Source organism: Gossypium hirsutum, chromosome A05, assembly GCF_007990345.1.
Source record: "Gossypium hirsutum isolate 1008001.06 chromosome A05, Gossypium_hirsutum_v2.1, whole genome shotgun sequence".
NCBI classification, from domain to species: domain Eukaryota; kingdom Viridiplantae; phylum Streptophyta; class Magnoliopsida; order Malvales; family Malvaceae; genus Gossypium; species Gossypium hirsutum.
In genome coordinates this window covers 7,585,209-7,657,297 of record NC_053428.1, presented here as the reverse complement: position 1 = coordinate 7,657,297, position 72,089 = coordinate 7,585,209, and the positions used below count along the sequence as shown (strand labels likewise).

Genomic DNA, 72,089 nt, shown 5'->3' with positions numbered 1-72,089 from the left:
ATAATGTTAGTTTGTATGTATTTGTATGTAATTATATTTGTTTTAGTAGGAGCTACTATTTTCTTAAAATAAAAGCTATTTATGATGAAGGTGCGGATGAGGGTGAAAATGTACATGCCCCTTCGATCGATAACTCAAGTCGTGGCATTGTCATACGCAATGACCTTGGGACCCATATATTGAGTGTAGATCTCGATGCGGCGCATCCGTCCAAGTTCCTTGAGTACCAGATATAATACCTTCTCTGTAACACCCCTAACCCGTATCCGCTGCCAGAACAGGGTTTCAGAGCATTACTACCATTTACAGATCATTAAAAAAATTTAAATACTTACCGATTCAATGCATCATATAAATAAATATATTACCATTCAATCAACAGTTTTGACACTTGTATAAGCATCAAACAGCAGCATTGTTAGTATACTTGCACATATCTGATATAAATTCAACATTGATATATCTATTTTCTCGACATATCGCACTTGAGTTTAATAATAGTATCAACTTACATAATTTCCTTGTATCAACATATCAAAGATAATCATATATGTACATGTCATGAAACATATCATGCTCTTACCGTTTCTTCATAAGCATATATCATTCATTTCATTATATCAATATTTCATGCTCTATCATTTCCATATATTTTATGTATATTTATTCCGGTAATAGTTTATTTCAAACTTAACATAAATTATATTCCATGTACTTATACTTATTTCGTTTATCTATCTTTATAATTATTTCATATAACCATTCGTCATCTGATACATATTACCTGAATATCAATTGTTCAACAGATGTCATAGCGTCTCCCATCCACGGTCTTATTTATCTTTGACATGATGCCATAGTGTCTTTCAACTATGGTCTTACTCATTTTTTTGTCATGTTGCCATGGTATCTTTCAACCATGGTCTTATTCATTTCATGTCACGCTGCCATGGTATCTTTCAACCATGGTCTTATTTATTTCCCGTCATGTTGCCATGGTATCTTTCAACCATGGTCTTACACATTTCATATCAGGCTGCCATGGTATCTTTCAACCATGGTCTTACACGTTTCATATCAGGCTGCCATGGTATCTTTCAACCATGGTCTTACACATTTCATATCAGGTTGCCATGGTATCTTTCAACCATGGTCTTACACATTTCATATCAGAGAGCACACTCCCGCGAACTTCATCCTTACAGTGGGATTACCAGTCCAGGCTAAATCCCCTGTAATATAAACTCATAGAGTATTGTCGGGATTACCAGTCCAGGCTAAATCCCCTGCAACGACAATTACTCTAATGAGCTTGGATCTGAATTACCAGTCCAGGCTAAATTCAGACCCTAATTCGGATTACCCGTCCGGGCTAAATCCATTTTACACATATTCTTCGGGAGGGCTATATCAGAATAGGATCACCCGTCCGGGCTAGATCCTTTTTACCGTCAATTCCTTTTCAGAGATCCATCGAATTTTTCTTTCATTCAAACGAGATTTCTTCCCATTTTATCAAATATATCAATGTTTCATAAATTTTCATAAAATGAACATTCAAATCATATTCATATCAAAAACATGCATTTCAAGCATTTAAGAATATAATTCAAGTTACATGAACTTACCTCATTGCTTGTTTGTGTTTATAATTTCAGTAATCCGATATCTTTTCTTTTCCACGATCAAGTCTCATATTTGAGTCGTCCGGATCTTTATAAATAAATTTGATCATCATTTTCATTCATTTCATATTCTAATGCATTTAATTAATGCTCTAGGTAAAATTATCATTTTGCGCTTAACTTTTTAATTAATGACGATTTCGCCCTTAGGGTCAGGAAAATAAAATTCTTGCAATTTAATCCTTATTTCCAGCTATTATTCTCATATATATATATTGATAACAGCCCATGAATTCTATAAAATATCATAATTTTCCATAATTTCAACACTTTTCAATTTAATCCCTAAAACATGTTTTCCCCCGATCTTGAACTAAATTAATAATTTCATTCAATTTTGTAATTTAAATAATAAAATAATCCATTTCATGCAATTTGGTCATTTCTGATATTTTTACAAAATTGCCCATAAAGTTTTATTTTTATTCAATTTAGTCCCTGAGCCTAAAATATGCAAATTAGCCATGCTAGATGAATATTCATACATATTTTTCCTCCTCCTCCTCTCCATTCCACATCCTTAATGTAGATAACACACTTCTAAGTAACATTATCCATAATTTTTATTATTTACTTTTATGAATATTCAGGCTGTCCATCTATGTTATAGTCACTAAATTATTTATATCTGGAGCTCTAGAACTCTAAATTAAGATCCGATAATTTTACCTAAAACTAGACTCATATATCTTCTTACCATAAAATTTTCAGAATTTTTGGTTCATTCAATAAGTACAGTTTATTCTTTAAAGTTACCCCTATTCTACTGTCTGACAATTGTGACCCTTCTTCACTAAAAATAAATTATCTCTTTATAAAAAATTCAAATGATGTTCTTGTTTGTTTATATTAAAAATAGACTCATTCCTAATTCTATACATATAAATTTAAGTCCCTAATTATTTTTATTCAATTTTTTATAATTTTTCAAAGTCAGAACAGGGGAGCCCAAATTCATTCTGACCTTATTTCACAAAATTCATTATATCTCAAAATTTAAAAATCTATTGCTTACAAAATTTCTTCTATGAGAAACTACACTCAATTATCTTTAATCTAATATTTTTTTCATCTTCTAATTTGATTTATACAATTTATGGTGATTTTTCAAAGTTAGTCTACTGCTGCTGTCCAATACTGTTTTAGTACAAGATATTAATTACCATGTTATAACATCCTTATTTTCTTTTTCTACACCATTTCTCATCACTTTCTCTTATTTTCTCTTCACTAACATATCAAGAACATAAGACCTTATGTAAGAAAACTCTACTATAACATCATTTCCATGTTTTATCAATAATAACAAACTTAAAAACATATTGAAATCTTGATATACTTACCTTGTTCTATTGATACTAATCTTTAACTTGATTTTCTCTCTCCTCCAGCTTCTATTTCTTGAATCCAATTTGATATTCTAACTCCCCATGGCCTCCTTAACATTTCTCTCTCTTAGTAGCAATGAAAATTCTTTTGATTTCTAGGTGGAAATGGTGAATTTTTGGTGGAAGGACCAAATTTTAAAGAAAAGAAAATTTATTTCTTTTCCTTCTCTTCTAACGTTGGCTGCATGCATGGAAAGATGATGAAAATTCTTCATCTTTCCTTCCTTTTATACTAAATAATTAATAATAAAATAATAATAAAATATCTCATTAAAATAATATATATCTAATTAAATAATCATAAAATATCATCAACATCATCATTACTTTCTAGATTTCTCTCTCTTCCAATTGACCATTTTGCCCTTTATTATCTTTTAAAATTCCATCCTTGAGTCATCATTTAACTTTGGTAAAATTGCAATTTAGTCCTCATAGTTCTTCACCTATTCAATTTGGTCCTAATTCATCCATTTTCCTTAGTTTCTAGATCATTCCACTCTTAAAATATTTACACTATTGGTCCTTTAACTTTTTCATATTTACACTTTAACCCCTTAAATTTTGAGTATTTACTCTTGTGTAACAAAACTTTTCTCACTTTTACAATTTAGTCCTTTCTTGAATTAATATATCATAATATACTTCTTAATATTGACATAACTCAAAATTTCCCTTTATGTCACTTTATTTCCTTATTTTACTATATCAAGGATAATATCTTACTGTAAAAATTTTCAGGGTATTACATTTCTCTCCCCCTTAAAATAAATTTCGTCCTCGAAATTTCCTTGTTTTCTTTTGATCATGAATTTCATTATTTCTATAGTTCTATAGTTTCTTTCTGTATATATTTTCCCAGTTTATCATTTATATCCATTCTCTATCCTTTCATTTCACAATTTATTTTCAATACAATATTTCACATTTGCCTTTCAGAGCTTCTACCAACAGAAATAGAAAATAATATCATATGAATCTTAGTATCAAGGGTTCTATCACATATATTGGCTTGGAAAACCAAAGAAAGATAGAGTAGTACCACTTGTGAATCAATTAGACTTGCGATAATTTCTGTCTATTAGCATATTTATCCAACCTTTTAATATATTGATTATAGCATCCAAACATGAACAGTTCCATATGTCTCTGAAAATATTAGTATATATAAGATACCCATATTTAAATAAATCAATTTTCCCATAAATAACTTCTTTCTTTAACAGTGACACTGTATATCTTAACTAGTTTAAGAAAAATCTGATATCTTTATTCATAACCCATCTTTACTTATTAACTCATTCTCAGTTCCGACTACATTATCAATTGTTCAACCATTGAGCTTTTCACTTTCCGCTTCTGAACTTAATCAATATAAATATTATGCATTTCATTGCATATAACTGTATTAGTAAAGGAGTATAGATCGTAAAGCCTCATAATTTAATTTCCATGTATTTACTCATATAACATTTATCATTCTCAAGTACTATAAAATATTTATCCGTACTTTTACGAGTTCTGCTTCATCATAACTAACATTTTTACTCAGAGATAATCATTTTCCGCATAACGAAAATTGTTTACTTTTTACTTAGCAGAGGCCCAGTAGACTAGATAGAATACTTCAGATATACGAGACTTATATAGAGGTGCATTATTATGCACTATTAAACAGATAACACTGAAGTGCTATACAGAGAGTACGAATGTGTTGAATGTGCTAATAATCAGAGAGCACTAACGTGCTAGAAAATCAAAGAACATGCTGAGGTCCCTTAATATCTTGGTAGTTCTAATCTTGTCTATTTGGGCAAATTATTTCATGCACGCATATCACTTTTACACCTTTCGCATAATACTATTACGTGCTTTATAATTTAATCATTGTACCAATAATCTGTTTATTTATGTCTTCTCTACCTTTAATACATGTAATATTTTTTTTGAAATTCTCTTATTCATCCATAATTTACTAATAATCCTTATCATGTACTTCATATACGACTTTTATATATTTTGTAATTTAGTCATCAGCACAATATTTCGTGTAGCAATATAATTTACTTTTAATAATACACATAACATTCATCATCAACATGTATTTATTCATACCTTTATGAATTCCAATTCATTCTAATCAACTTTTTACTCATATACCTGAGTATCGTTTTTAGCATTATCAGAATTATCTTGGGTTAGAAAGCATATCATTTTATAAGTAAAACAAATCTCATCAGAGTCGGGAGATATCATACTATCACATTTATAATGACATGTGTTTTTAGACTTCACATATACTACGTTTGGTCCGAGAACCGACTAAACCGTCGCTCTGATACCACTAAATGTAACACCCCTAACCCGTATCCGCTGCCAGAACAGGGTTTCAGAGCATTACTACCATTTACAGATCATTAAAAAAAATTTAAATACTTACCGATTCAATACATCATATAAATAAATATATTACCATTCAATCAACAGTTTTGACACTTGTATAAGCATCAAACAGCAGCATTGTTAGATACTTGCACATATCTGATATAAATTCAACATTGATATATCTATTTTCTCGACATATCGCACTTGAGTTTAATAATAGTCTCAACTTACATAATTTCCTTGTATCAACATATCAAAGATAATCATATATGTACATGTCATGAAACATATCATGCTCTTACCGTTTCTTCATAAGCATATATCATTCATTTCATTATATCAATATTTCATGCTCTATCATTTCCATATATTTTATGTATATTTATTCCGGTAATAGTTTATTTCAAACTTAACATAAATTATATTCCATGTACTTATACTTATTTCGTTTATCTATCTTTATAATTATTTCATATAACCATTCGTCATCTGATACATATTACCTGAATATCAATTGTTCAACAGATGTCATAGCGTCTCCCATCCACGGTCTTATTTATCTTTGACATGATGCCATAGTGTCTTTCAACTATGGTCTTACTCATTTTTTTGTCATGTTGCCATGGTATCTTTCAACCATGGTCTTATTCATTTCATGTCACGCTGCCATGGTATCTTTCAACCATGGTCTTATTTATTTCCCGTCATGTTGCCATGGTATCTTTCAACCATGGTCTTACACATTTCATATCAGGCTGCCATGGTATCTTTCAACCATGGTCTTACACGTTTCATATCAGGCTACCATGGTATCTTTCAACCATGGTCTTACACATTTCATATCAGGTTGCCATGGTATCTTTCAACCATGGTCTTACACATTTCATATCAGAGAGCACACTCCCGCGAACTTCATCCTTACAGTGGGATTACCAATCCAAGCTAAATCCCCTGTAATATAAACTCATAGAGTATTGTCGGGATTACCAGTCCAGGCTAAATCCACTGCAACGACAATTACTCTAATGAGCTTGGATCTGAATTACCAGTCCAGGCTAAATTCAGACCCTAATTCGGATTACCCGTCCGGGCTAAATCCATTTTACACATATTCTTCGGGAGGGCTATATCAGGATAGGATCACCCGTCCGGGCTAGATCCTTTTTACCGTCAATTCCTTTTCAGAGATCCATCGAATTTTCCTTTCATTCAAACGGGATTTCTTCCCATTTTATCAAATATATCAATGTTTCATAAATTTTCATACAATGAACATTCAAATCATATTCATATCAAAAACATGCATTTCAAGCATTTAAGAATATAATTCAAGTTACATAAACTTACCTCATTGCTTGTTTGTGTTTATAATTTCAGTAATCCGATATCTTTTCTTTTCCACGATCAAGTCTCATATTTGAGTCGTCCGGATCTTTATAAATAAATTTGATCATCATTTTCATTCATTTCATATTCTAATGCATTTAATTAATGCTCTAGGTAAAATTATCATTTTGCCATCAACTTTTAATTAATGACGATTTCGCCCTTAGGGTCAGGAAAATAAAATTCTTGCAATTTAATCCTTATTTCCAGCTATTATTCTCATATAAATATTGATAACAGTCCATGGATTCTATAAAATATCAGAATTTTCCATAATTTCAACACTTTTCAATTTAATCCCTAAAACATGTTTTCCCCCGATCTTGAACTAAATTAATAATTTCATTCAATTTTGTAATTTAAATAATAAAATAATCCATTTCATGCAATTTGGTCATTTCTGATATTTTTACAAAATTGCCCATAAAGTTTTATTTTATTCAATTTAGTCCCTGAGCCTAAAATATGCAAATTAGCCATGCTAGATGAATATTCATACATATTTTTCCTCCTCTTCCTCTCCATTCCACATCCTTAATGTAGATAACACACTTGTAAGTAACATTATCCATAATTTTTATTATTTACTTTTATGAATATTCAAGCTGTCCATCTATGTCATAGTCACTAAATTATTTATATCTTGAGCTCTAGAACTCTAAATTAAGATCCGATAATTTTCCCTAAAACTAGACTCATATATATTCTTACCATAAAATTTTCAGAATTTTTGGTTCATTCAATAAGAACAGTTTATTCTTTAAAGTTACCCCTATTCTGCTATCTGACAGTTGTGACCCTTCTTCACTAAAAATAAATTATCTCTTTATACAGAATTCAAATGATGTTCTTGTTTGTTTATATTAAAAATAGACTCATTCTGAATTCTAGACATATAAATTTAAGTCCCTAATTATTTTTATTAAATTTTTTATAATTTTTCAAAGTCAGAACAGGGGAACCTTAATTTATTCTGACCTTGTCTCACAAAATTCATTATATCTCAAAATTTACAAATCTATTGCTTACACCGTTTCTTATATGAGAAACTGACTCAATTATATTTAATTTAATATTTTTTTCATCTTCTAATTCGATTTATACAATTTATGGTGATTTTTCAAAGTTAGTCTACTGCTGCTGTCCAATACTGTTTTAGTACAAGATATTAATTACCATGTTATAACATCCTTATTTTCTTTTTCTACACCATTTCTCATCACTTTCTCTTATTTTCTCTTCACTAACATATCAAGAACATAAGACCTTATGTAAGAAATCTCTACTATAACATCATTTCCATGTTTTATCAATAATAACAAACTTAAAAACATATTGAAATCTTGATATACTTACCTTGTTCTATTGATACTAATCTTTAACTTGATTTTCTCTCTCCTCCAGCTTCTATTTCTTGAATCCAACTTGATATTCTAACTCCCCATGGCTTCCTTAACATTTCTCTCTCTTAGTAGCAATGGAAATTCTTTTGATTTCTAGGTGGAAATGGTGAATTTTTGGTGGAAGGACCAAATTGTAAAGAAAAGAAATTTTATTTCTTTTCCTTCTCTTCTAACGTTGGCTGCATGCATGGAAAGATGATGAAAATTCTTCATCTTTCCTTCCTTTTATACTAAATAATTAATAATAAAATAATAATAAAATATCTTATTAAAATAATATATATCTAATTAAATAATCATAAAATATCATCAACATCATCATTACTTTCTAGATTTCTCTCTCTTCCAATTGACCATTTTGCCCTTTATTATCTTTTAAAATTCCATCCTTGAGTCATCATTTAACTTTGGTAAAATTGCAATTTAGTCCCTCATAGTTCTTCACCTATTCAATTTGGTCCTAATTCATCCATTTTCCTTAGTTTCTAGATCATTCCACTCATAAAATATTTACACTATTGGTCCTTTAACTTTTTCATATTTACACTTTAACCCTTTAAATTTTGAGTATTTACTCTTGTGCAACAAAACTTTTCTCACTTTTACAATTTAGTCCTTTCTTGAATTAATATATCATAATATACTTCTTAATATTGACATAACTCAAAATTTCCCTTTATGTCACTTTATTTCCTTATTTTACTATATCAAGGATAATATCTTACTGTAAAAATTTTCAGGGTATTACATTCTCATTGGTTGGTTATAGATTCTGAATTGGAAGAGTTGTATGTAAGCCAACAAATTGTGAAGGAGGAGAATTGTGTAGTTTCCATCAAGCGATATAGCATAAAGGTGTCGGTGGATTAAAAAGTTATTAAATCTACATAGACATTATATGTTGGGGAATGTTGAAGGTTTGCAGAAGAGTGCAATTAGTGGGTACGAGCTGCATTTATTGAAAGGTCACAATTGTCGAAAATTCGAAGATTTGAAGGGTCTCATACCTTCACTACTGCACATATGATGCAAGACTATAACAAACTTGATGTGAAAACAATTTGTAACTGCATCATGCCGCTGGTAAAAGATATGACAACCATTCCTATATTGGTCCTCATTGTCGACATGCAAGGTTGGTTTCAGTATAGAGTGTCTTACAAAAAAGCATGATGGGCTAAACCGATTACCAATGAGCAGTTGTACAGAGATTGTGGTGTGTAATACAATAAATTTGAAGGGTGGTTAGCCACGATGTAGGAGTACGTGCCAGGTGTAACACCCTGAAAATTTCTAGAGTAAGATATTATCCTTAATACAATAAAATAAGGAAATAGAGTGACAAGAAGAGGATAATTGAGTTATGTCACTGGGAAGTATATTATGACATATTGATTCAAGAAAGGACTAAATTGTAAAAGTGAGAAAAGTTTTGTGGCCCAATAGTAAATACTCAAAATTTGAGAGATTAAAGTGTAAATATGAAAAGTTGAAGGATTAATATTGCAAATATTTTAAGGGTGGAATGATCTAGAAACCAAGGAAAATTGATAAATAAGGACCAAATTAAATAGGTGAAGAATTATGAGGGACTAGATTGCAATTTTACCAAATTAAGTGATGACACAAGAATAGAGTTTTAAAAAATCAAAAAGGGCAAAATGGTCAATTGGAAGAGAGAGAAATCTAGAAAGTAATGATGATGTTGGTGATATTTTATAGTTATTTAATTAGATAATTATTATTTATTTAATATTTTAATAAGATATTTTTTTATTTTATTTAGTCTATATATATGTGTGTGTGTGTGTGGGAAAAAAATAACAACAACACACACACCATCCATTATCTTTCCCATGCAAACTAACGTGAGAAGAAGAGAAAAAGAAAGAATGTTTTACTTTCTTTACAATTTGGTCCTTTAACCGAAAATCTACCATTTTTACCTAGAAATCAAAAGAATTTCCATAGACATCAAGAGAGGAAGATCACAATGAGGCTATGGGGAGCTAGAATATTAAGTTAGATTCAAGAAATAGAAGCTGGAGGAGAGAGAAAATCAAGTTTAAGATTGAAATCAATGGAACAAGGTAAGAACACCAAGATTTCGATACATTTTTAAGATTAATATTATTGAAAAAGCATGAAATTGATGTTAATGTAGAGTTTTCTTATATATGGTCATATGTTCTTGATATGTTAGTGAAGAGAAAATAAGAGAAAGTAATGAGAAATAGTGTAGAGAAAGAAAATAAGGGTGTTATAAACATGGTAAATAAACATCTTACACTAAAACAGTTTTGGACAACAATAGTAGGTTAATTTGAAAAATCACCATAAATTGTGAAATCTAATTAGAGGATGAACAAAATATAGAATTAAATCTTATTGAGTCTAGTCTCTTATAGAAGAAACGATGTAAGCAATGGAATCATGAATTGTGAGATATAATAAATTTAGTGAGACAAGGTCAGAATGATTTCAAGTTCCCCTATTCTGACTTTGGAAAATCATAAAAAATTGGATAAAAATAATTAGATTCTTAAAGTTATATTTTTAAAATCTTGAATGAGTCTATTTTCAATAGAAACAAACGAGAACATCATTTGAATCCTGTACAATGAGATAATTAATTTTTAGTAAAGAAGGGTCGGAACTGTCAGACAGCAGAACAATGGTGAATTTAAAGAATAAAATGTACTTATTGGCTAAACCAAAACTCCTGAAAATTTTATGGTAAGAAGATACGTAAGTCTAGTGTCATAAAAAATTATCGGATCTTAATTTTGAGTTCTACAGCTCAAGATATAAATAATTTAATGACTATGACGCAAATGGACAATTTTGAATATACATATAAGTAAATAGTGAAATTATTAATAATGTTACTTATAGCATGTTATATAAATAAAGGATGTGGAATGGAGGGGAGGAGGAGGAAAATATGTATGAATATTCAGCTAGTATGGTTAATTTGCATGTTTTAGGCTCAGGGACTAAATTGAATAAAATTAAAATTTTATGGGTAATTTTGTAGAAATGTTAAAAATGACCAATTTGCATGAAATGGATTATTTTATTATTTGAAACTACAAAATTGAATGAAATTATTAGTTTAGTTCGAGATCGGGGAAAAATATGTTTTAAGGATTAAATTGAAAAGTGTTGAAATTATGGAAAATTCTGATATTTTATAGAATTCATGGGTTGTTATTAATTTGTATGAGAATAATGGCTGGAAATAAGGATTAAATTGCAAGAATTTTATTTTTGAGCTTAAGGATGAAATCGTCATTAATTAAAAGTTTAGGGGTAAAATGGTAATTTTGTTTAGAGGATTCATTGAATGTATTAGAACATGAAATAAATGAAAACGACGATCAAATTTATTTATAAAGATCCGGATGACTCGAATACGAGAATTGAACGTGGAAAAGAAAAGATATCGAATTAATGAAATTATAAACATGAACAAACAACGAGGTAAGTTAGTGTAACTTGAATTGTATTTTTAAATGCATGAAATATCGATATAATGAATTACCTGATTTATGTTTATGAAGAAATGACAAGAGAATGATATTTATCATGACATGTAAATATGTGATTATCTTTGATACGTTAATACAAGGAAATTAAGTATATTGAGACGAGTAATAAATTCAAGTAAAACATGTCGAGAAAAAAAAACAAGTACGTTTAAGGGACAATATGTTTGATTTTAATTGGTTCCAAATATGAACGTTAAATGAAATAAAATATCTGATAAATAAATCGGTAACTCCGGTAATGCTCCTTAACTCTATTCCGGTGACGGATGCGGGTTAGGGGCGTTACACTAGGTACTGTGGTTAACTTGCAAACGTTGCCTTCTTCCAGTCTAGACGACAAACTATAACCCAAGAGAAGAATTTTCCATCGCTTGTTGATGTTCCAATGCCTAATGGGTGCTATTAGGCGACACTGGACTGACACCCTATTGCCGATGTGACCGAACGATCACGAACTCCCTCCACCCTTTACTTTTTTCTTTCAATTTTTTTCAGTTCCTTTTTTTTAGTTTTCTTTTTTTTTTCCACTCTCAGCGTTTTTCTTAAACTGATTTTTTCCCATTGTAAATACCCGTTAAAATATTTTTCACCTATTAATACAATTTTAACTTGATATTAGTAACAATGAAAAAAGTTTTTAACTTGATAGTGTTATTTTACTGGACAATCAGGACTGTTATTCCATATATTTTGATACGAAAATAAATTTTTGTGCATAACAATGATCATTCTTTTTTTGAATGATTCGAAAAGTTTTTTTTTTATAATTATCGTAATTCTAATTACATAAATAATGAATCAAAATATGATGATCCCTATTATCATTTTAACTTGTATGATAGTGATACTAAGTACAGTTGAAATAATTACATAACAAAGTGGCGGCCACGGGCTCCCCATATTTTCCTCTTTTTTTTAGTTTTTTTTCAATTATTTTTTTTCTCACTCTATCCTTCCTTTCATGCACCACTATAATAATTACAACTGTTGCAGCCTCAAGTCGCATTTCAGCTTGTTTCTATCGTCACTGTCATTTCCTTCACCGTTGATCTTTTTGCCCCCACCTCCACATAAGTCTTGGACAATAAGATTAAAAATACTAGAAAAAAACTTAATTAAACTCATGTTTTCCATATGATTATACTCTCAAACTTATATGGGGTTTATAAAGCATCATCTTCTGGTGATATTAAACTTGATCACATAACTATTGTCAATTGATGAGGCTTTCCTTGTGCAAGTTTGAACACGTCACTGCATAACAAAATTTGAACACATGACAGCATAACCACGATCAATTGGGAGTCTGAGTTGCAATGTGACATCTTCTAAGGTGATGATACACTTTCCACATGACAAATGAAATGTGTGGGTCTTTAAGCACCATTGCATTACCGTGAACTCAAACATATATTAAAACTATCACAATTTCTCCCTAAAACACCAACATAAATAAATCTTTCTCCCTCAATTTGAAACACTGAACACCAAAAAGAATCAATTTTTTTTTCTGTTTTCCCCACTTCAATTGAATACTAAATTTTTTTCCAATTTTATCCCCTACTACTAGCCACAAATCTTTCTTCCTTTTTTCTCCTCTTCAACAAACAATAAAAAAACTAAACACTTCAACATATACAAATTTTGCATCGGAGATGGGGTATATATAGTGGGTGGTGCCGCTCGACAGCATGGCAATACAAAAAAAAATTATTTTTTTCATTGACAGAAATTTATTTAGAAAAAAAAAACTTGACTGATGCCGCCTGACAGGCCGACAACACCATTAAAAAATATTTTTTTCGTTTTTTTCTCCACCATGAATATCTATATTTTTCACAGGTATTTCGAAATATACATACAGGTGTTGCCTGACACAGTGTCAACACCAAAATTTTTTTTAAAAAAAATAATGATTGAGTAATGATTAAAGGAAAAAAGGGGATGGGGCCGCTGGTTGGTTAGACAGTACTGACTGTCATTATAACAAACGAGTTATTTTCATATATTATTTTTCTTCCAAGTCATTTTCGTAATTAAATAAAAATTTAAAGTTATTAATATAAAAAGAGCCTCATTTTCCATGTGTACATAATTTTTTTAAAAAAAAATTGAAATGTTGGGAAAAATTATTGAAATTTTATTTAAGAATGGAGTGCTTCAACTCTTTATTGCATTTTTGAATAAATACTTGTCCATTTTGGGGGTATTGGGGCACACTGTATTGCATTTTTGTTTTACTAAAAGAAACAAAGCATAAACTTTTATGTTTTATATATTTAGGCAAAAATTGACTCCTTTTTTCTTCAAAAACCTTTCGTTTTTTTGGGTTTTTGTTTTGTTTCTAAAAGCAAACAAAAACCGAAAGGGGACTTAACGTTCAATAATTGCTGCTGCACTCCAATTTTGCAAATCATAATAATATATTAATAACAGTCACTTGTACCATAATCTGTTTCGAAATTTACAAGAGTCGTTGTCAATTTTTTTTTAAATTTTCGTCACTTTTAATTTTTAATCATCAAATATTAGTTAAATTAATTTTTTACGAGAAATTGTTAAAAATTTTAAGGAAATTAGTAATTTGTGCTAAAACTTTAAAAATTCAATCAATTTTTTCATAAAAAAATAATTGAATAAAATTTGAAGGTTTAAGTTCAAATTGATAAAAAAAAAAGGAAGAGATAAAGTTGTGATTGTACCTTTATACTATTTTTAGGATTGATAGGATTTGTGGTTGTATATAACAAAATATAAGTAATATTAACATATTATTAAAACTAGGTCAGATAAAAGAGAAAAAGGATAGGATTCCAAACCTATAAAATGTCAAATTTAAGAATGATTCGATTAAGCAAATAAAGTGAAGTTAGCTTAAACTATAAGCGGTTGAGGTGGAAGGAAACGTTAGCCATTGTATCTGTTGTTTGGTCTCCAGCTTCCCTAATTATTTATGGTTTCTAGCTCATCACTTTCATATATAACGGGAAAAGAAGTAGAGGATGAATTAGATTTTACTTCCTTATGATAATTGTTTTTTGGAACATAAGAGGATTAAAAACATGTTAATAGGATTAATAAATGGCATGTTGAAGTTCTTTATTTGCTTGAAACAAGGGTTAAGGAGACTAATGCATTGGCTATCTTGGGGAAACATTTCAGTGGCTGGAATTATTTGGATTATTTCAAAGAATCATATTGTTTCGGATGTATTTGTGACTACTAGTCAAAGTATTTTTTTTGTAGATTGGAGTTTCAGAATTCTGACTTCTTTCTTACCGCTAGTAATGATAGTGTGGAAAGGAGGGTTTACTGCTGTGAATGCTCTTGTTTGGCTGATTAAGCCTTTCAAATTTTTGGGTTAAGCATAGTGATTTTATGAGTATTGTTGCTGAGTCTTGGCATGATGAGGTTGATGGTCATCCTATGATGAAATTATTTCTTAAGTTGAAGAGGTTAAAAAGGAGTTTAAAGGCTTTGAATTCTGAGGCTTTTGGAGATATTTCTGATCGGGTGCGAAAAAAGAGGGCTGAGCTTGAAGAGTTACAGATTGCTAGCTTAAGGTGTGATTATAACCTCGACTGTGAGAGGCAAATTGAAAGAGTGCAAGCTGAGGTGAAAGGGTTGCAGGATGCTAAAGAGAGATTTCATCGGCAAAAGGCAAGAGTCCAGTGGCTGCAGGAAGGGGACCACAGCACTAAGTTCTTCCATAATGCTGTTGCTGTTACAAAGAATAAGCATACTATTCGTGCTATGGTTGATGATAAGGGTGCCAAGTTGGACACGCCGGAACAAATTGAGGTTGAGATTATTCAGTTTTATCAAAATCTGCTTGGTTGTGATGATGCTAAGGTTTTGGGTTGTACCGATCTGCTTCTTAGTGATTTGTTCATAGGAAGCACAAAATGATATGGTTCGGCCTGTTACGAGGGATGAAATTAAACAAGCTATCTTTGATCAAGGTAATGACGGGACCTGATGGTTACACAGCTTTTTTCTTCAAGGCAGCTTGGAATATCGTGGCAGATGATTTTGTTGATGCTGTGAAGTTTTTCTTTATTTCTTCAAAGCTGTTGGGAGCTTTTAATGCAACTACTGCTACCCTTATTACTAACTGTGCTAATCCTAGCCATACCAAGGAATATAGGCCTATCTCCTATTGTTCTGTTGTTTAAAAATGCATCTCTAAGATTTTGGTTCGGAGGATCACTCCATATATCTCTGCTATTATTTCTAGTAGTCAGTGCATTTGTTAAAGGTAGGAGGCATATTTCTCCTAGGTGCGCCATCAAAGTGGACTTGCAAAAAGCTTTTGATTTAGTGAGTTGGTCTTTTCTTCTTGCTATTTTAAGGAACATGGGTTTTCCCGGTCAATTTGTTCAGTGGATTTCAGCTTGCAGTATTAGTCCCAGGTTTTCTATTTCCGTAAATGGAGGCATTGTTGGGTTTTTTAGAGGTGCTAGGGAATAAAACAGGTAGATCCTCTTTCTCCCTACCTTTTTGTTATCGTTATATGTATTCTTTCAAAACTGTTGAATAGGGCAGCGATGCAAGGAGTTTTCAGGTTCCATCTTACTCATCTTTAATTTGCTGATGATCTTATTATTCTTGCAAAGGGCACAGTTGATTCAGTTATTGGTATTTGGTGCATCCTTCAAGAGTTCTACTATTTTTCTAGTTTGCAACTTAATGTTTCTAAGACTGAGATCTTTGTTGCCGTTATATATGGCTAAGGATGATCTGGTAACCGTGCAAAGGGTCACTGGTTTTAAGTTGGGAAGGCTGCTTATAAGGTAGTTGGGTGTGCCCCTGGTTTCTAGGAAGTTGTCTATTAATGATTGTGGTTCTCTTTTGGAGGAAATCCAGGCAAGAGTCAAGGGTTGGGCTACTCTACATCTTAGCTATGTCCGTCGGTAGCAGCTTATCTAATGGTCTTTGTAAATATATAATCTTACTTATCATTTTCTACTAATTCATCTTTTCAAGTAAGTTTTACTTTTTTATATATACAAGAGAATGTAAGGGGTAAGAAACTTAAATGGAAAATGAGAAAAATCCAACTATTTCCTGATTAAAGATTTCAACAGTCATCATGAAAGGAAATTATGATCCATTGAACAAAAGAATCATTTAATAATTATACTAAACAAAGTTTAACTTGTAGAATATTTTATACCCTGCAGCGAAGGCACATTTGTTATGATTTGATGGAGATACTACCATTATGGTAAAAAAGAATAAAATTATTAAATCAAGGGTGATCATATTAGTCGAGAGTATATAGGAATATGTAAAACAAGATGTGATCAAGTGGATGGTTAAATTTCTAATTAGGCCTTTTTAAGTGCTGGTTATGTCAAAATGGTCATAATTGCCAACCCAAAACTGACAGATCCTGCAATTGCGCCGTTGCATTTGCTACAATGAAGGAGTGGGATGATAAGTTAAATCCAAAAAATTATGTTGAAATAGAGGTGTTTAATTAACTTAATCATATATAAAACATGATTAAAAATGTTGGGGGATTTATTTATGGGGACCAGCTCAGCACCCTAGATTCGCCTAAGCTCCTAGGATTAGCTCATTTCTGAAATTGCATCTTTTATGACTTATAAATGTCACCGTTTCCTTTCTCATCATTAATCTAATCTGATATTATAGTTGGAGATTCTGCAGAAAATTCCTGTTTCTATTTTATCTTTTGCACTGCTCATGCATGTGCTGATCTTCTTCACAGTTTTGAACCAACTAATTCATCAAATAACCTCTGATTTATCCATCAATTTGATTCCTCAACGACACTGAAAAATGGCTTTGTTTTAAGTTATCATCGGTCAATTGTTTGGGCTTAGCTCAACTATGTCTAGTTTAAAACCAACCCACATCTCCAATTTCAAAACTCACTGCTTTAATTTACTTGTAATTTGGGAATAATAAGAAATTTTATTCCTGAATTTTTACGGATATCAATTTTTATTAATCATTATATAAATAAATAAACCTATTCTAAGATAATATGGTGTGCATGGCTCGTTCCGAATTCCCGCTTCGAAAACGAAAAAATTTAGAAAAAAATTAGGTTTAGACAAAAAAAAAAAGAAAAGGCTTATTTAGAAAACGGATCGGACCTCAGGTAAAATTTTTTGTTCGACTTGAATTTGCAAAAGAAAAGCTATTGTTTTGCTGTTAATTTTTCACTGTTTTGTTGTTATTTCACTATTATGTTATTACTATTTTGTTGTTGTTATTTGAATATTATATAACTCTTATTTTATTGTTAATTTTGCTACCATTTTAAAGGCATTTGCTTGTTAAGTTGCATTTATCTTAGAGCTATTTAAGTATTAAGATTTTTTTAAAATTTATTTTAATTTGTTGGGAAACATTTATTTTAATATTTTTAGTGTATTATATATTTTTTTATTTTTTATATAAAAAATAAAAAAAATTAATATAAGCTGAATTAGACCTAAATTTAGCCTCCATAATTTGAATCAAACTTCAAAAAAAAATTAAGCTTATTTTTCGTACCCAACTTATTAAACCCCCTAAAAAAATTTTTAGGGCGGGGTTCGAGTTATGTAGAGGTGACAAATTTATATTGATTCTGCGTTAACCCAAATTCATATGAAAGTATCCAAAGTGGAAGTGGGTCCAATGATGAGGAAAATATAAAATGATAAAGTGCATTGTGTCGTAGCATGGTGAGATTAAAGGCCATTTACGCTACTTACTTTCCAACCGAATTAGTTATGTCATGCATTTACTATTTCACCATTTTTGTTTTCTTTTTGGGAGGGCTCATTTTGGTTGAAACGTGATATCATACTTTCAAAAACTTCCATCAAACTTTAAAATAGAATAATATAAGTGAGGAAATTGTATGAAGACGCCCACTATTCAACTGATTTTCATTAGCCTTCTCTAAGACTTGGGTTCCTTTAAGAGTCATGTAAAAGTATGTAATTTTATTATTATTGCAGTAAACTTGAACAGTCATTTGAGGGAGCCTTACTTATAGCAGAGGTGTAGATAGGGTTGGGATACAACTTTATCTACAATCTACATCACTCTCTGCAAAGCAGTTTTAACATAAAACTCATATCTTTTCTTGTACATTAGTGCGCAACGTAGCATCTTTTATGGGGATTTTCTTATATTTTGCTACCATAATAGGAATTTGAATCCTCAATCTTATCTTTTCCTTCTAAACAAAGCTAATAATTGATTTATTGTTGGCCCAATTTTGGTGAATCATTCTTATGATATATTTTTTGTCTCAAGAGAATTTTTGTTTCATTTCTAATAGTTTCATTTATATTACCGAAAAGGTTTTATGAAAAAGACTTAAATCCCATCATTGTATAGAAATGAATCTATGAATAACCGTATAATTAATTTTAGTTATTAAAATTTAATTTTGTTGAATATATATAATGCAAGGTAGATGTGGTAAAGACTACTTCCAACTATACCCAACTCCAATAATTCCAAAGATATGTAAGCAGGTGAAGTAATCGACCCTTTTTTACAAAGCAAAGGTCAACTTTATTAAAGTGTTAGAAAAAGGAAACTACATTTATTTCTCCCTACTCAATCTCTCTCTCTTTCTTTTTTTTTTTTTTTTTGAGGCTTAGATCTTGCCGGAAAATACAATTCCCATGCTTTCACTGAGAGTAGTGACCCATCAGCTTTATTAATTGCATCTAACATGTGCATATTGACAAAAATTTTACACAATATTTTCATGGAACCTCCAATTGGTCCTTAACCATAAGCTCAACTAATTACCCCCCAAGTGATTCTAATTAAGGAACTAAGTTACCCAATTTTTACTTGAGTTGATTTATGCGCTTGCATGGAACATGACAATTAATAAAATAGTAATCTTGCAGTTTTTAAATTTTGAAAAATGGATTGACATATAAGAATCAAAGAAACAAACATATAAAGTAAAAGCACACAAATCTTCTCCTTCATAAATTTTCCAAGAAATTTCGTCTTAGCAAAACTACTGAATATATAATATAATATAATATAATTATTATATTTAAAAAACCAAGTCATAAAGACACAAGTATTCTTTTGGGATGGAAAAATAATAAAAACTTAGTTAAGAGAAACGTCAACAGTGCAGGTTTGCACAAGTTGATACTTCATAGCCGAACCAACTTGGATCGCCTTAGTTCGATCCGTAAAGGAAATATAAGCCGGACAATTGGCGTTGATTTGAAACCGACCCGAAATCCAAGTCCCCACCTTCCATTTCAGTTGCCCGTAAACCTTGATGTTCAGCAACACCATGCCGGTATTCATGTCCTGGCTCAACCCTTCCTCCAGAAACGGAGCCACTGGCACTGCATTCCCGCACAAAAATGGGGACCAAACAGTGACGTCGAGATGCCCCTGCTATGTTCTGGGTACCAGTGTGGGTAAAGTTATCTGCTGGTTATGGTAAGATGAGAAGATGTCGAGTTTTTGGTAGTAAATGCCGATCCTGTTGTTCGAGTTTCGGGAAGATAATGTGATTTGCATGGTGGAAGTGAGCATGTTCGGAGCTGTGAGGTTGAAAGCGTAGATGGTGACATCTTGGAGGATGAACCGAGGCTTGTCGGGGTGGAGAATGGCCCATACGAGGAAAATAACTATGCCCACAACGACGAATACCCCAACAATGGCTACCGTTATGCGCTTGGGTAGCTGTTCCTCGTCATCGTGGTGGCCGCAGTCCTTGGCCGACATGGTGGTGCACAGGCAGTCCTTGGCCGACATGGTGGTGCACAGACGCTGCTTTTGGTGGAGATGACAAGATCTCTAGCTCAGAAAGTACAAAGAGATGGGAAAGGTTTAGGAGGTGATAGCAAGAGAAAAAAATAATTGAGACATGACTAAAGATATATAGAGAGATATGTACGTGTGTAAGGTTTCGATTTTTAGGTTGTAAATGAAAAAATATATATAAAGTATTAGAAATATTTAAATAAGTTCGAGCTCGGACTTGATTTAAAAATGACCATGGTTAATTATAACGGTTTAATATTTATATGTATAATTATATAATTGTATTATTAAAAAGAAAATGCCAATAACTTTATTTTTATTAAAGTATTATCATCTAATTCATTCTGTACTTAAATTGATGTGGAAATGTGGTTGATGTATGCTTATGATAGGGAATTGGATGATGTTAAATGGGAGATGGTGGGTGGTCCATAATGAGTGTTTGTTTGGTGCAACCTTGTCTTGGGGTGCATTCCTGCTGGGAAATTCCACTTTTTGTAAGCAAAAACAATATTAAACGGGATGCTTATTATATTTATCTTACTACACTATACTTGCCTCCCAATTTTGGTCAAGTCTTAACTCTTCTTTGAAACCAATAAGTGATGCTAAGAAAAGAAACAGTACAATTATGGAGAACCCAAAAAAATGGTTGACATGTGAAGCAAAGGTTGAGCCTAATTATTACATGAATTCCTTCTTATGAATAGATATAGTTTCTTTTTAAAGAAACTCCCAGTAGACAAAGTTTGAAACCCTGAATTGAATTTCTTTTTCTACGAGGAGAATAAAAATGTCCATGGTTTGTTTCATTTCACTTTTTTTTTTAAATTCTTCTCCAAGAATTAGATTCTATTAAAATATATTTTATATCAAAATTTTTACAATTAAGTTTAAATAAAATTATATATTTTTAATTATTCTCAACTTGAATAGTACTTTTAGTTTCAAAAATTTTATTCTTGCCCCTCAATATCGTATTCTTGACTTTCTCCCTAGTTTTTTGAGTACTTATTATGCGTAATAGTGATGTGTACATCTCCAACCTCACAATATGCACATGCCATGTATAAATTCTGTCTCGTTCTTCATTTTTGTGTTTTTGTATTATTTTTTTTATATATTTCATATTTATTTTACAATCTATAATTATCCTTCTTAACAATGTTGCCTTCTAAGTTCAAACCTACATTCTTTCTTTAGGAATTTAATTTTGTACTAATTATTCTGTGTTGTAATTATTCATTTATATTTGTAATATACAGTTGGAGAAGAAAAAAAGCATGATGCACCAAATAGGGTTATTGGATAGGAGCAAATTAAATAAAAAGCTGAGTTTGCCATTTACTTTTTATCTGTTACAATCTGAGTAACTAGTAATTACAAAGTGCACATGTGGTTGAAGTGAGATTGCAGGAAAAGCCTATTGTAGTTGAATTAAATTGTTTGCCCTCTAAGGACCAAAACTGCAGGTGCAGGAATAGCTTGGTTTTTAATACAGTCGTAATTGTACAATAATAAAAATATTGGCTATATATACGTCATATGATAAAAGATTACTATAATATCGTATAAAACAATACATGAATTTATTATGTACTACATAAATAAATAAATAAATAAAAACCAAGACGTAAAATATAATATGGACCTGCCATGCTACAGTAATAACATTAAATTCAATTCAATAATTGATATATTGAATGAAGAAATTATTACATATAAAAGTTTTTAAAAGCTACTTTTAGGATATTCACAAGCAAAATATTGAGCATATAGAAAAAAAAAACATGTATGTATTTAAACTGTGAAATTTTAATAATAAATATGAAATTATTCTAAAAAACCCTCTGAAATTATGAATAAATGTTAAGGTAGTTTATATGCTATAAATATTAAAAAGAATAGAGGATTAGGTTCAGTTATTATTATATGTATATTCTTCTATTTTTTTTATAAAATATAAAAATATTAAATTACTCTCAAAATAATATAATTTATTTTGTAAATAAAAATATTTTATTATTATCTAATTAAATTAATATCTATTTAACTCATGACACTAATCGACACCAACTTAATCCAGTGTTTAATGTAGATTATTTGTTAATTTTATAAAATTAAATTAAGATTAATTATATTTGATGGAATGATAGTATTTTACATTACTAACGAATTAGATATTATTATTTAGCTAAAAAAAATTCAAAAATAAATATAAATAAGTTTAACTTTAAATGAGATTACATTGTTTATTTCACTTTTAATATATATTAATTATGAATCAAATATAAATAAATAATTAATATGGGGAAAAACCCAAAATTGTTAGAATATGGTGGTTGAAAAGAAAAAGAAAAGAAGGATAAATAGTTTTATAAGTTAAAAAAAAAAGAAAAAAGTGGAAAATCTTTTGTTTTGCCTTGACGTCAAAGGGAAACAAGTAGGCCAATAGGAATATGGTTCCCATGTATCCTTTTGCACCTTTATGCAAAAATATACTTAATCCATCAATCTTAATATAAATCTCTAACCTATCTGAAAAGCAAAAATGTTCAGGGAAAAATATAAATTTAAAATTGAGTTTGTGTAAAAAATCGAGGCCTATGTTCTAAATAAGTTCGGTCTAAGGTAAGTTTTTTTTTGTCCAGACCGAATTTGCAAAAAAAAAAAACTGTTATTTTCTGTTGTATTTTTGTCACTACTATTATATTCTTACTATTTTGTTGTTATTATTTAGTTATTATATAAATTTTATTTTATTATTAATTTTGCTACTATTTTAGAGGTATTTACTTGTTAAGTTGCATAAAAAATATTTATTTTAATATTTTTAATGTATTTGATATATTATATTTTTAAAATTTTTTTTATATAAAAATAATAATCTAAAAGAAATTAATGCCTGTGAACCGAGTCAAACTCAAATTTTAACATTTTTATTTTAGTCAAATTTGAAAAAAAATTTAAATTTATTTTTCAGATTGAATCAAATCTTTAAAAATGAGTAAACAATTTTATTGATCAAAACTTAAAAAATGAGATCAAAATTTTATTGAGACCCTAAACCGTAGACCCGACTGGCGATAATGACGACAATCTTAATATGATTTTCTTTTCCAATGCATTACTTTGCTTTATTTGGTATTTTATTCCCATTCGTGAAAAGTAGAAAAGAACGTGGAATGCAATGCTTTTTCTTAAGCAATAAAATACAAGAATATGCCTTGGGTAGCATGTGTGGCTTTCAGCTCTTACTACGACAAAAGACTGAAAGAGTAGGTTCTTTCTTTTCCTTCATGGTTTTATTCCCTTTTGTCATCAATAATTTTATATGCAATCTGTTTTTGGATAAGTTTATTGTATGATTTGCAAGTTTAGATTATAGCAGAGATTGGAATCCAATAATATAATTAATTAATTAATTGTATGAGCTGAGATTTGAACTTTAAATTTATTGAATATGAGTTTTTAAAAGTGATTATATGATATCAAATTATTATCTAAAAACTAGTATAAGATAAGATTATACATCAATTCTTTTCGACTTAAAGAGAAAGGTAGATGATGGAAAAGCAAAAGGAAGGGATCCATGAAATAGAAAGAAAAGGCTGGAAAACTCACTCTAGATAATGGGAAATTAAAATGAAAAAAGGAAAAAAAATAATATTACGATCATGTTTAAGATATTATATATAAAAAATTTGATAGTTTATTTTAATTAAGTTTTTAGAGGTGTCTTGTTATTTTGTTTGTATTTTATTAATTTTTAGTATTTTTATAAAAAAATATCAATAAAAAATAAAAATTGTTAGCATTAATACGTTAGAATTATATAAAAAAATGAAATATTAAAACAATGATTATTTTGAAGAGGGAATATGAAATCATATTTGGCACAGAAAAGTGATTGAAGATTATTTTAATTGATAATGGAATAAATATAATATTATGATATTATTTTTTAAATGTTTTTATACATTGTTTATACTAAGTGAAGCAATCACTCTTTAAAATTGTTTTTTTTATATGCTCATTGTCATGTACTATTATTTTAATTATTGCATATTGTTTTACCTTATTTTTTATTTTTTTCAAATTAATATTATAGAGTTTACTTAACAATAATTAAAAATATATTACTTATAGGTTAATTAAAAATTACATGCATACAACACATGCGACATTAGAAATTAATAGTAAATAAATTGATCCACAATAATTTGTAGATAATATATAATTAATATAATATAATATATATGTATTACTTTATATAAAAAAATATAAATTATTTATTATTTAAAATTTTCAAACTAACTAGAAAAGCTATCTATTTAGATTGCTTTTTAATTTAAAAGACTAATTTAATTTAAAAAATACTTTTAAAACACAACAGTAAACACCATTTTAGAAACAAGGTTGATATGATTGGAGCCCCATGTGATCTTGATTGTTGAGTTTCATAGATTGAATTGTAGTCTTGGACTATGCTTGGGCTGCTTCATCGGCAAACCTTCTAGGACCAATATATATTTTACTCATAATTATTTACCAGCTTTTTAATTCCTTATACTCTTTATATTTAAAATTTAGTGTTTATTTTCTTTTATTTTAAGGAATTTAGTCTTTTTATTATTTGAATTTAACAATATAGGTCCAATTATTATTATTTTTTTAAATTTATATTCGTTATAATGCCAATTTCTTTATTACATGGTTATCGAATAATCAGTGTAAAGTTCAAGGGTTAATTGTGATTAAAGGTTAAAGGGTTTTATGGGTGATTTCATAACTTGGAATCAGATGTATGTTAAATGAGATTTGGTTGGCTAATAAAAGAGAGGAGAAAGGGTGTTGTAAGAGATGGGAAAAACCTCAAGTTGGTGTGGTGAAGGTTAATAGTGATGGGGCCTGGGGACTAAATGAAAGAGCAGGAATTGGGGTTGTTGTGAGGAATGATTGTTGCAGGGTATGCTGGTTTTAGACAAGTTGATACTCCAATTGAGGCTGAAGCTATTGCTGTGAGAGCAAAATGGTTTTCAATCTTGTGTTATTGAAACTGACTCAGAAATTTTGTACAACGGAAAGTGTCAAGGGCCAGTTTGACGCAAACTCTTCATCTTTCTATTTTCTTATTCTTTAATTAATGGTTATTTCCTTTTGTTTTGTATTAAATATAGTCATTTATAGTTAATATTGCTGTGTATATTTCAAATATTTTACTTCTTGTGTTAGACGCAAATAGATAGTATAAAACAATATGTTAACCTTAAAAGAAATTAAACTTATTATTTGATAATGCTGATCTGCCAGCTGAAACTTCAAACTGCATTGTCTTGTCAAATGCAAATATGGTAGAACATGTTTTGCTGGACTGGACACTGTGGGTAACTTCTCCAGTTCCCATTCAAATTGCACTGTTAAATTTTCTAGAGCAACTTGTGTCTGTTCATTGGTATAGGAATCACAACCTTACAGTTCTTCGTCAAATCAACCTTGTTCAACATTTATTGGTGACTTTGCAGCGCGGTGATGTTGAAGTTCCTGTTTTGGAAAAATTAGTTGCAGTCCTTGGGGTTGTATTGGAAGATGGGTTCCTGGCATCTGAACTTGAAAACGTGATTAGGTTTGTTATTATGTCATTTGATCCACCTGAGATGAAACCACATCATCAAATAATGCGTGAGCCCATGGGAAAGCACGTTATAGTTAGGAATTTGCTTCTGGAGATGCTTGTGGATCTTCAAGTTAATCAGAAGAAATGCTTGAACAGTGGCATAGAATTGTTTCTTCTAAATTATTGACTTATCTTCTTGATGATGCTGTTCATCCTACTAGTATGAGATGGATCATGACTCTCCTTGGCGTACGTCTGGCTTCTTCTCCCACTTTTGCTCTTAAATTTCGCACTAGTGGAGGTTATCAAGGCCTTATGCGTGTGCTTACTAGTTTTTATGATTCTCCTGATATATATTATATCTTATTCTGCCTCATATTTGGGAAGCCAGTTTATCCAAGATTGCCAGAAGTTCGTATGCTGGACTTCCATGCACTCATGCCCAGTGATGGGGGTCATGTGGAGTTGAAATTTATAGAACTATTGGAATCTATAATTGCTATGGCAAAATCCACCTTTGATAGGCTGAGCATGCAGTCAATAATTGCTTGCCAAACAGGAAATTTTTTCCAACTTGCGGCAGAACTGGAGGAAAATGCAGACATGACTGCGGAGCTTCAGGGTGAAGCTCTCATGCACAAGACATATGCTGCACGCCTAATGGGTGGGGATGCATCTGCTCCTGCCGCTACAACTGCAGTTCTGAGATTCATGGTTGATTTGGCAAAGATGTGTCCTGCTTTTTCAGCTGTTTGCAGACAGACAGAATTTCTAGAATGTTGTGTTGACCTCTATTTTTCTTGTGTTAGGTTTGTCTTGAGATACATTCTCATTATATGCTTCTAATTTTCTACAATTTTATTCGCATTAATTGTATATCTCATTATAATGCTATATTTTCTCTAATATGACTTATAAGTAATATTGTTCTGTTTGTATTTTGGCTTGCAGGTCTGGTCACACAGTGAAGATGGCAAGAGAGCGTTCAAAAGAGACAGAAGAGAAGAATTTGAATGGTTATGATGATGCTAGTTCGCAAAATGCGCCCTCTAGATTCCCTGTGGAGCAGGAACAGTCTGACAAAACTTCTATTAGTGCTGGAAGCTTCCCTTAAGCTTCAACTTCTAAAGATATGCTTGTCTCTTCAAATTCCAGTGCTGAAGATAAAGAATAGATGAAACCTAATACATCCCAAGAGGAATCGAAGAAATCATTGCTGGAAGATGTCCAAGTTACTCAGAGCAAAGATGGTGATAGTGTCAATCAGGTTACTGCCTCAAGCACAAATAAGTTCACCTGCCATAATACCGACAATCTGGCTATTCAACCACCAGATTCACAGAGTTCTGTAGCTCTTGCTAGTCCAGATTCTTGTATTTTCTCTGAGAAATTAAATTCCAAAAGCCCCCTCGCTCCTCAATCTCCCATTATTGCTCTGACTTCGTGGTTAAGTTCAACTTCAAACCATAATGAATCCAAAAATCCCATGGAGCCTTCTACGTCTATAGGTGTTGATCAATCCTTTGACTTGAAGTCTGGTTCTCCAGGATTGTTGGAGATTTGACACTCTTTAACCGGATGAAGTAAGAACTTCAACCTGGACTTTAACAGCAATGTATTATACCCGGATAGAGAATGAAGGAAAAAATGCTTGAGATTTAAGCTTTGAGCTTCTTTCAAGAATAGAGAACAGAATTTTGAAGACAAAGAAAAGTGTATGGAAGTGAAATCTGATGATTTCATTCAAAAGAAACTTTGGCTCAAAGCCATTACATATACCAGACATTAGCTGGTCAAAAATCAACAAATTCATCACCTAAATATTACCTAACTCCACTAGTTACATAGGGACTAGGTGATTTTGCTTGCACACTTAAACAAAGCTGGTAACCAGCTCTTTGACCATCAAGTTACATCAATTTGTCATTCAAAATAAACTAAATTACAAAAACATTGTTAAAAAAGTAACAAAATGAAACTGAGATAAAATAGTAGCATTAACATATTAACATCTTCAATTGCACGTACTTTACCCGGACAACATATGTGCATAAATTCTTATGTGCATGAATCTGCATGAGCTGCATGTGTTGCATGGGAACTAACTTCAACAAGGACCAACAACTACAAATACTGCCTTTCCAGTTATTCCAAAGCTTCTTCTGGAAATGGATGATTCTGGCTATGGTGGTGGCCCTTGTTCAGCTGGGGCAGCTGCTATGTTGGATTTTATAGCTGAAGTACTGGCTAACCTTTTAACAGAGCAAATAAAAGCAGCACAATTTGTGGAGAGCATCTTGGAAATGGTTCCACTATATGTTGAAGCTGAATCTATGATGGTTTTTCAAGGTTTATTTCTAAGCAGACTAATGAACTTCATTGAAAGGCGTCTCTTGCATGACAATGAAGAAGAAGAGAAAAAGTTAGATAAGACCAAATGGTCCTCAAACTTAGATGCATTATGCTGGATGATTGTTGATCGTGTTTACATGGGCGCTTTCCCTCAACCTGCTGTATTGAAAACTCTAGAATTCTTGTTATCAATGTTGCAATTAGCAAACAAAGATGGTCGAATTGAAGACGCAGCTCCTACTGGAAAGGGTCTTTTGTCTATTACAAGAGGTAGCAGACAACTTGAGGCTTACGTACATTCAGTTCTTAAGAATACAAATAGGATGATATTGTACCGCTTCCTACCATCATTCCTGATTAGCATAGGGGAAGAAGATCTCGTTTCCTCCTTCGGTTTACTAACAGAACTTACGCAAAGATCACTCACAAACTCTTCACAAGATGATCCAGGAATTGATATCAGCAAAGTTTTGCAGTTATTAGTTGCTCACCGACAAATAATATTCTGTCCAACCAATCTTGATATTGATCTAAATTGCTGTCTTTGTGTAAATTTAATTTATCTTATTCCTGACCAAACGCGAAATGTACAGAACCTGGCAATTGATGTTGTCAAGTATTTACTGGTTCATCGAAAATCTTCTCTGGAAGACCTGCTTGTCTCTAAACCTAACAAAGGACAGCGCCTAGATGTACTGCATGGTGGTTTTGACAAATTGTTGACTGGAAACTTATCTTCTTTCTTTGACTGGCTTCGGACATCTGAAGAGATGATAAATAAAGTACTGGAGCAATGTGCAACCATAATGTGGGAGCAGTATGTTTCTGGCTCAGCAAAATTTCCTGGAGTAAGAATCAAAGGCATGGAGGGCCGTCGTAAGAGGGAAATGGGAAGAAGATCACGAGATACTTCAAAGTTTGAACAAAAACACTGGGAGCAAGCGACTGAAAGGAGATATGCAGTGGAGGGGCTTCGTGATACAATGTCTACCGAGTTGAGAGTTGTCCGTTAGGATAAGTATAGGTGGGTTCTCCATGCTGAAAGCGAATGGCAAACCCATCTCCAACAACTTGTACATGAACGAGGAATATTCCCAATCCGTAAACCCTCTGCTTCTAGAGATCCTGAATGGCAACTTTGCCCCATTGAGGGTCCATACAGGATGCGCAAAAAGCTTGAGTGCTGTAAATTAAGAATTAACAGTATCCAAAATGTTCTTGATGGGCAGTTGGATTAAGTGAGACGGAGCTTCCCAAGGTAAAAAATGAGGATGGTCCAGATGTTTCTGATTCTGGTTCCAAAGCTATTTTCAATCTTTTGAATGAAATTGAACTATATGATGAATCATTGTATAAAGGATCAGATGACGTGAAGGATGTAACTTCTGTTAAAAATGGCTGTAATGATGACAAAGCTGGCAGTGTAACTGAAGCTAGTCTTCACTCAGCACTTGAGTATGGTGCAAAATCTAGTGCAGTTTCTGTTCCTATGTCGGAAGGCATACCAGGAAGATCTGAAGCTGAATTTCCTGGGCTGTCACCTTCTGTTAGGATTGATGAAATCAAAGTTACAGAGGATAAATTAGATAAGGCGCTGCAAAATGATAGTGAATATTTAATCATACCTTATTTAGAACAACAGGAAAAGATTCGATTCAGATATAACTGTGAGCGAGTAGTTGGTCTGGACAAACATGATGGTATATTTCTGATAGGGGAACTTTTTTTATTATGTAATAAAGAACTTTTACATTGATGATACTGGCTGCATATGTGAGAAGGAATGTGAAGATGAGCTCTCTGTTATTGATTTAAGAAGGATGTTACTGGCTGTATGGATTGCCTATCAAAAGCAACTTCATCCTGGGACACAACACCAAAGGCATTGATAGGGGGAAGAGCCTGGGCCTACAATGGTGGTGTATGGGGAAAGGAGAAAGTGGTTGCCAGTGGTAATTTACCTCACCCTTGGCGTATGTGGAAGCTTGATAGCATTCATGAGATTTTAAAGCGTGATTACCAGCTACGTCCTGTTGCTGTTGAGTTGTTTAGCATGGACGGATACAATGATCTCCTGGTGTTTCACAAAAGAGAAAGAGATGAAGTATACAAAAATCTGGTTGCCGTGAATCTGCCAAGGAACAGCATGTATGTAATCTAGCACTCATCTACTTTTAGTTCTGTTTTTAAGGTAGCTTTATGGTGTGGTATTAGCTACTTCTTGAAAATGAAGGGCGATATAAAGGTACAGAAAGGCTAGTATCCATTAGCCTTTCTGTTTATCCCAAGCATCTATCTTTGCCAATGACAACTGTGCCTTGCTGTGCTTATGCTTCATTATTTTAAGTGCTTGTCTTTCTTCCTTTATCTTCTGAATTTTGAAAAAGATTGTTTACTTTGTAGTTCTTTTCCTTGCATCAGGTTGGACACAACAATTTCAGGATCAACAAAACAGGAAATCAATGAGGGTGGTCGTCTCTTTAAAATAACAGCTAAATCTTTCTCAAAGAGATGGCAAAGTGGAGAAATCAGCAATTTCCAGTACCTCATGCATCTCAATACCTTGGCAGGACGTGGATATAGTGATCTTACTCAATACCCAGTCTTCCCATGGGTTCTTGCTAATTATGAGAGTGAAAATCTGGACTTGTCAGATCCCAAAACCTTCCCCAAACTTGAAAAACCAATGGGCAGTCAGACACCAGAAGGGGAAGAGGAATTTAAGACCAGGTCAATCCCAATATTTATTCAAGATCATACTATTATATGAATGATCATATTGATGCATTTGTGCTACTTTCTTTAACATGGTCTTTAAAATGCATGTATTAGGTTGTGTATCTATGCCATGCTTTACCATTGCCATTCTCTTTTATTTTTCAGATATGAGAGCTGAGATGACCCAGAGGTCCCCAAAATTTCATTATGGTTCTCACTATTCTAGTGCTGGCATTGTTCTCTTTTATCTCCTTCGCTTGCCACCATTCAGTGCGGAAAACCAGAAGCTACAGGGTTGCCAGTTCGATCATGCTGATCGTCTTTTCAGTAGCATAAGAGACACTTGGTTGAGTGCTGCTGGGAAGGGTAACACATCAGATGTGAAAGAACTGATCCACGAATTCTTCTACATGCCTGAGTTTTTGGAAAATCGCTTCAGTCTTGACTTGGGTGAGAAACAGTCAGGGGAAAAGGTCTGTCTTGGTTAAATTTTTTTAAAGTTGTATAGTATGATCTATAAATTCTTTTTTGTAATTTGCCAAATTTTGTGGTTCGTTAAGACTTACAAACTTCTCATTTTCTCTTGTTTCATATTTCCCTAGGTTGGTGACGGTCACGTTCCTCCTTGGGCTAAAGGAAGTGCTAGGGAGTTCATTCGGATGCATAGAGAGGCCTTAGAATCCGATTTTGTTTCGGAAGATCTTCACCATTGGATGGACCTCATTTTTGGATATAAACAAAGGGGGAAGGTAGGTACTGGCATTCTCTTGAAGCACATTTTCAACACTCAAACACACATTACTTGAGAAAGATGTTAAAAACTATTAAGTTTTCCGTATATTGTTGTTACGATTGACAGGCTGCTGAAAAAGCTGCTAATGTTTTCTACCACTACACATGAAGGGAGTGTGGATATAGATGCAGTAACAGATCCTTCAATGAAAGCTTCCATTCTAGCTCAGATCAATCATTTTGGACAGACACCTAAGCAACTATTCCTGAAACCGCACGTGAAAAGGCGGTCTGATAGAAAGCTTCCTCCTCATCCACTGAAGAATTCAACTCTTCTTGTTCCACACGAAATACGGAAAAGCTCTTATTCCATTACTCAGATCGTCACTTTCCAAGAGAAAATTCTTATTGGCAAGGCAAACACTAAGCTTAAACCTCGAATGTATGCCAAATATGTCGCATGGGGTTTCCCTGATCTCAGCTTGAGATTTTTGAGTTTTGACCAAGATCGACTCCTTTCAACACATGAGAATCTTCATTTAGGAAACCAAACTCAGTGTGCTGGTTTTAGCCATGATGGTCACATTTTGGTCACTGGCGCTGAGGATGGTCTAGTTTATGTTTGGAAAATCAGCGAGGAGCATCCGCGTGCCTCCAGTCGTTTGATGTTAGAGAAAGTGCTTTGTGCTCACAGATCCAAAATCACATGTCTTCATGTCAATCAGCCTTATATGTTGATCGTGAGCGGATCAGATGGCTGCACTGTTATCATATGGGACCTCATCTCCTTAAGATTCGTTTGGCAACTTCCCGAATTCCCAACATCAGTTTCTGCTGTCTATGTGAATGATTTAACTGGTGAAATTATGACTGCTGCTGGAACTCTATTTGCTGTTTGGAGCATCAATGGATGCTGTCTAGCAGTAATTAGCACATCCCAGGTGCCATCTGATTATATAATCTCTGTGACAAGCTCAACCTTCTCTGATTGGCTGGACACAAACTGGTATGTAACAGGTCACCACGATGGGGCTGATAAGGTCTGGCATATGGTTCACTGTACTGACATAGAGACGATAAGTAATTCGACTAGCGTTGGAACCACAGGAGTGTTGCCTTTGGACAAGTCACCAGAATACAGATTGCTCCTCCACAAGGTATTGCGTTTCATAAGCACCCTGTTACTTCCCTTTTCTTAACTACTGATTTGAAGCAGTTGCTGAGTGGTGATTCTGGCGGCCATTTGCTGTCGTGGAGGTTACCGCCCTGAAAGATCTTGCAAATCAGGTGTGCTAATTTTAAAAAAAAAAATACTATTGAATGATTTTGGTAAAGTACTATGGTGGCTCCTATATTAAAAATTAGATTGTATTTTAGCCCTCTACTAAAAAATAGGCAAATTAGTTATTGTACATTAAATTAATGAGTAAATTGATCATTTCTATTAAAAACTCTAGCCATTTATAAAAACTGGCATGGCTAACAAATTAACTCGACAACCATGTGTACCTCATATTAACGTATATGAAGTAGTTTTTAATAATAAAAATAGATAAAAATTTTAATAAAAGGAACAATTTACTTTTTTATCTAATGTATAGGGACTAATTTGCCCTTTTATTAAGTAGAAGGAACAAAATGTAATTCAACTCTTAGTATAAAGACCTCCATAATACTTTTACCGATGATTTTCATCTACAATATTAATTCCTAATTGTGTTAAAAACACCTTATCTTTTAACAGATTCCAATTTCTTGTAACAGAAATACAGATTCTCTTCATGATAGCATGAAAAGCCAAAAAGCAAAGACAACAAAAGCAGCTTGGATAGACTTTATAGATATTATGAAGGTAAAATCTCTTAAAACCTTGCCATATTTACAAGCATTGAGGCTTTTTTTATTACAATGCATTTGCATGGTGGCTTCAACTCTCTCCATTTTGAACGTGGGAATGACAGGCTATACGCTTTTCTCGTATGTTTTTTTTAAAAGTGGAGGATATATGGCTTTTGAAAAACATAGCCTCTACTGGGTTTGGCACGTACATAGAGATGGATTTTGCTAAATGTTTGTAATCAAGTTGTATAGCTAAGAAAGAAAAAGTGCATCGCACCCAAAATCAATTTTGCTAATGAGTGCTCTAATAGCCTTTTTTTTTTAAGTTAACTAATTAGGTTTATAATAATACCACTAAATTAAATGAACTTTTTTATAACTATTCAAACATGTATAACATTTCAGTGAAAGTTTAAATTAATCTCTCTATTATTAAATGAATTACCTTAGTTTGTGTAAAAAAATAATTCATTTATTTCCCAAAATTATTATTTTGAAAAATTTTATGCTTTTGTAAATGAGATATTTTATTGAATTTTGAACTACAAATTAAAAACAATATATCATTCTTTAATAACTCTATTAGAATTTGGCTTTATTTGTTTAATGATTCATAGATTATATTGATCCATTTAATAGCAGAGAGTCTAATTTGATCCAATCTGTATGTTCTTCACTAATATTTAACAATATTAAAAACCTAAATTTCTAAAGCTAATTTCTCATGGCATATGCTATTGCAAAATACAGTATAATTATTTCTAGCCCAAAATGTTCTAAATTTTTTTACAAAAATCATGAGACTTTAGTTTTATAAAATAAAAATTCATGTTAAATACAGTATAATTTTTTCGACGTCCGGAGCATTATTGTGTAAGAAAATAAAAACTAAAGCGCAAAAGAAATCCATAACAATGGTCACTAACATGCCTGCAAAGCTCAAGTGCTTAGAAAAGTATTATGTATTTATGAAAAGCATGCACCTACTGCCGAAATTTGTTGTGCACTACTCGGGTCATAATAAGGAAGAAAATGAGAAAGTTGAGATGCTATATGCCTATATGGGCACAGTCAAAGGTTGGCCATTGCTTATATTCTGCCGAAAGAACCCATCTTTCGAATACAATTCACCTTTTTGAAAATTAGAATTTTATTCCTGTGCCATTTCTTATTTCTGTTGAATGTTGTATCCAAAATTCTTTAAAGGGTCCCTTTTATTGTATGACAAAAAAGTTAACACATTGTGTATGCATTTCTACAATAAGATGTTTCTAAATTCTACCCAGAAATGCAAAGACAATGTTCAAGTTAAAAAACCTCTACAAATTGTCAACAAACAAAATTTAACATACCTTAGCCTAGTGTTTTGCTTATTACAACACCCAATTGTCGACTTTAGAATTGTCACTGCTTAAAAAAAAAACCCTACTAAAACTCCAAACCCATGTGAAGGTTCATATTTGAAGTTGAGAACTGGAGCCCAGATACTGACTAGCTCTGAAATTAGTCACCCTTGGTTTGGACCCTCCCAAATAATCCGACCCCATAAGATAGGCCCATTTGCTTTCCTCCGGCAACGATGCTGCGTGTACCATCCTCTCAACCTGTTTATTCATTATCTCCTTCTCCGCCACTGCGATTCTCGAATTCAAAAATGGCGTCGTACACTTTTCTTTGGCGAAGCCGATGCATTTTTCCTTAGCCGCAACCAAACAAGCTCCCATTTCGATATCTTCGCACCGCTCTCTTTCCGTTAAATTCATTGATTTCCAACCAATCAGGGATTGCCACCAAGCGGGTTTACACTTGTTGGAAGCAGTGATGGCGCACCCAATTCGTGCGCCTTCCTCGCATTGAAATATGATTTTTGATTCACAGGATTTGTAAGCAACGGCCCAAGAAGGAAGGTCTTTGAAAGCAAGAATGTATGGACCGAATGATGGGTCGTCCGAAGTTCCTGCCAGGATTGGACCACGGATTAATGGGAGGGGGTGCTCGAATTTTATGGTCGTCGAAGAAGCAGAATATTCCTCCAAGTTTTGGGGTAATAAAGGGTCCATACCTTTAAAAAACCAACTGAGAAAAAACTCAAGTGAAAATTGAAGGTCCTAGAGTGATACCAAAATATTGAACAAAAGAAAAAAAAAACCAAAATTGTAAAGTCAAATCTTTTCAAGCTCATCTGAGCATTGAAAATTCAAGCTCATTTACTAGACTCGGGCCTGACACAAAAAATGGGTTTAAAATTTTGCCCAAGTCCAACCCGAATTAAAATATTAAAACCCGACCCTAACCCGACCCGCCTGTATTAATTTTTTATATAATTTTTAAATATATATAATACATAAAAAAATACTAAAAATATCAAAATAAATATTTTCTAACAAATTCAAAATAAATTTTAAAAGATATATAGGCTTAAATAACACTAAGATAAATATAATTTAACAAGCAAATGCCTTTAAAATAATAACAAAATAACAATAAAATAAATTTTATACAATATACAAACAATAACAATAAAATAGTAACAACATAATAGCAAAATAGTAGCAAAATAGGAAGAAAATAATAAAAAAATAACATTAAAAAAAAGGAGTAGATTTTTTTTGTCTTTTTGTAAAATCCAGGCCGAGCCCCGCCAAAAATACCTTACCCGAGGCTCAGCCCGTAAAAAACGGACCTTATTTTTTGTCCAAGCCCATTTTTCAGGCCTATATTTTTGCCCAAACCCTCCCACATTTCGAGCAGGCCTTCGAGTTGGGCCGGGTGATCCGACCCACAATCAGGTCTAATCCTAGCCGGGTAGGGATAAACTCAAGCTTAAACTTAACTCTTTCTTAAAATATAATCCAGCTACTTGAGCTGATTTAAACTTTGATAAAATAGTCAAGTTACACCACAATGTTAGTTCATAAAATAGTCTAATAAATTAATACATAACCAAAAAAAAAAAGTTCACTTTTCGATGCATGTGGCACATAAAACTCTACTTCATTCTCACATATCAAACATACAAGCTTCTTCAAGAAGAGTTCCTTCAGCAAATTTTGTGAATAAAATTCCCTATAGAAGAACCCTAAAATTTAAAGATGTCTAAACTCCATATTCACTTACATACACCCTTTCAAGCTACAAGCGATGCATATCCTCTAAAACAGACCAATGCTACGAATATGATATGCATTCACCACTGTATTTATTACTAAAAAAAGTCTAAATTACAATTTAGTTAACGCATCGCGACAATCCTACTGTAACCGCAAAAACCCTAAATCCTAATTTTCACACTCAAAAACTCTTGATCTTCTTCTTTAAGGAGAAAACAAGCTTAAAATTTAACTGAAATGCTTAAACTTGGAAGGTTAAAGATAGCTATCTACTGCTCAGAAAATCAGAACGGATCAAACTGATACAGAAGAAAAAGCCTAAAAAACAAAAAGATACAGAGTATTGAAGGAAAGCAACAGTTGGGAGAGCAGCGAGTCGAGCTGAGTAAACTCGAGCTAGAGTTCGAAAATGGCAGCGATAATTACCAATTCACCGAAGAAATGACAAATCCATTGCTAAGCAACATAGAAAAGCTCCATCTTTACAGTCATAACAGGTAAATAAGTAATAAGCAAACGTTAAATACCCATCAAGATGAGGTTGGCGCTTGAAGGTTATAAAGAATTGAGATCCGTTTGTGTTTGGACCACTGTTTGCCATAGAGAGAATACCAGGTCCGTCATGAGTCAGTTTAAAATTCTCATCTGCAAGGAAACATAAACTTTAATGATTAAGTTTTGACTTGATTCATCGTAAGATACTTAAGTGCTGACATGCAAAGGCCTACCTGCAAACTTCCCTCCATAAATACTTTCTCCACCAGTGCCTGCAAATCAATTAAAGCTCTTTCCTTACAAGTCTGGGCATACATTTAGATGCCAAGCAGAGTCTGCAATCTCTCAAAAATAACAGAACAAAATTTCGATGCACTGGAATGAGCAAGCATACCATTTCCCTTTGAAAAGTCACCACCCTGTAGAAAAAAGTAAAACATAAAAAATGGAAAAGTTTAGCGCCGTTGAGTACATGCTTTTTTTCTGTAAAATTAATAGATACTAGCTCCCCTCACCTTCCCTACAAAGCAAAAAAATAAAAGTACTGAGCTTTTCTCTAATTTTAGTCACTCTGCAGACGCCCATGATGACTAACCAGTTTAATCACCAGCAACAAGCAGTAGCACCAAGGAGGTGAAAACAAGGCTCAAAAAGTTCAGGTTACAGCACTAAGATCTATCAATTAATACTCAGCAGAGAACTTACTCATTTAAAGATAACTGAAATATTTTCCTAGTGATTAATTGGCACCAAAGTTTAAGTACTGAGCTTGCTGTTTCAGATAAAGGTCATTTAGAATGATTATATATGATTAGACCAAAGAGATACATGTTTAATTGACTGCAGATACAAGAAATCTGAATCCTATCAACCGAATAAGATATTATGATAGAAAAGTAAGATGTTAATCAAACTAAAATTACAGCTTAGAAATAAAAACTTTGCATCACTGCAGAAGGTAGGACATAGGAGAAAAAAAATGAAACAAGAATCATCATAGCAAACATTCCTCTGATTAATTAAAATGATTTGTAGAAAGAATGAGTAACATACTTGGGCCATGAATCCTTTGATTATTCGATGAAAAAAAGCTCCTTTATAGTGCAAGGGTTTCCCGGTAGATTTGCCAATGCCCTTTTCACCTATGGTTTAACACAGTTCAATATAATCAAAAAGCCTGATAAACTTGTTTCCAAATGCAGACAATTAGTTTATAAGACGATAAAATTTGAAGCAGGGCTTTGTGTGATTTATCCTAGTCAAAGAAAAAATATTCATGAGATAATTAAATCTTGCACTCGTAGACTATGACACAGGAGACATTTAAAGAATCTAGAAAGACCAGAAACTAATAATTAATAGGTTTATCAATACTTATACACAGTAACAAAAAGATGACAATCAGTGCAAGCACCAAAATTAAGTCACCTGCCACTAACAAAAATATGGAACATTTTCAGGGATACCTGTACAGAGTGCCCGGAAATTCTCAGCTGTCTTAGGAACAACATCTGCAAAAAGCTGTAAATTTGGAAAAAATAACTTTGTCTTTATCCTTAAAATGAAGTTAAGACTCAGATAATTTCCAAATATGTTCCCACAAAAAACAGGGAACAAAAACGGAGTAAAAAAAGCCAGCAGCTGGTTTTTGGCTTACCTCGATAATAATTCTTTCCACCAGATCTCCACCAATTGAAATATCGAAGAATACCATAGGGTTCTTTTTTTTACTCATCGCTCCTCAAACTACAAAATAGTCAAGTTACACTACAATGTTAGTGGGGCTGAATAAACTCGAGCTAGAGTTCGAAAATGGCGGCGATAATTACCGATTCACCGAAGAAAGTATTGGCGCGTGCTGCACTTCTAGCTGCTTGCTTATGCTTAGCTTCTTTGTTGAGAAATTTGCCCTAGTGCTAGTAGTTTCGCAAATATCTCCTTCGAGCTTAACAACTATGGATGATTTTTTTGTTTTATTGTAAACTGGTACCTGAACTATATTCAATCCTCAAATTAGTCCTTAATTGTTTTTGCCAAAATGATACCTAAATTATCAATATTGTCTCAGTTTACCCCAAAAATACACAAAATTGATAGTTTATGTACCATTTTTTTATTAAAAACATTTAAGGATTCATTTGAAAATTACGTTATAGTTCAAGGATTAATTTTATGAATAAAACCATGGTTTTTAAGGTCTAATTCTGCCTTTTATACCCATGAAATTTAGTTCTTTTACGTTTGATTGGAATAATTTGATCCTTTGCTATTTTGATTTAAAAATTAAGATTTAATTAATAAATATTTTTGTTAAATTTATATAGGATTCATTTTAATAATAACAAATTACAAATCTATATATATATAATATTACAAGGTTACGAATTATTTATTTAATTTACACTTAGCTTCCTATTTTTAGATCATGTGCCTCAAGTACCCAAATGCCCAAATGTTAATCTTCTCACTATTTTGTAGGATTATAATTAATTTATATATATATCAATTTTCCATGCACATTAATTAAAATAACTAATTGAAAATATTTAAACATCAACTAGTTTTAAGCCAAGTGAGAAAATAGTTATATATTTTATAATTTAATCAATATGTGAAATTGATAAATGTTGATGAAAGATATTTATAATATTAATGATTATAAACCAAGTGAGAAAATAGTTATATATTTTATAACTTAATTAACATGCCAAATTGATAAATGTTGATAGAGAATACTTGTAATCTTAATGAATGGCTGAGATTTTCAAATGAAGAAAGTAGTAGGACTAAATTTCAATTGTTTTCAAAGTATAAAGATTAACAACAAATTTTACCAAAAAGAAAAGTAAAATTGACGAAAAACAATTTCCGATGCCGGGACTTGAATCCGGGTCTCTCAAGTGAGAGCTTAGTATCCTAACCCCCTAGACTACAACGGATTTTGTTCAGCATGAAATTAATATTTCCACAATAATAAAATAAGAAACGTTAAACAATGAAGGTTAAAATATGTCATAAATCTCTATACTCTTAGTAAATTTGGAATTTAGTCCTTGTATATTTATTTCGAGAAGTTTAGTTCCTTTACTTTTCATATTTCAAAATTCAAGTACAATTACTAACACTATTAAGATTATATTATTAAATTCATGTTCATTATAATGTTGTTCTTTTAGTTACATTGTTGCTAAGTGAGTATTTTTTTTTAATTTCAAATTATCATACTAACAAATTTAACAAATAATAATAATTGTGTCAGCAATTCAAACTAAATTTTTAAATTTGAAAAGTAGAGAAACTAAATTACTAAAACCAAAAATATAGAGACTCAATTTCAAATTTGGAAAAAAACATATCTTAACCTTAAATTAATTAATAAATAAAACTATACAACCATTCAATTCAAATCTTTTTTTATATATAAAATAAGATTATAGGGCATGTTTCTCCTGTCAATAATAGGATCCCATCAAAATATTGGTAGAGTTATTCATTGGTTGAATCAGGTTAAGTAAAACATTTAGGTCTGTTTTTTAGGTTAGGCCTGAAAAATAGGTTTAAAATTTTGCTTAAGCCCGGTCTAAATAAAAATACTAAAATTAGATTCCGACCGAACATATTAAAATATTTTATATTATTATTTTATATAAAAATAAATTTAAAAATATAATACATCAAATACACTAGAAACATTAAAATAAATGTTTCCCAACAAATGAAAAATTAAAAAAAATAATATCCTTAAATAACACTAAGATAATTGCAGCTTAACAAGTAAATACCTCTAAAATAGTAGTAAAATTAATAATAGAACAACAGTTAAACAATATCCAAACAATAACAACAAAATAGTAGCAATACGATAGCTAAATGATAGTAAAACAATAAAAAAAATAGTGGCAAAACAGTAACAAAATAGCAGTATTTTTTTTTTTTTTTTGCAAATTCGGGTCGAGCTGGGAATAGGTCGAAAAAGCTTACCCGAGACCCAACCTGTTTAGAAAATATGCATTATTATTTTTTGTCCAAGCTCATTTTTCAAGTCTATATTTTTGCTCAAATTCTCCCATTTTTTAGCCGGGCCTTTGGACTGAGACTGGGTCACCCGACTCAGTCCATAAACAAATCTAATTGTCAAGGGCATCGACATTTCAACAAGTTGACTCTAAAGAATAAGCAAACACCAGCACCTCGTCTGGTAGTAAATTAGCAATAAAAACTATTCAAACTTTCGAGATAAACTCGTCATTGAATATTAAGAGTAGATGCAATATTAAGTCAATCGCACTGCGAGAATGCTTCGTGGAAGCATCAAAATAACAAGGCAAGATAATTCAACCCTCTCATCATGGGTATGTGTCTACATACGAATTCCAAGTTCCACGACAGACTGCTCTTTTTACACTACCTACAGGTAAAACTAGAATCAATCCAAATTACCCATGGAGAGGAACTGATAAAAAAAATGGGCTTCAGCTATCTCTAGGCAGGCCATCTTGCACTGGAAGATAAAGTCGTTATAGGAAGACATTTGCACTGTCTTAATGCATATTCAACTACAAGTGCGAATAGGCTACCATCCAATGGATTTTCACATACAGAGAGTGGCACTACAACCATCAGCAAGCGGTTCTAATATTTCTTTAGCATTAACCAGTATTGTCGTTTCATGCTTTTGTCTGGAAACATGATAAACCCTTAAGAATTAAAAATTGCAAGGTACTAAACATGATTTATTATTTTTTTGAAAAGAACATTAAGGATTTTAGTAAGGATAATTCTCAATAAATCTAAACTATTATTTTTTAGATTAAAATTTTATATATAAAAAAGATTTGAATTGAATGGTTGTATAGTTTTATTTTTTCTATTAATTTAATGTTAAAATATGTCATAGGTTTTTGCATTTTTTTTAATTTGAAATTTAATTTTTATATTTTTATTTTTAAGAATTTAGTTCCTCTTCTTTCCAAATTTTAAAATTCAGTTACAATTGCTGACATAATTATTTTCTTTGTTAAATTTGTTGGTATGATATTTTGAAATTAAAAAAAAAATACTCACTTAGTAGCAATATAACTAAAAGAACAACATTATAATGAACTTGAATTTAACAAAATAATCTTAATAGTGTTAGCAGTTGGACTTGAATTTTAAAATTTGAAAAGTAAAGGAACTAAATTTCTAGAAAAGAATGTACAAGGACTAAATTCTAAATTTACTAAGAGATTTATGACATATTTTAACCTTAATTTAATTATAGTCAGACCGTTTAACGTTTCTTATTATATTATTGTAGAAAAACTAATATGTGTTCACACTAATCAAAATTTGTTGTAGTCTACGTGGTTAAGATACTCGGCTCTCACTCGAGAGATTGGGTTCAAGTCTCGGCAATGGAAACTATTTTTCGTCTTTTTTACTACATCTTTTTGAAAAAAAAATTGAAATTTAATCATTTTACTTAAAAAGTTAAAAATTAAGTCCTGCTACTTTCTTCATTTAAAGTGTACAATGTCCAAGGTTGTTATTATTATGGGGTAAACTGAGACAAAATTGATAATTTAGATATAATTTTGGCAAAAAAAAAATTAAAGACTAATTTGAGGATTGAATATAGTTCAGGTATCAGTTTACTAATAAAAAAAATCAATAGTTGTTAAGCTGGAAAAGGAGATATTTCATCCATGTTTTGCGAGACTGTAGCAAGGCTTGTGTTATGTGGAAACAATTTATCCCTGAAAGGTGTTCTATGCAGTTTTTTTCCCATCCTGCTATTAGACTGGATCATTTTAAACTTAAGGAATGAGCTTGATCTAGGCTATATAGAGGTAGAATGGCAGTCTTTGTTTGGTATAATTTATTGGAATATGTGGAAACAAAAGAACATGTGGATCTTCCAAGTGGTGGATGTCGATTTAAAGTATATTATTATTTCTTCGTGGAGTTGGGTTCGCTTTATCAAGCATAGTCTTGTTTTATTTGTTGGGTTTTCTAGGAGTCTTAGCCGTTGCAGTCAATGGAAACCTCCACCGTCAGGGTTCATTAAATTAAACATAGATGGGGTGAGATCCTCGAGTTTGGGATTTGCATCAACTGCAGTAGTGGTGAGAGATGTTAAGGCTAGATGGCTTGGAGGTGTGGGTAGAAATATCAGAAGATGTAGTGTCATGATAAATTAAACAGGGATTCAACAATAAAAATACAAGAACTTTTAGAAAGAAGTGACAAGTGATTTTCCAGAAGAACATCTTGACTGGTGTAAAGTAAAAGATCTCATATGATTCTATCAGTATTAAGAAAATCTCAACAAAAATCATTGAACAAGTTCGGATTGATGAAGTTTGGATTGATGAAAATTCAATTTATAGAGCAACTGCTTTATCTTTGTAATTCAGCTCTATTTTATTAAAAAAGAAGAAGAAGAGATATTTGCGAAACTACTAGCACTAGGCAAATTTCTCAACAAAGAAGATAAGCATAAGCAAGCAGCTAATAGTGCAGCACGCGCCAACACTTTCTTTAGTGAATCAGTAATTGTCCCTACCATTTTCGAACTCTAGCTCGAGTTCACTCAGCTCAACTCATGGCCCTCCCAACTGTTGCCTTCCTTCAATACTCTGTATCTTTTTTTTTAAAGCTTTTTATTCTGTATCAGTTTGATCCGTTCTGATTTTGTGAGCAGTAAATAGCTATCTTAAACCTTCCAAGTTTAAGCATTTCAGTTAAATTTCAAGCTTCTTTTCTCCTCAAAGAATAATATCAAGAGTTTTTAAGTGTGAAAATTAGGGTTTAGGATTTTTGCGATTACAGTAGGTTTGTCGCGATGCGTTAACTACATTGTTAAACGCTACATTATTTAGTTGTAATTTGGACTATTTTTTAGTAATAAATACAGTGGCAAATGCATATCATATTCGTAGCATTGGTCTGTTTTAGAGGATATGCATCACTTCTAGGTGAGTGAATCTGGAGTTTAAACATCTTTAAATTTTAGGGCTGTTCGATAGGAAATTTTATTCACAAAATTTGTTCAAAGAATTGTTCTTGAAGAATCTTGTATGTTTGATATGTGAGAATGAAGTAGAATTTTATGTTCCACATGCATCAAAAACTAAACTTTTTTTTTTGTTATGTATTAATCTATTAGACTATTTTATGAACTAACATTGTGGTGTAACTTGACTATTTTATCAAAGCTTAAATCAGCTCAAGTTGTAACACTCCCTAACCCCAAACCGTCGCCGGAATGAGGTTATGAGGCATTACCGAACATATCAGACAACTTACGAATAATTTATAATTAATATAACTTTCATAGTATAATATAATAATTAAGTCTCTATCTTGGACTCTCGAAGTTCAAACACGTATTAAAAGAAGAACGGGACTTGTTCGAGTATTCCAAAATTTTTTTTTTATAAAAAAATTTCGGCAGCATTTCTGCTTATTTTTACCTAAACCTCCTGCAAATTCAAACCAAAATCACCAACACCAATGTTTCACATTCATATAACTAATATTTATATCATTAACATAATTTTAACTTAATAACTATCATAGCATCATTCAAAATTGATTATAAACTTCATTCATTTAACAACTTAATGTTCATGTATCAAAATATCATGTACTTTCCTTACCATTTCATTTAACCATCTAAATCTTATAATTCATCCTTCACTACTCAAAGTAATATACATATTCAAGTGACTAAACAACACCTATGTACATGCCACATTTACCCAAAAGAAAAATATACATCACCAAGTTTGTGTTGGAGTCGAGATTGTTCTGAATGCTGAGCCGGGACACTTGATTTCTACTATCCTGCGCACGAAAACAACCGTACGCTGAGTATGAATATACTCAGTGGTATTACTATAAATCAAGACTATTTAACATTAATAAATTACAAACATCAACCATAAATTTTATAATTATTTAAACTACTTTTATATATAATTATTTTACTTCATAAATCTTAAATTCATAATTCATTTTTCTTATACTAACTCAATTCATAATTTAGTTCATACATTCTTTCTCGTACTTTTCAATAGTGCTAAAACAAATAATCTCATTTTCAAAATTTCATTTCAATTATTTACCCTATTAACAAAGCTCGGACTATGACAGATACGCGGATTTCCACCCAAACACACCAGATTGTCCAACCCAAACACACCCAGAATGTCCAACCCAAACACACCCAGAATATTTTAAATCTTCCATAACACACCAGTAAGGCATTAAGTGCCTCTTCGGATAAATCGAAGTATATAATAACAGAAACATCTTCTCGGCCGAACTACAATCTCCTCATCACATCACAAATCCAATAGCATGCCATTTGTATCAAATCTAGTCCGACAAGTTAATAGGGTATTATTTTACTTTTTCTAATTTCAATTTAATTTACACAAAAAATTTTAATACTCATTCAATTCAAATATCTATTATCTTAATTCATATACAAATTAATTTTCACACAAGTGTATACCATCAACACCATACAATTGTCACCATTTATTTATTTTTCAATCAATATACTTTTCAAATAATCACATACTTACCTCAAGTCTTACTTACCATACATAACAATTAAAATTTCAGCAATCAATAATAATTAAAATTTGAATTATAGTAATACACACCGTAATTCTCCCGTTTTAGTCCTCGATAACTTTCTCATTTCCTTTCGATGCTGACGTTTCAGGTTCTTTGTTGGCTACGAAATTAATAGTAATTTATATTATTATTTACAGCATTAATTATAATAAATAATTAAATTTCTAAACAATTCCTACCTTATTCCCAATTTAATCCTAACTAAACTTAATTATTTTCTTAATCCAATTCACTCTCTTTTTCTATTCAAATTTTGTCTAAACTTATATTTAACTATAAAATTTCCAGCATATTTCCCTAATTTCGAAATTTCTTCAATTTAGTCCCTTCAACATAAAACTTATAGCCTAGTTTACAATTTAATCCCTTAATCAATTCTAACTTAGAATTCATTCAATTAAATCCCTAATTCCATAAATTATCCAACATGAACCATATTTGGAAACATATAAACTCTTGAATTATCAACTTAATTTCATCAAAACTTATTTTAAAGCTTCTAAAATATCAAAATTAAGAGAAAAAGACTTAATTAAGCTTACCAATTAAACTTGAAGCTTTAAAATCCCAATTTCCCTTTTTATTTTCTTTCCCTTTTTCTTCCCCTGTTTTCGTTTTGTTCCGTGCTTCGTTTCTGTTTCTTTTGTTTTGTTTCTTTGTTTCCTTAATTCTTTTTATGCAATATTATTTTATTAACATAATATAATATTAATATCATATATTAAAATATCTTTTACTTTAATATTAAGTAAATTAATAATTATATAACAAGTGTACATATTTATATTATTACAAATATCATTATCTAATTTGCTTATCAAATAAAAATCTCATGATTTAATTAATACAATTCATAATTATAAAATATCTTTATACTTAAATTATAAGTAATTAAATATTTAAATTACAATTGTACCAATACAATTCTTACACATGTATATTTTATTATCATACAATTGTCTTCTATTTAATTTATTTAATAAAAATACTAATAATAATAATCTAATATAAAACCATAATGTTAATTAATAATTATAATAATTTAATATAAAATCATAATAATAATCATTATAATATATAAAACCTAAAAAAAATCTTTGATTTTATTTCACCAATATGCCGCCTCATTTGTAGTCAATGGCTTAATTGCCATTTTAATCCTTTCTATTTTCTATTGCTTTATAATTAAACTTTTACCATTTATTCAATTTAATCCTTTTTATTACTTACTCTAAATTAAGCTAAATTCACCTAATTAGATCCTAATTAGACACACCACTAGGCTCATGAATATTTTTAATAATTATTTTCGAACTTATTTCTCTAAGACGGAGGCCCTATAACTCACTTTTCTGGTGCCCGTGAATTTCGGGTTATTACACAAGTAGCTGGATTATATTTTAAGAAAAATTAAGTTTAAGCTTGAGTTTATCCCTATCCAGCTCGGATTAGACCTGATCATAGGTCAGGCCACCCGGTCCAGCTCGAAGGCCAGCCCAAAATGTGGGAGGGTTGGGGCAAAAATATAGGCCCAAAAAATGGGCTTGGACAAAAAAATAAGGCCCATTTAAAAAAGGGCCGAGCCTCGGGTAAGATATTTTTGGCCTAGGCCCGGCCCGACCTGAATTCACTAAAAGACAAAAAAAATTGCTCTTTTTTTTTCTGAATGTTATTTTCTTGTTGTTTTCTCTCTATTTCGCTACCATTTTCCTATTATGTTGCTACTATTTTATTGTTATTGTTTGGATATTGTATAAAACTTATTTTATTGTTAATTTTGTTATTATTTTAGAGGCATTTGCTTGTTAAATTGTATTTATCTTAGTGTTATTTAAGTCTACATATTTTTTAAAATTTATTTTCAATTTGTTGGGAAATATTTATTTTGATGTTTTTAGTATTTTTGATGTATTATACATATTTAAAAATTATATAAAAAATTAATATCAGCAGGTCGGGTTAGGCCCGAGTTTTAACATTTTTATTCGGGTCAGATTGGGGCAAAATTTTAGGCCAATTTTTCGGGTCGGGCCCGAGCCTAGTAAATGGGCTTGAATTTTCAGTTGAGCCCAGCCTGACCCGGCCCATAAGCACTTTTAACTCGGATAAACTTGAAAAGATTTGACTTTACAATTTTGGTTTTTTTTCTTTCTTTATTTTGGTATTACTCTAGGACTTTCAATTTTCACTTGAGTTTTTTCTCAGTCGGTCTTTTAAAGGCATGGACCCTTTATTACCCAAAAACTTGAAGGAATATTCCGCTTCTTCGACGACCATAAAATTCGAGCGCCCCCTCCTATTACTCCTTGGTCCAATCCCAATCAGAATTTCGGATGACCTATCATCTGGTCCTCTTCGCTTACAAATATTGCAAATCAAAAATCATATTTCAATGCGAGGAAGGTGCACGAATTGGGTGCGTCATCACTGCTTCCAACAAGTGCAAACCCGTTTGGTGGTAGTCCCTGATTGGTTGGAAATCAATAGACTTAACGAAAAGAGAGTGGTGCGAATATATTGAAACGAGAGCTTGTTTGGTTGCGGCTAAGGAAAAATGTCGGCTTTGCCAAGGTAAAGTGTACAACGCCGTTTTTAAATGCAAAAATCGCAGTAAGGGAGAAGGAGATAATGAATAAACGGGTTGAGAGGATTATACACGCAGCATCGTTTTCGAAGGAAAGCAAATAGGTATATTTTATCAAGTTGGATTATATAGGAGGGTCTAAACCAATGGTGACTAATTCCAGAGCTAATCAATATTTGGGCTCCGGTTCTCAACTTTAATTGTGAACCTTCACATGGGTCTGGAGTTTCAGTCAGTTTTTTTTTAAGCAGTAGCAATTCTAAAGTGGACAATTGTAGGTCTTGTACCACAATTGTAGACAATTTTGGTTTTTTTTTCTTTCGTTCAATATTTTAGTATCACTTTAGGACCTTTAATTTTCACTTGAGTTTTTTCTCAGTTGATCTTTTAAAGGCATGGACTGTTCATTACCCCAAAACCTAGAGGAATATTCCGCTTCTTGGACAACTATAAAATTCGAGTGCCCATTCCCATTACTCGGTGGTCTAATCCCGGCTGGAACTTCGGATGACCCATCATCCGGTCCATACATCCTTACCTTCAAAGAACTTCCTTTTTGGGTCGCCGCTTACAAATCCTGTGAAACAAAAATCATGTTTCAATGCGAGGAATGTGCACGAATTGGGTGTGCCATTATTGCTTCCAACAAGTGCAAACCCGCTTAGTGGCAGTCCCTGATTGGTTGGAAATCAATGGACTTAACGAAAAGAGAGCAGTGTGAACGTATCGAAACGAAAGCTTGTTTGGTTGTGGCTAATGAAAAATGTGTTGGCTTCACCAAGGTAAAGTGTATGACACCGTTTCTGAATGCGAGAATCATAGTGGGGGAGAAGTAGATAATGAATAAACGTGTTGAAAAGATGGTACACGCAACATCGTTACCGTAGAAAAGCAAATGGGTCTATCTTATCGGGTCAGATTATTTGAGAGGGTCCAAACCAAGGGTGACTAATTCCAGAGCTAGTCAGTATTTGGGCTCCGGTTCTCAACTTCAAATGTGAACCGTCACGTGGGTCTAAAGTTTTAGTCGATTTTTTTTAAGCAGTGGCAATTTTAAAATGGAAAATTATGGGTGTTGTACCACAATTGTGGACAATTGTAGTTTTTTTTTCTTTCGTTCAATATTTTAATCACTCTAGAACCTTCAATTTTCACTTGAGTTTTTTTCAGTCGGTCTTTTAAAGGTATGGACCCTTCATTACCTCAAAACTTGAAAGAATATTCCGCTTCTTCAGTGACCATAAAATTCGAGCGCCCCTTCCCATTACTCCATAGTCCAATCCCAACTGAAACTTTGAATGACCTATCATCCAGTCCATACATCCTTACCTTCAAAAACCTTCCTTCTTAGGTCGCCGCTTACAAATCCTGCGAATCAAAAATCATACTTCAATACGATGAAGGCGCACAAATTGGGTGAGTCATCACTGCTTCCAACAAGTTCAAACATGTTTGGTGGTAGTCCCTGATTGGTTGGAAATCAATGGACTTAACGAAAAGAGAGCGGTGCGAAGATATCGAAATGGGAGCTTGTTTGGTTACAGCTAGGGAAAAATACGTCGGCTTCTCCAAGGTAAAGTGTACGACGCTATTTTTGAATGCAAGAATACCAGTAGGGGAGAAAGAGATAATGAATAAACGGGTTGAGAGGATGGCACACGCAACATCATTACAGGAGGAAAGCAAATAGGTCTATCTTATTGGGTCCGATTATATGGGAGGGTCCAAACCAAGGGTGACTAATTCCAGAGCTAGTCAGTATTTAGGTTCTGGTTCTCAACTTCAAATGTGAACCGTCACATGGGTCTAGAGTTTCGGTCGGGTTTTTTTTAAGTAGTGGCAATTCTAAAGTGGACAATTGTAGGTGTTGTACCACAATTGTGGACAATTGTGGTTTTTTTTTTCTTTCGTTCAATATTTTGGTATCACTCTAGGACCTTCAATTTTCACTTGAGTTTTTTCTCAGTCGGTCTTTTAAAGGCGTAGACCCTTCATTACCCTAAAACTTAGAGGAATATTCTGCTTCTTCGACAACCATAAAATTCGAGCGCTCCCTTCTATTACTCTGTTGTCCAATCCTGAACAAAACTTCGGAGAACCCATCATCCAATCCATACATCCTTGCCTTCAAAAACCTTACTTCTTAGGTCGCTGCTTACAAATCCTGCAAATCAAAAATCATATTTCAATGCGAGGAAGGTGCACGAATTGGGTTCACCATCACTGTTCCAACAAGTGGAAACTTGGTTGGTGGCAGTCCCGAATTGGTTGGAAACCAATGGACTTCATGGAAAGAGAGCAGTGCGAAGATATCGAAATGAGAGCTTGTTTAGTTACGACTAAGAAAAAATGCATCAGCTTCACCAAGGTAAAGTGTACAACGCCTTTTTTGAATGCGAGAATCGCAGTGGGGGAGAATGAGATAATGAATAAACGGGTTGAAAGGATTATACACAACATCGTTGCCGAAGGAAAACAAATGGGTATATTTTATCGAGTCGGATTATATGGGAGGATCCAAACCAAGGGTAACTAATTCTAGAGCTAGTCAGTATTTGGGCTCTGGTTTTCAACTTCAAATGTGAACCGTCAAATGGGTCCAGAGTTTCAGTCGGGTTTTTTTTTAAGCATTGGCAATTCTAAAGTGGACAATTGTGGGTGTTGTACCACAATTTTGGACCATTGTGATTTTTTTTTTGTTTCTTTCGTTCAATATTTTGATATCACTTTAGGACCTTCAATTTGCACTTGAGTTTTTCTTAGTCGGTCTTTTAAACACATGGACCCTTCATTATCCCAAAACCTAGAGGAATATTCCGCTTCTTCAATGACCATAAAATTTGAGCACCCCCTCCCATCACTACGTGGTCCAATCCTGGTCGGAACTTCAAACGACCCATCATCCGGTCTGTAACAGCCTAATTTTCTGTGGTGCCAGAAACAGTGGTTTGAGACCACTAAATTTGACAAGTGAGTTTAAAATTTTTAATAATTATTATCTATGAGTTAAGTGTAATTTTAGGAAGACTTTTGAATTAATGATTTGTGATTTAGGGGAATTTATTAGGTAAATTGGGTAAAAAACGGGGTATTGAGACCTTGATTTTATAAATTGAGCTGTAAATATTTTTATAAATATTTACAGAGTGTCATTGAGTTAGTATTAAAGTTTCGTTAGGAAATTTTAACGTTTAGATAGTGAATTAATTAAAAAGAACTAAATTAAAAAAAATGCATTCTCGAGACTCTGTTCCTGTAAATCAGACTTGTAAATATTTATAAATATTTACGAAGCTAATTGTATAGTTAATTAGGTGTCGATTAAGTGAATTTGCTAGAATTAAAAGTAATTAGGTATAAGAACTAAATTGCATATAGGGTGAATGTTAAATTATAGATTGAAGAAAAATTAAAGGGGCCAAAGAAACAATTATGCCATTACTTAAAGTTGAGTTGACATAAGTTAGATATTTATAAGTTTATTATATATATATTATTATATATATTCTTAATGTTTAAGTATAAATATATATTAACTTAAATATTAGTAGTTGGAATGTATTAATAATAAAAAAGTCTGCTATCCTAGCATGGCATATTTTGCCTCTCTGGCACGTTTCTTAGGTTTCTTTTCTTCTGTTTTTGTTTTGTTATTTGTGACAGCGATCTACTTCAATAATCGTTGTGGTCTTGATTAGCACAGTAACTCCAAGGTAGGATTTTGAATCTAAAAAAAGTGGAAGCCGATTTAGCGGAATTAACTCTTAATGAAGATGAGGAAGAAGCCCTACAAATTCAAGTTGAGCCAAACATAATTAATTTTCCAACAATGAAAAGTACTATGGAAAATTTGTGGCATCCAATACGGGGGTTCAAATTCGAGATCTAAGAGAAACACGATTTTTATTTTAATTTTACCATGTTATGGTTATGGATATGGTGTTAAAAAGAGTTCTATGGACATTCAATAATCATTTGCTAGTTCTACATAAATTACAGTGGGGGAAAGATCCTTTAAAAGTTTCCCTAATCTTGTTGCCCTTTTGGGTGCAGATTCATTATGTTCCTATTGGCCTCTTTTCTGAAAATTTGGTTGTGCAACTGGGAAATTTCATAGGGAAATTTTTAGAATATGATGGCTCGAATCTGGAAAAAGAGAACAGAAATTATATGGGAATCAGAGTTCAGACTAATGTAAGGCGCCCGCTAAAAAGGAGAAAGCAGATTAGGTTTTACAGAAACTGCACATATGTAAAATTCAAATATGAAATATTGTCACTATTTTGCTTCTACTATGGTTGATTGGGTTATAACGACTCTTTTTGTGAAGCTAAGATGGTGTTAGGTATGGAGACTAGTGAAATGGGTTGGGACTTATCCTTAAGAGCTCAGTCCAAAATGAATCTAGCTATGAACAGCGTTTAGTTGAGAAAAGAGGGCAATTGGAAAACGAACGAAAACAGAAATGATGGTTCTTTGACAAGGAATTCTTTGTGGGCCGTGGGAGACAAAAAATTAGATTATGGACAAACTTTTAATCCAATTTTGGGATTCAACTTAGAGGACAAACTGATGGATGGGTAGTATTTGGGGGAAAAATATTATCAACTAAAACTATAGTTCATATGGAGCATGACCTGAAAGATAGAGTATTAATTGGATAAGAAGGAAAGAAAAAAGCTAGAAAGGAGATGGAAGAGCCAGTAGTAAAAGGTAAGTGTAGTAATACGGAAGTCAGAAATAAGATACTGTTGGAGATCAACCATTTATCATTGGCGACTGCCAAGAGGCAAGCCGACCAATCACAATAAAAATTTTACGTTGGAATGTCCGTGGATTGGTGAGCCCACGGACTGTTCGAAGACTTCGGCATACGCTGAAGGTACAAAATCCCCAAGTAGTCTTCTTTATGTAGACAAATTTATGCAAAAGTCAAATGGAAAAAGTTTGTTATACATGTGGTTATGCAAATGGGATTGAAGTCAATTCTGAAAGCACTAGTGGACGTTTATGTCTAGAATGGAGGAACGAGATTGGTTTTACGCTCCAAAGTTATTCCAAAAGACATATTGATGTGATGGTTGATGATAATGAAGCAAAAGGTAGATGGAGATTTACTGGTTTCTATGGATCTCTTTATGTGCAAGACAGACATAATTCTTAGGCAAACTTGAGAAATTTATACACTGGTGAGACAGCTCATTGGTTTATATACAGGGACTTCAATGAGATCATGTACAGTTTTGAAAAAAATAGGAGGTTTACCTCGAGATGAAAGAAGAATGGAAAGGTTCCGCAATGTTTTGTCAGTTTGTCAGCTAACTGACGTGGGGTTTTCTGGAAATTGGTTTACTTGGGAGAAGGGAAACCTACCTGAGACTAATATCCGAGAAAGACTAGATAGAAGAGTTGCCAACAAAGAATGGATGGCCATGTTTCCTGAGGTAATTATTTGACACTTAATCCACTCTTTTTCTGATCACTGTCTCCTTTTAATTAATACGAGAAAGGTTATTAAACGACCAAACAAAAAGAGATTCAAGTTCGAGGCATGGTGGTTAATGGAAGAGTCATTTGAAGAAAATGTCAAAATCAGTTGGGAAACATCTTCAAGAAATCTGTTGCAAAAGCTAGATATGCTAAAGGATGAGCTACAAAAATGGGATAAAAACAGACGATTAGAAAGACGACGGCGAAAAGATTTTCTCACAGCCATACTTTTAGAATTAACAGAAGCTAAAAGAGATGATGAAAAGATAGCTGAACTGATTGATGCGAAGATTCAATTGAATTTTGAAATTGAGAAAGATGAGCGTTATTGGGAACAAAGAGCTCGTGTTGATTCGTTGAAATTTGGTGACAAGAATACAACATACTTTCACAGCCAAGCAACACAACGCCGAAGAAGGAACCTTATCCATAAACTGAAAGATGAAGAAGGGAGAGAAACGAAGATTATTAAGGAAATAGAAAGTATTGGAGTTCTTATTTCCAGAATTATTTTCGTCAGAAGCAGGAAGAAATTATGACCATTTTCTATCTGGAATTGAAAGATGTATATTTAAGAAGGACAATCAAAGACTCACAGCACTATACACAAAGGAAGAAATTAGATATGCGGTGTTTGAGATGGGTCCTACAAAAGCCCCAGGAGAAGATGAATTACCAGCTGTTTTTTACCAGAAGTGCTGGCATATTATTGGGGATGATGTGGTCAAATTTTGTCTACAAATTCTCAATGATGGTACAGAGGTTGAACAGATAAATGTGACATATATAGTACTCATTCCAAAAATTGTCAATCTTTTTACTATGAAGCAATTTAGGCCTATAAGTTTGTGCAACGTGATTTACAAAATTGTGGCGAAAGTTATTGCAAATCAATTCAGAGGAGTTATTGAGATATGCTTTGATGTGGCTCAGAGTGCTCTCTACCAGGAAGGCTGATTTCAGATAACGTTTTTCTAGCCTATGAAATTCTCCATACACTGAATTAGAAGAGATTGGAAAAAAAAGGTTTTATGGAGGTAAAATTAGATATGAGTAAAGCATATGACAGAGTTGAATGGAGTTTTATTAAGGTAATGATGGTTCGAATGGGTTTCGCGACAAATTGGATAGATACTATTATGAAATGTCTAGTTTCAATGCCTTATTCAGTGGTGGTTAATGGGTGTATAGGAGAAAAGTTTCAACCGTCTAGGGGACTTTGACAAAGACATCCTTTAAGTTCATTTCTTTTTTTCATTTGTAGAGAAGGACTTTCTTGTTTAATGCGGCTAGCAGCTACAGAAGGATCATTAAAAGGAGTCAAAATCAGCAGATGAGGTCCGCAAATATCACATTTGTTATTTACAGATGACTACATATTGTTTAGCGAGGCGACTAGTAGAGGAGCCACACTATTAAAAGAAATTCTAAGGGAGTACAGGATCTGTTCAGGCCAATATGTTAACTTTGAAAAATCTACTGTCTTTTTTAGAAACAATACAGTAATGGAAGATAGACAAGCAGTTGAAAACATTTTGAGGGTACGAAGTTCAAATGACCTGAAACGCTATCTTGGACTACCAAATATGGTTGGAAGAAGAAAAAAAGAATCGTTCCAGATTTTAAAAGATCGAATTAAGAAGTGGACTGACAATTGGAGTGCCAGACGCCTCTCTTAAGGCGGGAAGGAAGTTTTCATAAAGGCTTGTTTTCTTTTACCAATTTCGTTATATGTTGAATTAGAGGGTATTATTGCCAAGTTTTGGTGGCAAAAGGGGCATGGGAAAAGAGGAATACATTAGTGCACATGGAGGAATGTGTATCTTAAAGGATAAAGGGGACCTTGGTTTTAGAAATTTTAGTCAGTTTAATATTGCTTTATTAGCCAAGCAGGGGTGGTGCCTTATTACTTATTCGAATTCGTTATTGGTGAGAGCTTTTAAAGCTAAATATTATTCGCAGTCAAATTTTCTTAATTCTCAACTAGGGAACTTACCTTCACTTACTTGGAGGAGTATCTGAGTTGTAAAAGGCTTACTACAGAATGGACTGGGTTGGAAAGTTGGAAGAGGCGATGGAATTTCTGTATGGAAAGATAGATGGATCAAAGGACAGATCACAGACGAACGGAGCAATAAAAACAATAGAATAGAGTTAGTATCAGACTTAATTGAAGCTTTAACAAGAACATGGAAGACAGTTAATTAAAAGTACCTTTCCAACAGAAATAGCTCAACAAATCTTGCAGAACCTTCTTTCGGAAACACCTTATGATGATTTCCAAGTATAGAGAGGGGAGCCATCCGGTAAATTTTTAGTAAGAAGCACCTATAAACTATTACAAGAGGCTAGCTTGGATCCTAATATTTTAAAACAAACCGATCTAAAAGATTTCTACAAAAAACTTTAGAATCTACAGTTGCCTACGAAGATTACAATCACAATATGACGTATTTCTTGAAATTATATTCCTACTCTTGTCAACCTAAGATCTAAACGAGTAACAGCTAATGCAGTGTGTCCTCAATGCAAAAATGGAAAAGAAGACAATATTCACGTTTTTTGGCAATGTCCTATAACAACAGAGGTATGGCAAATGTTAGGCTTCTCGTGGGTACTAAATAGCACGGGACTGGCTTACCTGGATCTTTAAGAGTTGCTGTAACATCCCTAACTCGTATCTGTCGCCGTAACAGAATTTCGAGGCATTACTAGGATTTACATATCATTTAACAAAAATTTTAATTAAATAGTTACCGATTTAATGCATCATATAAATAAACGTATTACCATTCAATCAATAGCTTGGCACTTGTCTAAGCATCAAACAACAACATTGTTAGTATACTTGCACATATTTTATATAAATTCAACATTGATATACTTATTTTCTAGACATGTCACACTTGAGTTTAATAATTGTCTCAACTTACATAATTTCCTTGTATCAACATATCAAAGATAATCATATATGTAAATGTCATGAAACATATCATTCTCTTATTGTTTCTTCATAAGCATATATCATTCATTTCATTATATCAATATTTCATGCACCATCATTTCCATATATTTTATGTATAATTATTTCAGTAATAGTTCAAATCAAACTTAATATAAATTAAATTCCATGTACCTATACTTATTTTGTTTATCTATCTTTATAATTATTTCATACAACTATTTTTTACATATATTTCCATATGACCAATTCTTGTAAACATTTCACATAACCATTTTTTACAACCAATTCATATAACCACTCGTCATCTGATACATATTACTTGAATATCAATTGTTCAACAGATGTCATAGTGTCTTTCAACTATGGTCTTATTCATTTCCTGTCATGTTGCCATGGTATCTTTCAACCATTGTCTTATTCATTTCCTGTCATGTTGTCATGATATCTTTCAACCATGGTATTGTTTATTTCCTGTCATGTTGCCATGGCATCTTTCAACCATTAAAATTCTAGAATTTATACTTTAGTCAAAAAGTACAGTAAAATCTTCAAATTTATCTCTATTCTGCTGTTTGACAGCTTCAACCTTTCTTTACTAAAAATTATCTTTTAGTACGGGATTCGGATGATGTTTCCGTTAATTTCTCTTGAAAATAGACTCATTAAGGATTTAAATATATAAATTTAAGCCCATAATTATTTTTATACAATTTTTAATAATTTTCCAAAGTCAGAACAGGGGAACCCAAAATCAATCTGATCTGGCGTCACATAAATTGTTATATCTCACAATTTACAATTTCATTACTTATACCATTTTTTTAGTGAAACTAGAACAAATAATCTTTAATTTCATATATTATTTAACCTTTAATTAAAACTTTACAATTTTTGGTGAATTTTTAAATTTAGACTATTGCTGCTGTCCAAAACTGTTTTAGTAAAAAATGTTGATTACTAAGTTTATAACACCCTTATTCTCTTTCTCTATAATATTTCTCATCACTTTCTCTTACTTCCCTTCACTAACATATTAAGAACATAAAACATTATGTAAGAAAACTCTACTATATAACATCATTTCCATGCTTTTTCAATAATAACAAGCTTAAAAATATATTGAAATCTTGATGTTCTTACTTTGTCCTATTGATTTCAATCTTTAACTTGACTTTCTCTCTCCTCCAACTTCTATTTTTTGAATCTAATTTGATATTCTAACTCCTCATAGTATCCTTGTCATCTTTCTCTCTTGATGGCTATGGAAATTCTTTTGATTTTAAAGTGAAAATGGTAAATTTTTGGTGAAAAGACCAAATTGTAAAAAACAGAAAATTTCTTTCTTTTCTTCTCTTCTAACGTTGGTTGCATATAAAAGATGGATGAGAATTCCTCATCTTTCTTTCTTTATATACTAATAAAATATCTTATTAAAATATTAAAAAAATATTATTTAATTAAATAATTATAAAATATCAAAATATCTCTAATATCATTATTGACTTCTAGAATTCTCTCTCTTTCTAATTGACCATTTTGCCCGTTATAATCTTTTAAAATTCTATCCTTGAGTCATCATTTAAATTTGGTAAAATTATAATTTAATCCATCATAATTCTTCATATATTCAATTTGGTCCTAATTTATCCATTTTCTTTAATTTCTAAATCATTCCACCCTTAAAATATTTACACTATTAATCCTTTAATTTTTTCATATTTATACTTTAACTCTTAAATTTTGAGTATTTACTCTTGTGCAACAAAACTTCTCACTTTTACAATTTAGTCCTTTCTTGAATTAATATATCATAATATACTTCCCAATACTTACATAACTCAAAATTTCCCTTTTTGTCACTTTATTTCCTTATTTCACTATATGAAGGATAATATCTTAATGTAAAAATTCTCAGAGTATTACAGTTGCTCTTCTGAACAGTGCCGAATGGTTTTCTGTGGAATATGGCTCATCAGGAACTCGAGAAACAGACTCATCCATGAAAGGAAAACAGAGACAGCAAGAGAGTTATCACAAAGAATACAAAGCTATATGGCTGAACTTATAGGTATAATAGAGAGATCAAGTACCTTGACCATAAACAAAAATCATAGTAGTCGAGAAATTAATACTAGGGCGGAGACCAAGTTTGGCGCAGCCTTCGATAAAAAAAACTTTAAACCGGCTTCAAGTTTGGTGGCTTGGGACTATTTGGGGGAACTTTTGGCATCAAAAACTGTATTACACTCAAATGTTCCATTGCCTTGCACAGTCAAAGCCTACATAGGACTACAGGCTGTAAAGTTAGGAATATCGTTGGACCTTCGCTCAGTCGTGGTAAGGGGAGATTCTCGCTCAGTCATTAAAAAAATGCCAATCACAAGAACAAGATAAGTTAGTCATCGGGGCGATAATCAGTGACATTCAAAGCAAGAAAGCATGGTTTCATGAAATTGGGTTCCAGTTTATAAACAGAACAGACAACGTCCATGCCCACAAAGTAGCAAAAGAATCTTTAAAGAAAGGAGAGGAAACATACCAGTTGAGAGCGAACCCAGACCTTTCCTATTTGAACCCGGAAGGACGATGGAGAATATGCCCAGATTAGAGAGGATTTTGTGCAGGAAGAATTGAATAGCAGAAATGAAAACTAAAAGAGAGGCTATTCGACTGCACAGAGAGGGACGTTGGAAATGATAAGAAGAGGCAGTTGGTGTCTAGCTGTGCCTTGGAAATCGGCTAAGCATTATTACTTTAGGTTTCCTTTTTCTGCAGCTTTAATTGAGTTGTCTTTTCATTTGATTTTGTTTATTTTAATTTAGGTTTTGTTTGTTAGGCCGATAAGTAAGATACAGTCCATAAAGTCAATACCAAAACTGGGCCTCGTAATGTGTTTTCTATTTTCTTCTTAATAATAAAAGCCCAGTAGAATTTACTTTAAAAAAATAGATTCAAATAAAAGAATAGAAAACCGATGTAGGACTTGGACGTCCAATATTTGATTGAAGTAAACCTCAAACTGAAAAGAGAAATTTTAATTGATTAAAAAAGCATGCAAATGAATAGGGTATATTAATAGATAAAGATGGAAGCAATGAAATTTGATTCAATTTTTACCAAGGCATTTATTTTTTATAACCATAGGTATTATTCAAACTGACAGTGATAATAATATTTGTGTATGTTTGTTTTTTCATTCTAAAAGATAGCATTCTATAATGAATAAGATTTGAAAACTTGGTGGTTTAAATTTGTAAGGTTAATTGAATGAATAAAAATGTTGTAGTCAAATGTGTGCGGTGACATGCAAATAGTTTTATGATTTAGGATTTTTGTGTTTAAATAAATTTAAGGTGATAAAGTCAAGATTATGATATCATCATAGTTTGAAACTCTGAATTTAGAACTGCCTATAAAATGGGGAGGGAAGAATGTTTTATTTACACAACTAAAGGAAGGAAATTAAGGAAACAAAATCCAAATTAATGATGCCCAAAATGAAGGCATTTCTTATAGCTTGCATTCTCTTGCTTTTCAGTCTTGCTATTTTCACTGCAACTGCCTCAGCTCGACCACTAGTTGCCCTAAGTAAGATCAAATTGCTTACTAATTAATTTATAGAAAATTTTTATCCTTTTAAAATTGCATCTTCATCCTTGTGTTTTGTGATTTTTTGTTAGTGAATTCCCTTAAAATTGCATCTTTAATATTAAGTATTTGGTTTTCGTGTTGATGCAAAAGGATATCTAAATATATTCAATTTGTAAGTTTTGGGAAAGACTATATTTGAAAAGTGATTAATATAAATCCTAGATTGAGTATTTTGATTGTCAAATTAATGGTATATGTGTCTGAGTGTTAAAACAAAGTGGGGTTTGAGTGGTGCAGAAAAGGGTAGCAGCCCAAAGCCAAGGCCAGGGCCGAGTCCTAAGTGTAGCATTGTAAACGGTAAACGCATATGCGTTTGACATCAATGATGATCCAACTGCTCATGAGGAAAAGAAGGGAGTCCTCATCTCGATCGTTTGTCCAATGTATCCACTACATATGCATGGGGTTTTTATCAAATAATATGTTTGGAGTATTTTGTAATTTACAGTGATAATAATATTTGAGGATGGGTTGCCTTTAATATTTTAGACATTAAAACAGCCTGGGTTTGATGTTTGATGCAGGTGAGGTTTTTGGTTTTTGGTTTTTGGTTAAGCAAACATTTCATTATTAGAATAAAGGGTGGAAATAAATAAGGTGAAAAGTCAAAAGACCTAAACAGTGACCAAAAGTGGGGGTGAAATAGTAGAATTTCCCTATTGCCTCTCATCCACGAGGAAACTACTATGAAAGCATCCAAGTCCATTCTATAAAAGCAGTCTCTTTCATATTTCTTTCTCCCAAAATTGGATTGCTAACAAAACTGAATTGCAATGAAATAGATTTGTTCCCAAGGATAAAAATCTTTTTCAATTTAAAACAGGTTACAGCTAAAATAAAAAATATGATTAAATCCAAACTCATGTAAAGCTGTATTTGATTGAAGTCAGTCAAATGAAATTTAATTTATTAAAATTATGCAAATGAATAGAGTTAATCAATAGACGACCATCACAGAAACATCTTCGACAACGATTTTATAACAAAGGTGGGTAGGATGTTTTATTAAAATCATTATTTTCGATTCTCTTCATTATTGATATTTATTATGATTGATATTTTATATTTGATTATAAGCTATCTATTTTTATTTTTTATAGAAGATGTATTTGATGATCAAATTAATAAAATTTATAATTATAGAAAATTAAAATTTATTAAAATATTTAAAATTAAGATTAAATTTATAAAATTTATAAATTCTTAAAATCAAATGTGTTATTATATAATTAAAAAATACCACATCATCATTCCCATTAATGATTTAATAGAGAATTACCAAAATATAACAATGAAATTGAAAGTTTATGTAATTTGACAACCAAAATAAAAACACCTGGACCTAAGTTATCCTACACCTTGGACTCTCCTTTCTACCCTTCAATAATGTTTATTTTTTTTTAAGATTTTAGTTTCAGATTATTACATCTCTTTTTTCTACCGTTGAATAAAATTTTGTTGACAGTAATTGCGGATTGCGATCTCGTATTCGTATGGGTTCGGATAACTAATAAAAACCATAACCAACAATTGCACTCTATATAGCATATCCATAACATGTGTCTAGGAAGAAGTTTACTTGGTTCGTATTTTCAACTATGTACAACAACAGCAGCAATAAAATGCACTTAAAGAATTACAGAATTGAAGTGAAAACACAGCATCTGATTTGTTCTTTTCAGAAATACATGTGGGGAGTGGTGAAAGGAGATATGAATGGTTAATTAAGAAGCCAACACTTACAATTTACGACATCAATGTGAATAAACCAGGCAATAAAAGCTTACCCAGGAACAGTAATTCATGAAACAGCTCTGCCATTTATTGGAGTGCGTTTAATTGCAATTGATCCGGCCGCCAACCTTCATATGTTAAAGGAAAAAAAAAAATGATCATTCATGAACTAACTCCGTCGACAGTCCTCAATCATCATCCCTTTCATACTCTTGGCCAACCATATGGCTGTCTCCCTTGGGGACACCTTGTCTTTCCCAAATGGCTTCAAAACAACTGACAGCTCTTCCAGTCTGTTATTTTGTAGTAACTCTGCAGACAATTCTAGAAGTCCTTCAAGTGCCTCTGCCCTTTGCCTATCACACTTGACATCCAATGTTTCTTTTTCTGCTGTCTCCTCTTCCTTCACCACCTCTGTTGAACCAGATTCTGCAAATGAGGAATTGGAGTTCCTAACATCTTCTTCCTTAACACCGCCATAACCTGAAACAATTGATTTTGAACTTGGTGACTTAAGGGTCACTGGACTAGTCATGTTTCTCATGTTCAATTCATCTTTCACTACATTTATGAAATTCCCAACATCCACATCCGGTTCCGCTTTTTCCATCCCCTGTTGCTCACTGCCAACACGGAAGCTACTATGCCTTATAACATGTATAACATCATCGAAAACCGGAGGAGAGGTCACTGCTGGTTTTTCAATTGTTGGGTTGTGCTCATTTGTTCTTTTCTCTGGCTGTGTGTTCTTTTGGGTAGAAGAAATTGGTTGGGAACTGCAAGGCATATTTCCTGCAACTGATGAGACAAGTTCCATCACAGTGAACTTGTCATCGCTGCTGGATGCAGAGGAAAGATTTGAACGGTGCATCATATCAAGTCTGCTACTAGGTCCGTTTGACACAGTTTCGTCCTTAATACTTGACCTGATAATGGGGAAATCTTCTTCAATAGTTGGCCCCCTTACAGGGGTATCTCTGCTACTTGACCTGCTTATCGGGGTATCATCCCAGCTGCTTAATATGCTTACAGGGGGATCATCACCGCTACTCGGCCTCCTTATTGAGGTGTTATCCCTACTACTTGTGTCGCTTATAAGGAGACCATCCCGTCTATTTACTCCGCTTAAAGGAGCATCGTTGATATAACTTGTCTGAATTAATGAAGCATCATGCCTGCTAATTGTCCAGCTTGAAGTGGAATCATCTTTATGAACATATATTTCTTCTGAAACCGCGCCTGGAAGGTCCACAGGGGCATTCAGACTCACTTTAGCATCAACTGAAGTAAAATGAAAAAGATCCTTGGTTGGACTAGACTCTTCAGTTGAAGACATGATTGATTTATGGTCATACCCATGGCTTTCTCTCAAAAGAACTTCAGGCTTGTCTGATTTCAGAGCAGGTGAACTGTATGGTGGATATGATTCCAAGCTCTTCATGTCGGTGATTGTCTCGTAATCATGCACCTGTTCTGTCATGTCGATGAAAGGGGCTGTTGCATCATCACATACCTCAAATGCTTGAATTGAGATTGAAGATGAGTCAGAATTGCTGCTATCTGTTTGCGCCGCCTTGGTACCTGCCATTAGAGCTATCTCAGCCTCTGGTTTTACACCCCTAGAAGCATTTGCAATGCGACCGTTAAGCATTTGACAAGGAATAACCTCACACTCCTGGTTTATCTCACTATATCCTAACTTTGGTCCGTTACTTGCCCCATTTGAAACATCACTTTCAGCATGTTTTATTCTTCCAGTAATAGGTGATCTTCTTGCAACTTTGGAAGGAGGAGTTGTTTGCCTAGGCTTAGAAGGTAGTACATCTTCAGCAACATGCGTCCCAGGCGCAGGCTGAGGAATCCCTTCATGTCTAGGTTTGGCCTTTGGGGAGGATTCAATTAAAGGTAACTGGATAGCAGAATCTTGCAAAATAAGCGAGGATATTGATAACATAATAGATTTAAATAGGAACACTTACTGGAAGCAGCCATACCTGGTGCTTCAAATGGTGTGATCCTGGTATCCTTTTTGCAGAATCTAATGGCAATTTTGTTGAAGCAACAGTTGGTGTATCTGCATTAGACTTTGAACTCGGACTGGGAGCAGGTGGTTTGAGAACTTTGGGTGATGCCTCTACATTATTTCTTTGAGTCAATCCACCTGCAGATTTTGTACGGCTGCCTCTCATTGGGGAACCGCTTTCTCTTACTTTCCCTTCTTTCAAAGCCATCATTATACTTCTGATGGTTTTTGGTTGTTTTGATTGAACGTTAGATCCCTGTTCCATACAAGAAGGTTTGGTCATTCCTTTTTCATCAAGTTTGCCTGTGGAAACAATGGGGCCATTCTCTTCTTTACTTGGCAGGTGCTGCTCAGTGCTTCCTTCCTCATCATTAGAAATTGAATCTCTGTCAGTGGCCTTACTATTGCTATTTGAAACCATTGTGGCAGTGTTTCTGTCACTTGAAAGTAAACTATCTTTATCACTGCATGAGCTATTACTGCTGTGACTCTCGGCCATATTTTTCCTATTATCACGAGATTCACGACCAGTGGAAATATGCTTATCCAAGGAGCAATTTGTTGAAGGGTAGCTGAAGGATGAACGATACTGATCAACATACGGCTGCAGATAAGGGTGCTTCAAAAGCTCTGATGCCTAATCAAAATGAAAATTCAAACTGTTACTTCGAACTCTTGCAGATGTAGAATTCTTAGACCTTTTTTTTTTGAGAAAGCATTCTTAGACTTTAAACAAAAAACTCTTACACTTGGTCGGTGCTCTGGATTCTTTCTTAGCATGCCCTTGATAAGTGTTTTCCTGTGTGTATTACATTAAACAAATTAATTATCATGTACAGAGGATTTAGAGACCTTAACTTTGTCCAAACATGTATATGAAAGAATAATTAAAAGAAAAAGAAAAAACAGACAAGGATATAAGAGCATTAGTAGAGCATAAAAAAATTATGCGTAATACTCAGGTCATCATGCACACAAACAATGGTGAGCTCTAAAATGCACATTAAGACTTACAAGGATGGAGAGTAACAAGAAGGCAAAGGGCCAATAGAGGAACGATTTATCTTGCTTATCAACCCTGCCATGTCCTAGAACAAGAAGTTTGATAAAAGTTATTCAAATTAAAATTGTATCATTTACGTGGTTAGTGGAAGCATAAAATTAGCAGTTGCAGAAAACCTCTCAAATGAGAGGAGGACATTACTTTAAACCAGTCAAGTAGACAACCATAAGAACTTTAAAGCACTGTTTAAAAGAGACGAGCATTGAATTCATGAAAACTGTTTTTTTTTTTTTTTTACTAATTCCTGGAAACTGTTTGAACCTAGCACAGGATTACTGCTCGTTCCTAATTAAGATAAACAACAGATACAAAGTTTTGCTACATTTGTTAATGGTGAATATTTCACAACAAGATAAAAGGGAGAAACTAGAACTCTTACAGTTTTCTTGTTTTAATATAATATCAAATGAAATACACGCTACTTGCCAAAATGGATATAATTACACCTAAAAGAAGGGTTAATGTAAACCCATTCCAGGATACAAGAAACAGATTCGACCAAAAGAAATGTGAGAACTCTTACAAATGCTTTAAAAGCAGGGCGATGAGCAGCCATCTCATACATACAGCATCCTGTTCAACAAGAAGCGGTTAAAAAAGAAAAATATTTACCCATGTCAAACACATATTTAGGAAAAGACATACCCAGAGACCAAATATCAGACTTGAAACCATAAGGAATATCTGCGAGCAGTTCAGGACACATGTAATAGGGAGTTCCAACTACCTGAGCCATGTATAAAACAACTATTAAATTGCACTGAAACTACAAATAATTAGCATTTTCTTATATAAGGAAAAATAAATAAACAAATGAAAAAAAATGATATCAAAGGTATATAAATTTTGTCTTCACTGAAAATGGTCCAAGTATGGTTGGTCGTCAATAAAAGGGCTTAAGTACGCCTGGTTGTAGACTAGTGGTCATTGTCATGACCCCCACCATTGGAGGTTGAAGATGCAAGTTTCAACTCCCTCCTCCCCACTGGCTTTTGTCCAAACGTTCCGAGTATCAGGTATTGGGGCTTGAGGAGTACAAATCTAACTCTAAAGATACTGTTCATCTTCGTACACTTACTAATATGGAATATCCTTCTGCAGTTTTTAGCTTTTTTTTTTTGATGTTAAACTACTAATGCAAGGTGATGTCATCTAAGCTATCGATGTAGTGATGTCAAACCCTAGACATTCCTCCCCAACCCACCATCAATAATAATAATACTTGCCATTCAAAAGTACATCCATCCAACCGTCAGATATAAGCTTGGTAACTGGAAGTTGCATGTATGTATTCTCAATTTTTCAGCAACTGAAACATCAATCCCAGAATTAGCAATTGATTTTTTTGTAATTTTTTATTTTTTAATAACTCAAAAAAGCAAGTGATTGAAACTCTGAGTTAGCACCTTAAGATCCAAAGTTTGAGTCTTAATATTGACATCTCCTCCCCTTAAATTGTAATGTAAGCTAAAAAGAATAATCAATTTTTTTTCATTTTAATTCTTTCCTTGAAGAAAAAAGTGATTACCTATGTTCATTTGGTTGTTCTGATTATAATGATCATCTTGCAAGCTGTGGCACACCGAATTATATTAATTTCCGATTCTATCAGTTCCTCAACAATTGGAGCATTTGATGAATTAGATAGTTTATTAGTAACCATGGTTCGATGCAAGATTTTTGCTATAGAACGTATGGGAAAATTGAGGTATCAGTAAACAGAAAATAAATATTAACAAATCTCTACTTTTAAGCTTAGTAGCATAAGCTTAAATGCTTAATATAGAAAAATGAACCCAAAAATCTGTTCCATCCTTGGAGGTGGATGAAAAAGATTAAAAACAAAAAGCATATAAAAATTTCATTTTATTACATGGTACATACCGAGGAAGCCAAATCATCTGCCTTCAGAGTCTTGGCAAGTCCAAAATCCCCTAAACCAGTACAGACAAGGGATAAATTTGTTGATAACAATATGAAATTAGGTAGGAAATCTAATATAGCTCAAGGATGAAATGTGAGAGAGGGAACCTGTAGAAAACAATAAGAAAAGGGAAAAGACGAACTCACCAAGGCGGACATTTTGATCTTTGGTAAGAAAAATATTGGAACACTGAAAAATATAGTGCCAAAGTCAGCCCATACATCATTATGATACCAGAAAGGCTAGTCTAAATTTAAAACAAGACCTTTAGGTCGCGATGCAAAACAAAATTTGAATGCAGATATTCAACAGCCAGAAGAAGCTGCGCAAACCATTTGCAGAGTTTCTGCACAACGTTTACAGTCATGGGTGTTAACTTGCAAGTCATAACTCACGAAGAAAATAACTTTAAAATCAACAAGGCATTAAATTACCTCCTCGGGGAAATAGACTCCATTAGATTTTTTCATCAATTCAGCACTGTTAAAAAGGAACAACAAAAGGAACAATATTGACACATTTAAAAAATTGCTGATATTGAAGAACAAAAAGCTCTGAACCAAAGTTCACCATACAAGCTAGGAAACTCACATATCTCCACCTTCACAGTATCCAGTAACAATGCAAACATAGCAACCCTGCATTACAGTAAAAAAAACTCAAAATCAACATAAAAAGAGGCCAGTCACAAATTAAAAAAACTATTAAGTAAAAGTAGATTTTGACTCGAGATTCCTAACAAAAGAAGTAGTATCCTATGATCGTATCTTACTTTCTCAACCCAAGCTTCCTTAAATTCAACAATGTAAGGATGCTGGACTCGTGATATAAGTGCCATCTACATTCCACAAAAGTCAAACAAAGTTATAAACTGGAAAACGTAAACTTTCTAACATTACAGATTGAATTAGTTAAACAAAGTAAACTAACTTCTTGATGTGCCGATCTCCTGCAACGCTCCGTTTGCCGCGCCAATCTGATCTTCTTCAGTACATACCTGGAAATTATAGAAAAACAAAATTTAACGCATTATTAAAAATCCAGAAAGTGAGAAATTAGAAAATTACTTCTTATTCTCGGATTTGTGGTGAACGAGAATGGCAGCGCCGAAAGCACCGCGGCCGATCTGTTCCATGATCTCGTAATGATCCATTCGAGACTCCATTGCTTTTAACTCTTTACTTGTTCTTTTTCTTTTTCCAAATCAAAATAACAAACAAAAAGAGCAATCAAGACGAAATAAAGAAACGAAAATCATGATTCTTCAAAGACATCGAAATCTTCTCCTCCATTTTCCAATGCTATTTAGTTCTCTTAAGCTTTCTCCTTCACTTCACTTCTATTCTATAGCAGGAAACAAGAGGACAACAAATTTGAAGCTGTTTTTTTCAGTTAGGAATTTTGTAGAGTAAGAGAAGGTGGTTAAGTAACTAAGCAAGATAGTTAACCAAAGGAACAGCTTAATTAACTCTCTCATTAGTTAATTATTTATTTTGGGAAAGTGGGCTGAGAGGTGGAGCTTATGGGATTAATTTGGAATCCTTTGAATTTAATAAACATTAAAGTGTTGTAATATACCTAACTTAAATAAAAATAAGATAAATTATACATATACCCATCCAATTATGATTTTTTTTAATTTTAGGCACTTTAAAATAAAATTACAATTTAAGTACTCACGTAAGAGGTGATCATGGGCCGGGCCGGGCCCAAACAAAATTTTAGGCCCATCTACTAGGCTCGGGCCCGGCCGGCCCGAAATAAAATTATTAAGCCCGAGCCCGGCCGGGCCCGGCCCATATTAAATTTTTTTTCTTATTTCATTAAATAAAAAATTTTAAAAATATAATAAATCAAATATATTTAAAAAATATTAAAACAAATATTAAAACAAATAAAAATAATACTAAAACAATTTTTAAAACAACACACAAATTAACAATATAATAAAAAATAGTTATATTAAAAATTTAAAATAATTAAAAAATTAAAAAAATAAATTAATATATAATTTGGGCCGGGCCCGGGCCAAAAAACTCTTACTCGAGATCCGGCCCGTTTTCTAAACGAGCCTCGTTTTTTACCCAAACCCATTTTTCGGGCCTATATATTTACCCAAAAAACCCTCCTATTTTTCGGGCAGGCCGCCCGGCCCATGATCAGCTCTAACTCACGTTACATAATTCAGTTGTTTTGGTCATTTCATTAGAATCACAATCACCAAGTTGACATGACAGTTAAAAAATTTGATATAATAACAATTTTAACCCTCAATTTTTATATATTATACCAATTTAATCATAATTTTAAAAAATTAATTCTCAAAATTTACAAATATTTTTAATTTGATCTTAATTTTTAAAAATTCAAAAAAATAAATAAATACATAATATTTTTAAAAAATATAATAATGTATTTAAATTTTATATTAATATTAATATTAAATAAAAATAAGTATATTAATATTTTAAAAAAAAACTCCCCAACCCCATCCCTCTTCCCCACCGGACCTCCCCCACCCCGGTCCCTCCACCCACAGCTATTGCTTTCTCAATACATTCATCAATCTTCGTAGCGAAAGGTCTTCACCCTCAAAGTCCTGTGCCGAGGAGTGGGGAAGAGTTTTTTTGTTTTATTTAATATTAATATTAATATTAATTTATTATTATATTTTTTAAAAAATATTTATGTAGTTTTATATATTTCTTTGAATTTTTTAGAAGTAGGATCAAATTAAGAATATTTATAAATTTTGAGAGTTAAATTTTTAAAATCATGACTAAATTAATATAATTTGTAAAAGTTGAGGTCTAAAATATATCGATTTTTTTAATTGCCATGTCAACTTGTCGTTTGTGATTCTAATAGGAGTGACCAAAATGACCAAACTATGTAATGTAGATACATAAATTGAAATTTTTTTATTTTGTGTGTCTAAAAATAAAAAATTATAATTGAGTAATTATTTGTGCAATTTACCCATAGAATAACATTTTCTGTTTTGCTTATATATTATATTTATTTTATATTTTTAGTGGATTTTAATGTGAGGCGGGAGCAATTAATGTAGTTGGCATTGAAGGCCCACAACTGAAGTGCACTAAGTTTTTCGGCTTCTTCTTTTTCTCCTTACAGACAAGAATGAAAAAAAAAACTGTTGGAATTTACAAGAATGAAAAAAAAAACTGTTGGAATTTCTTAAAGCAAGAAAAATGACGTTTACGTTTTTAAAATTATTTGTATTCAATTTCATTGTTTTTCTTTATGGATATATAATTTATATGGCTCATAAAATATAATAGTGAGAATTTTTAAAATGTGAATAATTAAAATTAAAATGATTTTAATTATTTTACTAAAATAAATGGTTTAAAATAAACATTTAATACTTCAATTGATTAACCTTAATAATCCTAATATTTTACTTTTCATTCTATTTTTTTTAAATATAGAAGTAAAGATTATAAAAAGAATTTATCTTAAGACTTCGATTACATGGTAAAAAAGAAGAAGGGAAAGATTGATTATTGCTGGTTTTATTTTAATACAGTATAAATATAAAATCTAAACTTTAAAACTATTTATTTTTATTTAATGATTAAAATTATTTTAATTTTCATTATTCTTATTTTAAAAATTCTTACTATAATTATTATCCCATAATACCGTATTATCAAATTGATGATAAATAATACATGAACACCATAAATTTAATTAATAAAGTGTATCATATTACATTTATGTTTACACTATAAAAAATTATCCTCAACTCAAATAATTAATCTTAAAATAAATATAAAAATATAAAAAAAATTAATTAAAAAAATAACAGCAAAAAGTTACACCATCCGAAATAGTTGAGAAATCCAAAGCAATGATTAGTGTATAATATAAGTTAGCAGGAGATAAGAGTGACTTGCAAAACCTTATTTTAAATAAATAAAAGAATAATGGTAAGCTTTTAATGTTATATATCATTATGGAAAGATGGAGCGTTGTTTTGTTTGAGCAGGATGCAGCTTTTCCCCTCCCTATTTGTAAGAGTATTAACATGCACCGGTTCTTAGGAGAATAAAAATTTCCTTCCTTGAAATCAATGTTAAATAATACTGACATGGATGTCTTAGATGGCGCCTTCCCATTGGCCCAGTTTGTCTCCCACGCTCCGCTCCTGCCAGGTCTGGATTATTCCCCACCTTGCTCTTCGCTAACATGCGCACATGCTGCTACGGGAAATGACGCATACATCTTGGGTCGTGTCTTTCCCGTCTGACCCCACTACCTTTCTTTTCTTTTTGGCGACTGTGTGTGGACGATACATATGTTTTTTTTTGAATTCTGATTTAATCTTATACTAATATTTAATTGAAAAAAATCTAAAAAGTCATTTTAAAAATTAATAAATATTGCTTGGAAAGTATTTATATATTTTAAAAAATTATTATAACCTTCCTTTTAATTTAAAAAAAAAACTCCCTCCAAAACACTACTTTAAAAAAATATTTTTAAATATAATCTTTAATTTTAAAGATACATATGCTTTTTTTTATAAAAAAAATTATTAATTATATTATAACAAAAA

The 72,089-nt window shown here is 32.2% G+C and overlaps 3 protein-coding genes, 2 long non-coding RNA genes and 2 pseudogenes across 7 annotated transcripts; 3 read left to right on the top strand and 4 right to left on the bottom strand.

Moving 5' to 3' along the window:
- The first annotated feature begins 14,711 nt into the window (after positions 1-14,711).
- LOC107959218 (uncharacterized) lies at positions 14,712-16,766 on the top strand. 2 transcript variants are annotated; one of them, XM_041113129.1, is made up of 2 exons: positions 14,712-16,273; positions 16,422-16,766. In XM_041113129.1, exon 1 carries the CDS (start codon positions 15,177-15,179, stop codon positions 15,705-15,707), a length of 531 nt encoding a protein of 176 aa, XP_040969063.1. In that variant the 5' UTR covers positions 14,712-15,176; the 3' UTR covers positions 15,708-16,273; positions 16,422-16,766. The 2 variants fall into 2 exon arrangements, with proteins under 2 accessions (XP_040969063.1, XP_016750708.1); XM_016895219.2 differs by having other exon boundaries at positions 16,415-16,766.
- A 2,980-nt stretch (positions 16,767-19,746) lies between these two features.
- LOC107959219 (NDR1/HIN1-like protein 12) lies at positions 19,747-20,725 on the bottom strand (annotated as a pseudogene).
- Positions 20,726-25,442: 4,717 nt separating this feature from the next.
- On the top strand, positions 25,443-33,268 carry LOC107960842 (protein SPIRRIG-like; annotated as a pseudogene).
- A 1,765-nt stretch (positions 33,269-35,033) lies between these two features.
- Positions 35,034-39,417, bottom strand: LOC107959220 (peptidyl-prolyl cis-trans isomerase CYP63). 2 transcript variants are annotated; one of them, XM_016895220.2, is made up of 8 exons: positions 39,272-39,417; positions 39,100-39,188; positions 38,909-38,963; positions 38,496-38,584; positions 37,837-37,861; positions 37,676-37,714; positions 37,475-37,592; positions 35,034-35,913 (listed from the first exon to the last, which is right to left on the bottom strand). In XM_016895220.2, the coding sequence occupies exons 2-8, from the start codon at positions 39,175-39,177 to the stop codon at positions 35,292-35,294; spliced, it is 1,026 nt and encodes a 341-aa protein (XP_016750709.1). In that variant the 5' UTR covers positions 39,178-39,188; positions 39,272-39,417; the 3' UTR covers positions 35,034-35,291. The 2 variants fall into 2 exon arrangements, with proteins under 2 accessions (XP_016750709.1, XP_040969062.1); XM_041113128.1 differs by having other exon boundaries at positions 35,034-35,794; positions 39,272-39,385.
- Positions 39,418-58,946: 19,529 nt separating this feature from the next.
- On the bottom strand, positions 58,947-59,996 carry LOC107959221 (uncharacterized). The gene is made up of 2 exons (XR_001700777.2): positions 59,203-59,996; positions 58,947-59,104 (listed from the first exon to the last, which is right to left on the bottom strand). It is a non-coding gene; the product is annotated as an uncharacterized lncRNA (long non-coding RNA).
- Positions 59,997-60,553: 557 nt separating this feature from the next.
- Positions 60,554-61,244, top strand: LOC107961378 (uncharacterized). The gene is made up of 2 exons (XR_001701277.1): positions 60,554-60,700; positions 61,001-61,244. It is a non-coding gene; the product is annotated as an uncharacterized lncRNA (long non-coding RNA).
- A 1,032-nt stretch (positions 61,245-62,276) lies between these two features.
- On the bottom strand, positions 62,277-69,046 carry LOC107959222 (serine/threonine-protein kinase Nek5). The gene is made up of 14 exons (XM_016895221.2): positions 68,575-69,046; positions 68,438-68,504; positions 68,280-68,345; positions 68,099-68,145; positions 67,942-67,987; positions 67,773-67,853; positions 67,654-67,696; positions 67,468-67,517; positions 66,229-66,310; positions 66,107-66,156; positions 65,535-65,608; positions 65,268-65,319; positions 64,492-65,157; positions 62,277-64,406 (listed from the first exon to the last, which is right to left on the bottom strand). Exons 1-14 carry the CDS (start codon positions 68,670-68,672, stop codon positions 62,667-62,669), a joined length of 3,162 nt encoding a protein of 1,053 aa, XP_016750710.2. The 5' UTR covers positions 68,673-69,046; the 3' UTR covers positions 62,277-62,666.
- Positions 69,047-72,089: the final 3,043 nt, after the last annotated feature.

What these genes read in the sequence shown, in the direction of transcription:
- LOC107959222 (XM_016895221.2), bottom strand. Translation starts at nt 68,672, where the DNA reads ATGGAGTCTCGAATGGATCATTACGAGATCATGGAACAGATCGGCCGC. An exon ending in TTTTGCATCGCGACCTAAAG is followed by an intron (nt 67,697 to 67,772) that starts GTCTTGTTTTAA and finishes TATATTTTTCAG; the next exon opens with TGTTCCAATATTTTTCTTAC. An exon ending in AGATCAAAATGTCCGCCTTG is followed by an intron (nt 67,518 to 67,653) that starts GTGAGTTCGTCT and finishes GTACTGGTTTAG; the next exon opens with GGGATTTTGGACTTGCCAAG.
- LOC107959218 (XM_041113129.1), top strand. Translation starts at nt 15,177, where the DNA reads ATGAGTATTGTTGCTGAGTCTTGGCATGATGAGGTTGATGGTCATCCT.
- LOC107959220 (XM_016895220.2), bottom strand. Translation starts at nt 39,177, where the DNA reads ATGAGTAAAAAAAAGAACCCTATGGTATTCTTCGATATTTCAATTGGT. An exon ending in TCAAAGGATTCATGGCCCAA is followed by an intron (nt 37,862 to 38,495) that starts GTATGTTACTCA and finishes TTTTTTCTACAG; the next exon opens with GGTGGTGACTTTTCAAAGGG. An exon ending in TTATGGAGGGAAGTTTGCAG is followed by an intron (nt 37,593 to 37,675) that starts GTAGGCCTTTGC and finishes GTTTCCTTGCAG; the next exon opens with ATGAGAATTTTAAACTGACT.